This window comes from Gymnogyps californianus, chromosome Z, assembly GCF_018139145.2.
Source record: "Gymnogyps californianus isolate 813 chromosome Z, ASM1813914v2, whole genome shotgun sequence".
Taxonomy (NCBI): Eukaryota; Metazoa; Chordata; class Aves; order Accipitriformes; family Cathartidae; genus Gymnogyps; species Gymnogyps californianus.
Window position 1 is genome coordinate 70,405,446 of NC_059500.1, and position 72,089 is coordinate 70,477,534.

General features: G+C 45.2%; 1 protein-coding gene across 1 annotated transcript; it reads left to right on the top strand.

Annotated features, from left to right (window-relative positions):
* Window positions 1-39,687: 39,687 nt before the first annotated feature.
* GDNF (glial cell derived neurotrophic factor) lies at window positions 39,688-58,054 on the top strand. The gene is made up of 3 exons (XM_050913468.1): window positions 39,688-39,702; window positions 41,078-41,272; window positions 57,460-58,054. Exons 2-3 carry the CDS (start codon window positions 41,101-41,103, stop codon window positions 57,942-57,944), a joined length of 657 nt encoding a protein of 218 aa, XP_050769425.1. The 5' UTR covers window positions 39,688-39,702; window positions 41,078-41,100; the 3' UTR covers window positions 57,945-58,054.
* Window positions 58,055-72,089: the final 14,035 nt, after the last annotated feature.

Sequence of the window (72,089 nt, forward strand, 5' to 3'; positions counted from 1 at the left end):
TCCAGCCCAAGAGCACCAGCTGAACTGCCTGATCCAACCTAGGCAGCAGACTTTGCATTAAGCATGATGTGCTCAAGCAGGACGTAGCCTTATCAACACCACAAGTGAGCAGGGCACAGAGAAGGGGGAAAGAGGCCTGCAAATATCCCAAGATGTCCATCCCCAGCACTACCCTACCAGTTCTGTTGTGCTGTAGCCGAGATTAGCCCATGCCTGATCCAAGAGGGAGTCAGCTGTGCCTCGCACAAAGCCCTGTACATGGCTGCATACCAGTACCACGTCAGAGCCCAGCACATGCTGTCAGTGGGGTGGTTCACATGGGTCAGTGTAGTGAGGATAAGAGGTCCGCACAGCACTGTCCACCCTCTGTGTGCGCCTTCTGTGTTCAACCGAGGACAGGCTGTGCGTACCTCGGTGTGGCTCATGCCTGCTGGCTCTGGGCAGCACAGGCACACCGACGGCAGCAGGACAGGCAAGCAGCCGGTCCAGGAGGGAGCCGCCATTTCGGCGGTTACCAGGCAACACCGGAGTCCCGGGCCCAACATGGCGCTCTCTGCCAAACTCCACCGTGATTGGCTACAGCCACTGGGCAGGCGGGCAGCTGGTTGCTAAGCGACCTTGGGTCACCTAGCAACCCAGGCCCAGGCAGGGTGTCAGGCGGTGTCCCCACGCCTAGCGTCAGGCCCTGGTGAGGGTCACCGGGACATTTTTTAACACCTCGAAGTGTGTTAGAAAGCCACCACATGGCTGCTTGCCTTCCTAATGGGAACGGGACCTCATCACCATCCTTCACGTGCACGTGGGTTTCCTGCAGCAAAACCTGGCTCTTTTCCTCCCAGCAGTGGGGCATGAATTTTGTTTCTGTTGACTCTCAACCTTGGAAAAGGCCTCAGGCAACACTCTCCCTTCACTTCGGTCAGCTCGGGATGGGCCTTACAGAAAACCATGCGTTAAAAGCCCCGGTGGCAGGTAGAAAACAACACTGTGTCAAGTGCAGAAATTAGGAGCAATTTGACTGACTCTCATTTCTACAGTTGTCTCCACGTGTAGGTGGATGAGCAGAAAGCCATGTGGTGATGTGAAGTCTTTGCTGTTCTTTCCCCCCTATTAAAGTCACATTCTGTCAGCCCAATCCTTGAGCTCTCAGGAGAAAGTCTCATTAATTTCATTTTCAGAATATAAAGGAGTAGATAATCACAACACAAAACTCATTAGCAAAGTTTAAAAAAGGAACTAATTTAAGCAGCATTGACTTCTCCGCTCTGCAACACAGTTCTTAGTCGATTTGAAATTAGGGGCAAATGAAGAAAATATTTCCAGCGGGGAAGAGGAGGTTGCAGCATGCCATTAAATTTGCCTGTGGCATTCCAAAGCAGAACCTCTCGCTCGATGCATACAGCTTGCCGGGGACTTATCATTGGAATCCCCACGCGTGCCTGCACAAAGAATTGCCACGGACCTATATATGTAACTATTTAAAAACACATGCAGGGGAGGGTGTGGGGTTTTCCATTTCCTACCACATCTAATTGGAGCTGCAATCCTCGAGGTCACATTCTTGCAGGTAGATCCAATAAGAGAGTTAACCCCCGCAGATTAGGCACCAAATACCTGGCCTCTAAGCATCTGGCTCCTTCTGTGAAATTCAAAACCCAGAGCTGGGTGCTAAGCCTTCCCCTATTGAGCACATGCAAAGTTAGACCTCTCAGAAGGGCCATCCAAGAAAGCACATGTAGAGCAGGAGCCACTTGGAGCTGGAAATGCTAATTGCAGGAGCGTGGCCGAATTCTTGTCCCCTCTCCAGAGCCGTGGCATCCGCCCATGTCAGAGCTCCAAATAGAGCCTGACCCCACTCCCTCCCACCGGCAGGCAGCCCTCATCAGGCTTCTGTTTTCTTTCTAAAACCCAGCCAGGATGCTCGAGCAGTGTCGGCATTCACACATACATCATGCCCTGACGCCAGTAGCACCCGCCCAGGGAGAGGCACATGGGTGCACAGGCTCCTCTGCCAGTTGGTGGACCATCTCCTGCCTCCCAGCAGAGCTGCCTCACTGCAGACGTCTTGGATGATGTGAATTGGATTTCCATAGCTTCCCCTGGAAATCCTAACCTTAGTGATGACTCTAGCAGCAGGTCTCAGCACTTCGAGTGTGTACAGTGAAAACGGATGGAGTTTTAGCGCTTCACAAGAACTGACTTCCTATGGCCACCCATCCCCCGCTATCATCCTAGACCACTATGAGCTTTCATTTACCTCTTGTGAACATCAGATGTACCATCCTCGCAAAGATCTTTCTACCTGTAACTCAGGTTTCACCCGCTAGAAACCAAATGCACTCTCTCTGGATTTTGTCCTGTTGTATAAAAGGATAATATTTATTGATGATTTGAGACAATCCACCCAAACACATAGTGGCCTTTTTCAGTCGTCTCTTGCTAATTTTACAGTTTTCTCTTTTGGCCACAACACACACACCTGTACAGTAACGGCCATTGCTTTTACACAGGAATATATTTTATGACACGAAACAGGATTAAGTTAAAGCTAACCTGTCCTAAGCTCCGATTTAAAAAGAAACATACATTTAGCAGTGATGTTTGACGTTAAACACATGTCCTTAAAACATATCACTTCTTGTGAAAAATATTTCTTTTAGCAATGAAATTAATTTTGGTCAATATTGTCCCTGAACCTGAAATAAATAATAGAAAGGCATGATGATCTTTTTGAAAAATGTGAATTTCATGTCTATGAGAATCGATGTCCATAGATATTAGTGGGAAAATACTGCTCTGAAATGTAACTCTAGCATGTATCTATGGTGACATCATATTTCTGGTTTTTCCCTTTGCTTTGAGCACCTGCACCTGAATTCCCTGTTGTAAAATCAGTTAAAGTTGGTATAATATAACAGATAATTATATTTAGGCTCAGAAGGAAAATACCGAGATTCAGATTACACAGCAGAAAATAAGAACTCCCATTAGACCTGAATCATTCAAAATAAAAATTGTCTTTTAAAGTCTAAAGGCATGGAACTGGATTACTGAGAGACCTTTTTTGCATCTGAAAATACTACTTTAAATTTGTAAGTGTTGCCTCATTGGAAAAAAATTCTGGAAAATGACTTATGATTTACACCCTGCAGCATTGCTATAAACGAGTAATTCAAGAAGCTCCACAGAAACCTCAAACACATAATTCCAAAATAAGTTGCACTGAAATTGAATTTAGCAAAATATGTTCCCTGACATGTAGCAGGAGAGCGCAGGGCACACACCTCCCAACTCCACACCGGTCACAAGTCAGGACTCCTGCTTCCCAGAGAGAGGGACTGTGACCTCTGGCTATTAAAAAAAAAAAGAAATTAAATGAAAACCAGTGGCAGAATGTGAAGAAGGAAGATGTCCTTGTTCAATTTGCAATGCCAAGCCTAAATGGAAAATGCTGGCAAATTCCTGAGAACTTGGATGCACACTAGAAAAACAGTCTGTTATACGGCTGGGGCATGGACACAAGAAGCTTTTAGGCAGACCTGCCATCTAGAGAGTGCTCCCTGCCACTGACATGTGGCACTATGGTTGGGGAAAGAGATGGTCTTTCCAGGAGACAAATTTTTTGTATTCTTCCATAAAATGGCATAAATGTGAAAGTATGTCTTTCCAAAACAAGCTTACAACAGTTGGGCAAATGAAATGGTTACAACTAAAGACCACCATCTATTCTGGGGTAGAAGAGCCACTTTTGTCATTGTTCAATCCTTATGCCATCATGAAAAAAATTCCAAGTCCTCCTTTTTAAAACAGCTTCCTGCTAAAGTCATATCAGTTTAATGCTTTCCACTATTCATATCTGCTAGGCTTTCCTTATCTGGAGGCCCCCTCTGACTTAAATGGAATGAAAGAAGAAAGGCAAGATACGCACAGGATGTCTCTATCTGGAAAAGTAGGAGCAGGTAGATAACTTCTATCACACATCCAGGCACTAAGCCAAATTTTCAGTGCATGTAAACAAGCATAACTTCACTGAAGCTGGTGGAGGCTTGCCAGTAGAAAACTCACTAAGAGTCTCTCGTTCTCTTTACTGCAGTACCAAGCTGATATCCTAGGATAAAACCTGAATTCCTCAACACAAAAAAGAAATTAACAAAAAGCAAAGGTATTGCATGAATAAGTGTCTGAAAGAAAATCAGAGCCCTGAAACTGTAAGCTCTCGCTGTTACCTTGATATAATCTGTTTAATGAGTATTGCCTTTACCCCTAGAAGTTTTAGACAAGGTAACAGGCGATGTTCTCTGTGGACACAACTGTTACAAAAGCTGCAATACTTCTCTCACCCTGGGTGAAACTAAACAATTGATTCTTCAAAAGTAGGGGTGAATTTCTTAGGATGTTATGGCTAATTTATCTCTAGTAAACTAAAATCACTCTTGCGCAGTTGTGACTCACTTAAGATAAATGAGGACTGATCTTGTGTCAAAGTACTTTGACACTGAATCTTATTTCCAGAAAATGTAGGCACTTGTGTGACTCAAATAGCATATGTCAAACATTCATATATGTTGGCAAGATTACTGAAGAGCAAATAGGTAAATATACATATACCCATAATATAAAGGAAAAATCTGTTGCATGACTGTGAGCATTCAAAGCTTAGAAACAAAGGGAAGAATCCATGCTGAAGTTTTATACATAAAACGCATGAGCACCATCATTTCAAACATTTGGGAGCTAAGTCCAGCAGGTCATGGACCTCGGTAAGAAATTTCTATGTAAGCATTAATGGTATGCATTATCTAATAATTCACTGGGAATCAGGGTGGAAAAGTTATATTTCTGGTCATATTATTACTAAATTCATTCAGAAATCACAAGAGCTTCCATTCATAGAAAAGCTGTTTTGACAGAACAATGGAAACAACACAAGAAATTAAATGTGCAATGTCTCAGTCTGAATGGACTTCTAAGAATTGCAGCAGCTAAACTGAAATATATTTTATATTACTGTGAAGTTTTGGGTTGCCCAGGGCCTAGTATGCTGAAGATGCCTCATCACCTAAAGTAATACTTAGTGTAAATTGTTGCCACTATTGCAATTGTAATAACTTTACTTAAAACAGAGCAAAACAGTATGGGAAAATACAAATCAATTTGTAATGCGCTTATACTATTTTTTTTCATCTACCATAATACTATCCGAGCAGCATTCATTAGCATCCCTTTCATCTATCTGATATCTGCCTGTTGAAGATGCAGAAATAGATGCCTGATGGTTTAGCTCACTAAGTCTCCCAATAACCTCCATTCTGGCACAGGGAAGTTTACATGAGCAAAGACCTCATGTGCCTTTAGGTTTTGAATGCTTCCCCCCATACACATGGTTGGTTGAGTCAGATTTCCAATGCCTCGAAGAAGAGCTGGAGTGTGCAAGTTTGAGAAATTTGTCCTGTTTTCTAGTCCTCTTGCAGTAGGTTATTGTTATTATTTTCTGATTAGCATGCAAAGTTAACACCCTGTGATAATTTGTAGAAACCTAGTCATTAAAATTTACGCTTCCCCAGTCTCTCCAGTGCAAAATAATGATCAGGCTCAGGAATAAAGTGCTGGACCTTTCTCACTCTCCCCCCAATTCAGTTTATACAAGATTTTTTTCTATTAACATTTTTCAGAGGACAAATACTTCTCTACTGAATAAAGATTTATATTGCGGTTTCCTAGAATAATCTTCAAGAAGGAAAAGGTATTTCCTCCCTCACAAATCCCCTCACTCCATACACACACAACAGCGTGCTCTGAATAGGACGAAGAAAAATTAGTGAGGATATGATTACTTTACTAGAGAAAGCCTACTCTCCTCCTGCGCCAACAAGATATTATAGGTCAAGTCAAGTAAGGTCAAGTGAGTTCTTGTCATGTCCAGGATCCCTGATTTATTCTGTCAGCTGTTCACTGTCATGCAGCATGATGGGGTGAGTGTCAATACTGAGATAGTGCAAAGTGACTGGACACGTTGATTTAAACTAGGGTGGCTCATGTTCACTTGAAACACACACTGAGTCCTGCTGGGTGATTATGGATGTCATGGGGAGTGTGGGATGAACAGTATATTAGGACACGTAATTTATGTATGGGGCTTTCTTTGCCTTTAATAACGCAGCCCCTGTGATGGGGAAGTCCTGTGGGTTCCCCTGAGCTCTGTTCTCCCCTAACAGACAAGGAGATACAAAGGATGCAAATGCAGAAGAGCTGGTGCAGTAAAACCCACTGCCTCTCCTCTTAACAAACCTACCCAAGGGCAGACAAAAAAACAGAAATACAGCTAGGACCCAAAGCCACGAGTTCCTGTTTGGCAGCTACCTGCCAGCTCGGTGGGGTATATTACTTCCTAGCTCATGTGAAACTACATTTCCAAGGGCTACAGTTCAGCATTTCCATTGAAAAGGCAAATTATATATGCAGATTTGTAGTGGTATTGTTATGCAAGCAAATGATGGCATCAACCCTGCAACTTTTTTTTTCTTTACTTTTATTGGTAGATTTTTATTTTTGGCAGTCCTTTTATTAGGGATTAGACGTATTTGTTTATGCTGATCTTTTCCACACCTTTGTTATAAATACACATTTTCTGTGGGCAGAATGCGAAGCGGAACAGTTGCTGAAAGGGATCTGATGACTGTCAGAACATCCTGCACATTCTTTAAAGCACTACTTTTTGGTAGCCTCAGATTTTACAGGCATGGTTTTCAACAGCTCAGGAGTCAAAGGCCTCACTTCGAGTGGTAGCTGCAGTCATTCATCAGATATGGAGTAGGAGGTACTACAGTTATATGCAATAATTGTATCACTGTCCAAAATTTCAATTTGTTATAGTATGTGTATATGGAAACTAGGCAGTTACGTATGCATGCATTTTTGTGCATTAGCTTATGCAAACCCAGAATTTACTACAGAGTTCTTTAATAAGTCTGCTCACACTATGGTACAAAATACCTGGAAACTAGGTTACCTGGAAGTCAGGTTACCAAGAAGCCTTATATATTGTGGGCAAAACCATGGCTCAGATGAATTCAGTGGCAAAACTTCCATTGACACCAGCGCACACATTTGTCACTGTGAGTATGTTATTAAGCAGGGTTTAAACAAGAGTGGAATGAAACAATCAACTTCTAGCTGTGATATACTACGCTTTTGTCTAAATGATACTGATCTGGGCCTGTCCAAAGCCTATTATGTTTCCACTTCCCACAGAGTGTAGTGGCTTTTGCACCAAACCCTTCAATGCCTAAGTCTGTGCTTCTGCATGGCCTTCCGTGGGACCTGCGGCAGAGCGCAAGGCTGGGCTGACACTTTGATAAACACACCAAACAAGCATCTGCTTTGTGGAGTAAAGGGAAGGAAGAAGACGTCAAAATAACAGGAAACAGTGCTAAAATTTACTGTTCTTTACAGTCTTTGATACCGCTGGAGCCAAAGGAGCTGAATACTGTCAGGTAAAGCAGACGGGACTCCATGGCTGTGCTGTGTCTCTGGAGCTCTGCAAGTATTTCCACTGGTTTATGTTCACAGAACTCAATTTCATTTTGAATTTCAGCTTCAGGAAAAAAATTTCAGTTTCCATTTCTATTCTGTTCCTGAAATATCCCACAATTCATTTCTTTCAGATATCAAAACCATTAAATAACACCATTGCAACTTGGAACTTTGCCCAAGGTAGATCAAAAAGGCTGAGTCTTTGTGCCAAGTACCAATGCTGCCAGGGCACAAAAGGTCATTGCTGTTCCAGTTTTTAGCTTCAAAAGAGAAAATATTTGATGATCAATATTTAGTGGCCTTCTCCATGGAAGTCCCTGTTTCCAGGCCTGCTTTTATTGGTTAGGGCTCCAAACAGCAAAATACTCAGGCACATGCATAACTTCAAGCAACTGAGTAATCCCAGCGCTTTGGGCTGCACTGCTGCAGTGAGTGGGAGTCTTGCCATTGAATTTTATAGGAGCATTATCAGACCGTAAGTGCTTTGCTGGTTCAAGGCCAATATTTTCTCAGGCTTTAGAGGAAGCCAGATTGGGCCCGATCTCTTCACAGCCTCTCCTAGAAAGACCAAAATAAAAACAAATGATACTAAGCAACAGGAATGCACATAGCATAGAGGAAAGGATCGCTGAACACAAGACAAGCTGAGGAAGCATTAGTCATTGAAATACCAGTATAGGAGAGAATGGTGGCAGGTTGTTTTCTTCACAATATCCTTCACGCCGAGTTTTACAGACAGACAATTTGCCCATCTAGCAAACAAGCATCTGTCTGACTGAGATCCAGACAGACAAATAAGCCTGCCACAGAGCCAGGGCTGCAGCCTTTCTCCAGCAGAAGGGGCTTATGCTGCACTGGTTAGAGAATGGGCTGTGTGAAATACTATGTGCACTTATCATCCATTTCACACACCTGTAGCTGCAGTGAGCAGGATCAGCCCCAGCTACAGGCAGACTGGACAACTAACTGTGGCAACCTCCAGCAGCAGCAGTACGAGCATGTCCCTTTTGCTCCTTTGTACCTGCCACCAGGGCGAAGGGAGAGGTGAGAGCAGGCAGGGCAGGCACTGCTGAGTGCTGGGCCTCTCCCCTCGCACCAGGCACCTGCACGTCACTCCCACAACAACCCAAGATGCAGTCCAGAAACATCCACATCTGCCCCTGGTGGGAACAACCTTTCTGGAACAGCAACAGCCAAGTCCTGAGCCAGCCTTGCCCTAACACCTCCACAACAGCATTTCAAGGAAGTCATTGGGTCCATATTACAGCACTATTGGGCTTAATATAGCTCTGTTCAAACTGTGTTTGGTGCTATGGTACTCCTCTCACATTAAGAAATTCTTCCCATGTTGGGAATTATGTAGACATCCATTTTGTCCATTTTGTTCATGTATCATTTATATGCACTTAAAGCTTGATATATTTTGTGTATGACCCACTGTAAGTTTTAATGTCGTGTCTACCACATGGAGACATAACCATGGCCAGTGATCAACATAGCTCCTCTAAACCAGCTGAATCCTGCAAGAACACAGTCTCTCAGGTCCAAGACTGCTAACTGATATATCTTAAATTAGGAATAATTTAAGATATTTTCTTTTTTTTCTAGTAAGCAGGGGGGGGTTCCCCTGTTGTGGCTCCTTTAGCAATGCCTCTTTAGGTAAAAACCAGCAGGTATACACTTTGGGTCTGATTCTGTTACTCCTTTAAGAGTAATCCAGTCACATGTGTTGCTATTCCCATTGAAGTCAGTATGATTATTTTTCTGGGTAAGATTTATTCTTCTAAAGCTGCAAAACCCAGACCTTTGGTTTTCTGCTATATTTCCTTCAGTGGGATAGCCTGTGCTGGGAGAACATTTATTTACTCCTCTCATTCCATTCAACCACACAATTAGCCAACTCTTTTAGGCATATGTATCTTTTTATGAAATACAAACCAACTACCAAATGCTCTGTTGTTTCAAGCCAATTAAAGTCAATGCTCTACAGAGCATATGAACAACTCAGCTCCATGAAAGGCACATACTTTGAACTGCTAACCAGCTCTGGATAGACCAGAGAATGCATTTTAAATGACAATGTCACATGCAGCTTGTGAGTGAGTAAGAAGCTATGCCACTATGATGTCCCTGGAAATAAGCGCTACTGTTTTCCCTAGGCACTTCATGACCTTGTGTGTTGATCTCAGTCCATTTTCCAGGACTGTAAATAAGAGCACTTGGAAAAGCTTTTCTGTTCACACATTTGTAGTTACAAGGGAGAAGTCCTGAATGGAAGCATGGCATCCATCAGGCAAGCACAGCAGGTGGCACAGGACAGACTGCATTAAGCAGATCCTACAAGTGGGACTTCTACAGCATTTTATTATGGCAACAACTGAATATATATTTTTCAAACAACATTAAATAGAAAAAAGTTGTTCCCATGCTCAACAGTAAGCTGGCAAGTTTCCAGTCAGTGGTTTTACTGTTAGCAACACAGAGAAGTCACTTGCTGGGGTCACCAAACTGCTGGGAATCTGCAATTACTTTTATCATATTATCTAGAAGCACTTCACTGACCCAATAAGGAACTTTGTTTGGGCACCTATATACTCCCAGAAGAACTCAGATTTGGTCAAAAGAAACATAGACTAGTTAAGCTGAACTGCTTCATTGATAGTGTTGTAAACCTATTATAAAAGTTGCTTTTTTCCCCTTTTTCAGTTTCACACGTGGTGATATTTTCTGCTTTCTCTATTAGTTTCTATTTGTATTGTTCTGTTCAGGGCTATCCATGCTGAATGACTAAGAAGCAAGTAAGATTACAAAGTGGCTTTTATCAATTACAGATTTTTTTCATATTGTCCATGCTAGTGTGATAGAAAAAAGGCTGCCAGCATAGCATCTGGGTGCTGATCTGAACTAGCTCTAATCCTAAAGGCAAAAAAGAAGCCTCAGGAAACCACAGCCACTCTATCACTTTCACATAAGGAAAAGAAAACCCTGACATGGAAAATGACATCTACAGGATAACATATGTGCTAAACATGCTGCCAAAACGAGGAAGCACTAAGTCCTCGACACCTGTACCTATCAAAAACACTAATGCAATTATAGTAAGTGCATCACTACTTTTAAAGAAAAACCTCCATCATCCCCACTATTTCCTGGAATCACCTTTAGTAATTTCAGACACATAGAAAGAAGAAAAAATAGAAGCAGAAATAAGTAAATGGGAGACAGCCGTGATTGTTGGCAAAGTTTCTGCTGCTTCCTTCCTGTAATCTTTATAGATTACATCACCTGCACGTGGTTCTCTATATGATCAGCTATAACTCCTTATCTGCACTTGCAAGGCCAGACACTGCCTGTCCCAGCTTGCCTTGCAGCTCCCACCCGATTTTGAGAGGCCAAATGAAACACAGGAGATGGGCCCTTTCTAGTGGCCCCATTTCAAACTGCCATAATCTATTGCTAAATTTTCAAACAAGTACCTTCTTTTTTTCACCACATTGGTCCTCGCACTTGGGAGCAGCTCCCTGCAAGCAACCATAAAGCTGCCTCACTGTCCTCCTTCAGATTCCTCCTTAAAATTTACTTTTGTGGTGATGTCCACCAAGAGCCTCATTTTCTCTCCTGTACTTTTACGCTAAGCCCTGTAAGACGTGAGGGCTTACCCCGATGGTCAGTAGAACTGAGAAATGAGGATAGCTCTTCCTTTCACAATATCCATTCCCTGTTACACAATATTGAAGGGTTTAATTAAAACACATTATAGCCTATCAATGGCTTCTACTATCTCAGAAACCTCCCTGAGTACAAGAGCCCTTCCAAACTCCACATTAGAGAGGAGACTTCCCCTACAGGGATGAGGGGAATAAGACCAAAAACCCACAGCTTTCAGATATGCTAAATAGAATACCAAAAACTGGACGTACTAAATCCCCAGAGCTTCATATAAAAAAAGGTTCATTGGATTTAATACTAGACTACTATTCCTTCTCATCAAAAAAATAAGAAAAATTCAGTGTTTTCACCAGGAATTACTCGCCCCTTGAAGTTGAAGAAGAGACCTTTGCCAAGAGGAGAATAGAAATTACAAAGATAAGCCAGAGAAAAGTTTAAAAAGTAACGCAAAGGGAGTGGTAAAGAAAGAGTGTTCAAAAGGATCCTTACACACTGCAGAACTAAGGGCTTCTTTCCTGTAAACATCTTCCTCTTTATTAAAGTTCTTACTGGCTAGAAACAGATTCCAGCCCTGCAGTACAGCCTGGAAAGTTGATGGAGAATTGTAAGACAGAAAAATTGCACTGAGGAAAATGCAGAATTTCAAGGAGGAGTCTAAATAGAAGTGGTTTTCCTCTGAATTTCCAGTCTGATAGGTTTAAATTTTTATCATCCTGTGGCATTACTAACACTTCAGAAATGTGGCATTTTATCTCATAAAATGCCCGTAACAGGGCAGGAAGGAGGAGATTGCCAGTAACAACACTGAAAAAAGGATGTGTCTTTTCTCAAATCATCCAGTGTTTGGAGTTTCTGTAGGACCTCCAGCCAAAGTCACTTGTGATACTGAGGGCTTGTCCATCAATGCCATTAGGTTTCTCCGTTCTCTTTTGGAAAGAGAGACTGATAGTAATTTTTAATCTCCACCAAAGACATGTTTTCCTATACAGTCTTTCAAGCTGCCAAACCTTGAGCCAGACCTTTCTATAGCAACAAAGCACAGTAGGAGTCATCCCTTCTGGAAGCTTGGAAGGGCAGGAAGAGAGATATGCCAGTGTCTCTCTATTTATACCTTTAAAGCCTATGAGGAGACTGGCGGGGCATGAGGACCATGGCCAGCTAGGAATTCCTTGCAGAGCTAGTATTGCTAGCTACTCTGAACGTAGATTTCTGTGTCTAAGCTAACTGCTACTCAGTGGAAATTACAATTACAACTCGTGTGTTTTGCCAGTGTTTTGAGACAAATAAGATATACTGGAAGCTAAGGGATCGTGTGTTTTGTTAATAAATACAGACCACATGGTATTTTCAATGACTTAGTTAACCCACACAAAATAATCCAATAATTGCGATATTTAAAAAAATCCAAATGTTCCATCCTGAAACTACCAGAAACCCGTGGAAGAGGCTACCAAGACTGCCCACAGATATGGGCAACTAAAGAAGGGCCAGCTGCATGCAATAAAGGCACATATTTTATACTAATGAAACCAATTTACTATACAAGGAAAAAATATTTATTTGATCTAGATCTGCATCACATCTGATAAGTATTTCTTGGTACACCAAGTTTTTCCCAAATGAGTCAAACACTTACGTGCAATGTTAATAATGCACATAAATACCAAAAAAATCAGCTTTGTTTCTGGAAGCCGGGGGGGGGGAGGGGGGGCGGCGAGGGAAGCAGTCCTTTCTAAAGAGAACATTAACCTGTTTAAAGTGTGGCTCAACATACAAGAAAATGAAAATATATTTAATGATGAGGCAAATCTGCTTGCATTTTATTGAGATAAAACAAAATTTGCTTCTATTCCTTCCAAAACAGGAACGTCTGTTAGGTAGATCACTACAAACACTGAAAAGTGTTTTTAACGTTATTTTTAGAGCACTTCTTAATTGTTCCCATGGAAAAATATGTCCTTTCACTACAGATTCTGAGAAACCTTCAGCAGATTATTTCATTTCTGTTTCTTTTCTGAGCCAAGTTCTTTTTTTTTTTCTTTCTTTCTTTTCTGTTTTTATTTTTTTTTAACTGAAAGAGCCAAATCCTTCTCTGGTGTAACACCAGTCAGTATACATCAGGAATTAAATTGCTCTGTTCAGCCCTTATCAGATAAAACTTTACAGCTTTGACTGTAGCAATGCCCTCATTGATTGATTTCAATAGTTTAAACAGTTGCACAAGCACAGAGAATTTCCCTCACTGTAACTGTCTCATTTGACACTATTAGCTGATACAGGATTGCCTGGTCTTTTCTTTCCTTCTTTGATTTTAGCTTCTCTCCATTTTTCAGGCTCACGGAAACCGACGTTGTTTTGTACTTGCATCTTAGCGGTACGCTTCCAGATTCAGCTGTATGCTCTTTATTGGTGCAATTTGATAATGCAGCCCAGAGTATTCAAATCTAATTTTGCACTGCCCCAGTTCTGGGACCTTGACTTAAAGGGCTGCCCCAAGAGCTTTGCAGCACCTCAGAACCACTGTATCTCCACACCTCAAAGCAGCCCCAGGTCTGCACCCACACCCTCATTCTAGTCTGCCCTCTGCAAAGAGGGAGGGCAGTGAAAGGCTGAGTCAAAGCTGTTTTTACGTCTTTGTATTGAGAAACTTCAGAGAACTTTGAATCAAACCCTCAACTGAAAAATATTTCTGATTATTCATTACCAACTTACTTACTTCCTTCTTGTGCTCATTTTTTAGATATTCTCTGGCAAAGACTCAGTATCTCTGATCTGTTGATGCACAAAGTTCATTTTAGCCTTCATATTTCAAATCTGGTTTAGGTCTGCAGAGGTTTATCCAGGAACAAAACAGCACTCTTTCTAAAGAGGACCTAGAAAAGCTGCAAATGGATGAATGTCTTGTCTCAGCCCCATGAACAGCCATTATCATCGTGAATAACAACACAGGAGGGAAACTGCTGTTGAATTTTGGTCCTAATCATCCAACTGTTCCATGATCTGCCTTTAACAAGTCCAGAACTAGTTGCTGCAAATGCAAGGAGAATAACCCAGCAGTAGACAGATGGAGGAATGATCTACTCCTTATGAGAGGTCTCATTCCAGTCCATAATTGTTAGCAGAAATAATAAATAAGATGCTATTTATTACACGATGTAGCATTTTGTCAACCTAAAGCTTTTTTCCTTTCTTTTTCTGCTTCTTCTTAATTAGTACCTGGCCTTTACCATCTGCTGAAGAGAGATACGATAGCAAACACCAGATTATCTTCACAAGTATCTGATACAGCTAACTGTTTCATGTCAGAATTGCCTAAAATGTTTTTCTCTGAAAGAAATGATAAATCACAGCCCTCATTTTTCAGTACACTTTCCAAGGCAATGGTTTCCAAACTGTTTTGGACCTTGCCCCACTGTCAACTCTCAGCGTTACTTAGACGCCATCAGTCACCATTACTGTCAAACATTTAGCCGAACTCCTAGGATAGTGTGGCTCTATGTGCCAGCTGTACACCATGCCCTCCCAGGCCACCATTTGGGACACTCTTCTGCTAAGAAACAGGTTTATACGCACAGGCCACAGTACAGTCAGAACCAAGTCTCCCCTCACCGCATAAGAGGGAGATCTGAGACACAAGAAAATTTCTGTCTTTCTGTAAGTACTGGATGAAGGTCAGAGGTAAACGACAGCTCAGTGTTCAGATGAGCTCAATGATCCTCTTTTTCTCTGGGTGCTGAAAGATTAATGAGAAAATGCTTTTGTTTCTGCAGAGCACAGTACAAAGTATTGGAAATCATCTGGTAGAAGGAGTCCACCAAGACAGCAATACAAGTGTTGAGGTGCATGGAAGACATTTCCTCATATCTCCCTGGGTGCACACAGAGGAGCTCATGCAGCATATGTACTTGTGTTACTCAGCAGGAAGCTCCTGAAGGTGCTGGTTTCTCCTGGACACCCTGCCACCTTGATGAAGCATTGTCCCCATCACAGCGCTGGCCCTAGCTAGCTCTGTGAGGCTGCTTCCCACTCCTGCACCCTTTCCCTTGCAGGGCTGCTCTTTCCCTGCATGCGGTGGTGCCAGCAGCTCCAAGGAGCTGAACAGCAAGGCCTTTGATTCACTCAATTCAGTGACCGTGAGGCTCCTGGTCCCCCTCAAACACCTGGGCCAGACCCTGCTGTCACTGAAATCTGGGGTTTTGTTTTTGAATTCTGTGAAAGCAACACTGAAGCCTGCTGCCTGCTTGAGGGACTCAAACCCTCCTGACCAGGCTGGTGGAAAGAGAGAGGGCTTGCATTATGTGCCTGCTTCATTGCTGAAACCTCAAATTTTGATGCTGCCAAGCTTTCGCCAACAGGTCGCTCTCCAAACTTGAAAAGTATGCAAATGCCTGAAGAGAGGAGACGCAGCGAGTTTCTTTCCAGCTGACTGGCTGAGGATTTTAACTTTCTGGCCTACAGTCAGCAGAGCATCTACTAGTTCATGTGAAGCTGTAAGTGTGTCATCAGGATACCACATGCTTTGATACTCTAGTGGGTATTAAAGTTATTCCTGTGCTATATAGATCACTTACAAAACACAATAACTGAACTAGAAATCCTTATGTGAGACAGTCATAAAATCAGCGGCTGAAAGTGCCAGCACGTCTCTGACACGTCCGGCGTAAACTGGAACCCAAAATTCCTGCCTAGTGCAGCCAGTCAGGAATCCCACTGTCCTGTGATTATGAAATCTGAGGCATGGCAGAGCAGCTTATGTCAGATCTACTGTGTATCCATGAGTCTTAAACCAAGACTTGTGAATATAGCCCATGCCCTTCCTGGCTATTGAGAAGGGTCATGAGCAACTGGTGAAATTTCAGACCGAAATAGCCAATGCATCATTCAGAGGACCCAGTTCTTCTTCCTTTAAAGACCAGACACCCATCCCAGATGCCCTGGTCCTACCCAGCTATAGTCCCAGCATGAAATCTCCCATTCTGCAGAAAGCCTAGAGAAAAAACATTCTAGGCTTTCTCAACCTTGGCTCAAGGCAGGACATAGAGCTAAAGTCACCTTTACAAGCATGATGGGGGGGAAAGATATCCATCCTCCTCACCCTACTGCTCTTCTTTGCTACCTCCCTGCAGCAGCTGACATGTTACTGTGTTTGCACAATAATTTTTTGCAATACTTTCACCGTACAAGTGGTGAAAGTCCTGAGAACTATGCTAAGATAGTTTCAGTCTTTCCCAATAGGCGAAATTCAGTGAACTAAATAATAATGGCAAACAGCATGTCCTCATAACACCTCTCTTGGATCAGTATTTTCTCTCTTTTTTCCTACGTCTTTGTATCATACTGCATTGAATAATAAATTCGATACAGAAGCTGGACTCTAACACTGGGTAACAGTCAGCACCAAGTATCAATACGACATATCACCACCGGCTGCCACCACAGCTGTCTAGTGCTTGGACAATACTGGCTTAAAAGTGAAGAACAGTTATAACCCAGTAATAATGCCTGAAGGTAGTTTCATCTATCCTGAATCATCTGCAGGCATAAAATTATTATCTTTGCCTGAAGATTTCCAAGTAGCTGCCTCCACTGTGCTGGATTCACCATGTGCTGCGAAAGCAGTACTCATGAATAACCCTTTCCGTATCCCTGGTGAGGTACAAGAACCTTCCTGTACTTTCAGATGGGAACTTCAGCTTTTAAGAGACATCAAACAGTCCAAACACCAAAGCAGCCCAAGATACCAAGGATAGGAGGATACCGAGCCTATCCATGCTATAAATTGGCTCAAATCAACTCCAAGGTTTTGATCATTATCTTTGAGGCATTCTTTTTGCCTAAGTCCAGGATATATAAAAGGCTATGAGCTAAGGGTAGGTAGGAGAAATTTCCTCAAAGACCAGGAGTAAAATTCTGGGTACCTCAATACTCACTACTCTACACATAAAGCTCTTTCTCTGGTCTTATCCTCCCCTTACTTAAACAGACAGAAATATCCACAGTTTAAAAAAAAAAAAAAATCCTTGCTAAAATAAGATATTTTACAGAAATCGTTTCTTATTAAGCAAAGAATAAAGAAAATAGAACCTAAGAGTTCAGACACATGATAAGATTCATCGGGTACCACAAGATGGAACAGATTTTGCCTTACAAGAAGCTGTCCTAGAGCCACAGGAGGCAAAGGCCAAGCCCAGACTATGGAGAAGGTGAGGAGATGGAGAAGACACAGCTGGACTGGCACTAGATGGGGTAGCTGAAGGATGCAGTGGCCTTTGGGAGCAGACACAGGAGGTGCATCATTCCACTGGTGCAGCCTGCCTTGAAGTGGGTTAAGCTAACCTTCTGACAAGCACCAGTGCTCGTGTAGGAGCTAGTAAAAATTACACTTATAATTTCCATCCTGGATTATATACAATGGCTCCTCATGTACATCCAGCTTTACCTAGCAAGGAAGAGATGCGTCCTTCCAAAAGAGATCCACGCAATATGCTCCCAAGGAGGTAGACCTCTGTTCTTAATATCACAAAAGGGATGCAATTCCCAATTTCCTATATAGCTTTAAAAATTTAGAGGGTTTGGGTTTTTTTTCTTCTATTTCATATGCAAAAAGGGGTTGGAACAGGGTTAGAATTTTCTATCAACCTTTGTTTTTGCCTAGCTGTCTTTAACCATGTTCCCTACCAGTGTTATTTCCACTAGCCTAAATTATTTTAAGCAGGCTCATTACCCTATTCATTAGACTTGAAGTAGAGGTAATTCTCAATGAGCTCTGAGTTACAGTGCCACTAAGACTAAATAGCTATTAATATTATTAATCTAAATGAGCCCTAAAAACCAGTCAAACTGAGGTTAAAACCACAGCAAATAGACAAATTAGCAGGAACATTGAAATTAAATGGCCACTTTGGTTAGATTGTCAAACTGAGATGGCAGGGAATAAATCTTCATAAATCCTTAAAGAGGAAGTTAAAAGAGGTAGTTATGTAGGTAGTTACAAATCATATGAGCAAACTTTTGCTTGCAGCAGTAAAATCAAATTTCAGCTGGGTGTATATTTTAGTGCTGGAACCAAATTACTGTTTATGTCTAGATCACAATCTCAAGGCCAGCAAAGGCTTCCTCCCTACATTTGTGTTGTATGAAGGCTAATCTGTTTCCTTCTACCTCCCCACAGAAATTATAGACTTCAACAGGGCAATCTTTGAGGGAAATGTCTAGCAGCTTGCTCTCCCAGATGTATGTGTGTATGTAGAGAGATACATACATATATATATATATAGCTGACAGCTTAATTTCTCTGGATCCCTTCACAAAATGGGACATGAAGATTTCAGTCTGAGATTTAGGCTATAGAAATTTAAGAGATTAACCTTGGTCCCCAGGTAAGGTTTTTGCAGGAATTCATAGGCACAGGGCAGCATCAAGCCAGTTAGCTTTATCAACCTTCCCAAGACAATTTGCAGTCCTGAAACATCAAGGCCTTCACCCCACCCTTTGGCTCTCAGCTGGCCTCCCCAAAGCATCTCTGCTGGATGAAGCATGCCTTTGATTCGGACAAGAAGTGTACAATCCAGGCAGTTTGGTATATGCTGCTGAGACAGAAGTTTCCTTAAAATAGTACCTGTGATTACAATAAATATAATCATAGCAATAGAAAGGAATGTGTGAGGCCATCTCTGAACCCTCCTCTCTGGAACAGGTGATCAGAGCATACCTTTGGTATTACCAACATCTGGCAGAGTTTCCAAAAAGCCATAAAAAGCTAAAAAGACCTCTGAAGGTGAGCAGAGCACAGAGGTACAGCAGCAAGAATGGATCAGAACAAGTCTGGGTCCTTGCAATCTGGCACTGCCTGCCTGGGCCCTCTACCTGCCTAGCACAGGGCAACTGGGAATGGACAATTGCTCCCGTTGCCTGCTCCCAAGCTTCTCAGGAGGGTTTAAAAGAAAAGTTCTCATCCTCAGCATTTTACCATTTCTCTTCCATGGAAGGGATCTGGAAAACTAGCTGTAAAATCATCAGGTTGCATTATATGTGAAGGTGTACAAAACATCTTCATATCCAACCTCACATTTCTTTTGCTTACTTCCTAACCCGTCTGAAAAATATGTCCCAGAAAAAAGTTAATACCCAGGAAGGAAGATGAGAAAGGAGCCAAGGCAGTTTTCAGTGATACCTTGGTGGAGCTGTATAGAATCATAGAATGGTTTGGGTTGGAAGGGACCTTTGAAGATCATCTAGTTCCAACCCCCCTGCCATGGGCAGGGATACTTTCCACTAGATCAGGTTGCTTAAAGCCCCATCCAGTCTGACCTTGAACACTTCCAGGGATGGGGCATCTACAACCTCTCTGGGCAACCTGTTCCAGTGTTTCACCACCCTCATTGTAAAAAATTTCTTCCTTATGTCCAATCTAAATCTGCCCTCTTTCAGTTTAAAACTGTCAGCCCTTGTCCTGTCACTACAGGCCCTGGTAGAAAGTCTCTATCTTTCTTATAAGCCCCTTGTGCTGGCTGAAGAGCCACTCAGCCACTCCAGTTTTTCCCTTGCCTATACAGCCTTTAGATTATATTGCGGAAATGATTATTCCCCTCCTAGCTACAACTCCTCTCCTGCGTAGATATGACTATGTATGTCCTGTCCCACTCATGCACCACCCCAAAAGCCATCCAAGCTGTGATTCATATCCTTTCGCAGGGGCTCCTTTAAAAATTCCTGGCCATGCTTGCCATGGGAAGCCTGTTTGTCTTCAGGCCATGAAAAAAGTTCTGCTACCCTGTGTGTTTTTAAATGGTATCCCTGCCCGACTTTCAGAAACAATAGCAATTGTGGAAGAGCTTTTAATGACATTCACTTCATTAGGGCTCCTTCATAGGAAAAATAATTTGGCAAGAATAAGCACCAAGTGGAAAACAGATGCTAAAATTCGTTGGTCAGTTCCTCAACCATCTATGGCTCCATTAAGACGTGCGCACAGCCATTATGGTCAGCTGCCTGCCTTGTAACACTGGCTTTCTGTATCAGACCCACATAGCCAGCTGCACCAGTGTTTTCTATCACTTGTCAAATCAGAGAGCAAATTTATCATTCTTAAGGCAAAACAGACAATATCCTGAATTAATCACGCAGCACATCCACTGGTGACTGAGACCTCTTTCTCCAATTTGTTGTAAAATTGCAAGTTGTGAAGATTCAACAAGCTTTACTCATTTTAAATGAGTTGCTCTCCACACACACATTTCAATGGGCCACTATGATTTTTAGGGGGATTTTTGAGTAGGCCTAGAATTTCATTACTGTATGCAGATTATTTCAGAAAAGTGAAATCACCCTTAAAAGGTAGTACAGCCTGCTAGTGTCCCTCTTCTCCAACTCTTGCTCGATTCAGTTGAGTTTTGCATACAGAGGGAAGTGATTCAGAAAAGAATCATTTTCTGTGGTAACTGGTGCTGGAAAAGCATCAATGAAATTACTACCACATCAACTAGAGCTCACTTACAACCTCCCCAAAGCAGATGCCGGCAGAGGCAAAGTACTCTGCTCTGGAGGAGTTCATGGTATAGGACTTCACAGGAGGGCTATCCCACAGTGTGAAGCCATCTACTCTGGCCAGCTTTAGTTTTACCCTCTTTATCTTTTGAGGGAGAGGGGAAGATACTCAGCTGACCTGTCAGGAAGCCAGAGAGAGGCGCCTGCTTACCCATGCAGGAAGGACTCTTTCATGAAGCCATGTAGCACGTACTTTCTTAGAAACACTGTTTTATTTACGTCCTTCTGCATAAATTAAATCAAATGCTATGCAAATACTTCCTACACTACCACATGTATAACCAAAATATAACTTACTATTTGAAGATATAATTTTAGACTTTGTACTCAGCATATATTAGAACATACAGTTCTGTATATTTATATCATTTTCTTGATTCACAGGTGAGTGACAAACTTCAGAAATGTTATTTTTAGTGAAAGGAGAAGCAGACAGACAATTTCGTATTGATCTGTAGAAGACAACAAGACTTTCAGGACTTTTTCAAGAATTATCAAAAAATTACATTTGCTGTATGCCCGTAGTTAAGAGTTTAGGGGCAGAACTGCAGTTGCCACTGGCTGTCCAGTAACTGGGGCAACCACGCTGTTTATGCCAGCAGAAGATCTTACATTTCTTTATGGCCAGATATAAGGAAGGAGTGGATGCAGGCCCTGGTGGATCTTTGCAGTCATCCAGTCCTAGGAAATGACACAACAGTTAGCAGCTAGAGCAGAGGAGGTAATAAAATCTTCAGTAGTGCCGTACTTGCAAACACAGGGTGCCCAGACTGGGGACACTATGAGAGAAGAACTTACTCAGCTCACACAGGTCTTATCTATATCTTTGCTTCCCAAGCTGTACTTGGCTGCAGTCTTAAGGAATTCATTTATGTCATTCTAGATTTCATGGAGTTGTCTTTCGTCTCCCAGCTCAGTTCTTTCATTAGCCTTTTTCGTTATCTACCATCTGTCTCTTCTTTTTCTTCCTTATCTGACTGATGTGGTTATTACTAGAAAACTTCTTCATTCCATGATGGGAATTTGCACAATTGTCCACATTATTTACTTAGGGAATTCCAGTAGCGCAAAATAAAAGGATTAGGCTCTGATATTGGCTAAGCTTATGTAAGCCTGGAGTAACTCCACGGATTTGAGGACAATTTGCCTGGATTTACATTGGTATAAGATAAAAATCTGGCTCAGAGTTTCCATTTTTTCACTCACTTTAGACTTCACCAATCACACAGCCCTGGATGCTAACAGTTTGACTAAAACTGGAGACAGGCTTTTTCACAGAGGCTGGCACTCCATGGTCTTTTCCAGCTATGGAACATCAGCAGTCCATCCCAGGAAACTTCTGTTGACTGAAGCAATTTAAACCTCCAGCCTAAATTCCAATTAGTAATTTAAAGCTTCTACTAAAGTATTTTCAAAAATTTTTAACAAGTTCTAAATGCATGAGAAACTTCAAAATCAGCAAACTACCACTTGTTTGGGGCTCCAATTCTCATTTGTAAACTAACACAGCTATACACTGGCTGTAAATTACTGCAGTATCCTCCCCTTTTAGGACCACTTACACACTCCAGAGGGATATAAAGTGGCTTTGCTGTAAATAAGAATTGGGCACTTTATGTTTAGCATTTCTTTTGCTGTTTATTGTCAGTCATTCTCTGCAGTGCAGTGATTTCATCTTGTGGATAAGATGCATATAGTTGTTGATTGGCTTCTGCTATTGAGACTTTTGTCCCCTGTTGACTCTGCCTCTCTCAGGACATGCTACTCTGGCAGTGGCACGGGGGGTATGCACCACGAGTCTTGCCTTGCGGTTTGTTGTCACACACAATTTCCCCCAGGGCAGCACCAATTTTCCTGCAGCAAAGACCGCAGACATCAAGCGCTTTCGTGTTACAGATCACCGTCTGTAGCAGACTCAGTAACACTGCACAATCGAATGCCACTGAAGCCAGCAGGAGCACTAGGTCAGCAGAGTTTGGGTAGCAGCTCGTTCATCGCGCTGCATTATGTAAGGCATGGTGGCTGCGCATTACTGGTGCACAGGGTGATAGTCCCCGTAAGAAAATTATTTTTCTCCCTGGTGATTTATTCAAAGCACTTTGAAATCAGTGGAAAACCAGCGACACCCTGCAATTTTTACTTTAGCTGACTGGCACAGCCATCTTCAGGGTTTAAATCAAGAAACTTACTGTAGCTGAAACTATCTAAACCCAGATCCATCAACAGGGTAATATAATTTTTAGCTTGCTGCCTGAGGGCACATAACTGACATTTTGTATATATAAAGTATTGGCGTTCCTCATATGCCAAAGTTTAAACCACAGAAAGAATCTTCTGGCAGATTATAACAGAAGCTCCCCAGACACAGCTGAAACGGTCTATTATCTGTGCGTGCCTGTGTTAACTAGAAGTTACACATAGGCTGCACTCCACCATCCAGCAAGCAAAGGCACAATGCCGGCCTTATCCCTGCAGTGCTTCAGAACAGGAGCTCCCACCAGCATCGGGGCCACTTTCCCACGTGCATCAAGGGAAGAGCTGCCCTCTGCAAAACCCAGCAGGAGCTGTACAGGGAGCGCCCCATATCCCTCAGCACAGCTCTGGAGGGTCACCATGCTGCTCTGGCCACTCGATAAAGGAACTAGGAGTGTACAGAGATGGGAGGATACCATGCTGGGTTACCTGGGAAATTATTTTAAAGGGTTAGGGACTAGCAAAAGGTAGAAAGTCTGTGAGGCAGCTTGCACAGAAAATACCAAGAAGTCTGTTCCTAACCTCTTACACTGGATTTTTTTTTCACCCCAAGACAGCCCAAGGCTTAGGAGGAGGGGAATTTTTCATTTATAGTGGTTTCTTAGGGCTGCTTGAATGAGCTCTCTTCAGTCTTTAATGTTTGTTTCTCAAATCCTCACTTACTTGTAAAGCTAGGATGCAAATAATAAAAGCTACCAGAGAGAGCAGTGTTTATCTTTGTGTTTATAGAAAGAGCTTGAACGTCTGTTTGCAGTAGTAAGTTTTGTGATTTTAATTATGAGAAAGCTAGTCAATGTAGTGGGTCATTTTGGCTCTTCCATTTAAAATCTCAGGAGATGAAAAGGAGCAGAAACTGTCTGTTTAACTAAGCCTTTCTCCCCAAGTTAAAATGGCAACATTTTAGAACAAATGGATTTGTGTTATTGAGACAAGAGTTTATATTAAGGGGTTTTTTTACAACTTAATAAGTCATACCAAAGCCCTCACTACTGTTCTTGTGGCATTAAAAAAAGTCGTAAATTCACGGTAATCTGTTGTAAGTTTTATTTGTATTTTCAGTCAGGCTTATTGTCAAGGAAGGTTTGCCACCATGTAACTCACTCTTCTGTCCCTGGCTTACAATCAGCCACTGCAGGTAAAGCAGTTAAGCATGTGCAAAGCTAAACCATATTCAATGGGCCAAAAATAACACTTATTTATGGCTGTGTTTTGCTCCCTTTCTGTAGTATTTACCAGATTCATGCTTCTTTGTAGAGATCTTGTTTCCAATTTTATGAGAAATTGGCACTGAGAGATTCCTACCTCACCTACCAGATTTCCATATTCTGGTCAAACACTGCAGGAGAGTGAGATAACAGTTTCTATAGGCGTATATACTCTCATGCAATGATACACCTAGTTAAGATGGCCAGCATTTTTCCTATTGTTCAAAGCTATCATTCTGTTTTCTGCCTGTTCCAGTATTACATAGCTGCTGCCCTTCCTCTGCAAACATTAAGTTCATCTTGAGGGTAGGCTCAAGTGGTTGACCTATAACAAAGTAAACACATGTAGCTCCATCACATGAGCTCAACGCATGCTTGTGTGAGGTTGCTTGACAGTCTGGGGTCTGTGAAAGCAAATGTGTAGCTGCAGCAGTGCAGGCTGCTCCAGAGGGGAATAGTTTACACGAAGGCAAAGCAGAGTTTAGATTAATATCGTCTGGTATGGAGATGTTGCAACCTTGGCCAAGCTCACTCACCTCACAGAGCTTCATTTCACAGCCTCCAGGGTGGTGAAAACCACATTGTCTGCTCACCGGACCACTCCCCCCTGCCAGTCACCAGTCTGCCCCGATACTTCCCTCTTTAGGAACTGTCCTGGGCTGTTTTCTGCTCTGGCCAGGCTCTCAGCAGCACCAAGGTTGGGCACATCAGAGAAGGAAGAAAGAAAAGTTGGAGTGGCTGATCAGAGTATCACCCCCCTTCTCCCACAGTGATGGAGAGGATATCTCCCAGGGTCCAGTAGGAAGCATTCAATTGTAGTTTTACCTTTCCCTCCAAATACATTGACTCAGGAGCAAAACCACTCACAAATATCAGAAACTTCAGTAGAAAGGATCCATGAGCCCCTGTAACATTTCTGTAACTAGGCTGGACTTCCTCTGCCCGGTGCAGCTTGGTCCTGTGCTCCAGTCCCACCCAACACCCGTTCCAGCTGCACTGCCCATGTGTCCCTTCACCCCTCCACACCGCACCCCCCCTCTCAGCCATCTCCCTTCTCCCCTTCCAGCCAAGCCGCCCCCAGCCTGCCATTCCCCACCCCAAGGGAACTGAAACAGAAGGAACATGGTATTTGCAGCCATGGTGCAGTTCTCTCTGCCTGCTCATCCTCTTATCCGTTTTCTCTCTACCTGTGTCCATCTGCAGCATTTGGGCCGTGTTTCAAAACTCAGCAGTTAGCTTTCATATTTTTTGGTGCTTTTAACATATGAAAGTGAAAAAATATCTTTCCCCCCCACCATGGGAATAGTTTGAAAAGACAAAATTCAAATTGCACCTGCATTTAATTAAGAGACAAATTTTCAGGCACCAACTCCCCCTGTCATGGGGAGCAAACTAAGCACACAAGTCACTGTGTGCACAGGCAGCACGGTGTCTAAGCACCCCAGCCTTTGGCTGCAGATAAGGATTTACTCCAAGATAGTTGCAAATGAAGGTGCAAATTACTCACCACAAAACTAACTCCAAATTTCTGTATGGCAGAAATGTCATACCTGATCAAGTCAGGCTAAAAGTTTGGTCCTAGTAATTCAACATCTGAGTATGCCAAGTGATGACTGGACCTTTGGTAAACTTGGAAGAGGAAAAGGTTAGTCATTTATATGAAATAATAATTCTCTGCATGCAGAAAACAGCTCTTTTCAGCATCTAGAGTCATTAATACATGTCATTGGTTGTCTACAGAAGCGTTCTTTCTAGTGTATGGAGTTGATCAAAATGCAGATGTGAACACTGCTCATATCTAAACAGAGCTTCTTTTTACATTTCATTTCTCCTTCCCTTCTGCTCATTTTCACCACAATGTAAAATGATTGATTGCAATATTATGATTGCTGGTGGTGTAATATTTCAAACCCACCAGAAGTTAAGATTTCTGCTCATGAAAGAATCTTAGCTAACGCATTTTTAAAACAGAGTTTTAAAACTGTAGAAAAACTGGCAGAAAAACTTTATGTGAACCACTGGTTAACCACCACAGCCAATATCAAGAACTCCAGCTTCTCCAGCACGCTTTCCAGGGCCAGCATTCAAGGTCTGACTGGTAACTCCTAAAAGCCAATGGGTTCTCTCTTAAAACAGACAAAAAAATATTTTTATGCTAAATACATATAAGTAGACAACATCCTAACAGCAGCTAGATTGTCTAGTTCATCTTTTTCCTCTCTCTTCATATAGTGCCTAGCCTAAGAGAAGCCTGGCCCATGAGGAGATCTCCTGTGCGCATCCTGCATAGAGAACGGAGGTGATCCTGTCTCCCACGGCAGTGGGGCATGGCAGCCTCTCTCATGCCCTTCAGGTGGTGGTTATTCCTGCTGTCAACAGCAGCAGTGGCCTGCTGACAATGTTACTAAAACTGTTTTGATCTTGTTGCAGAATGAATAAACAAACTCACTGGGTTGGGACCAGCCTGATACCTCTCCCCTTAACAAAAATCCATCCTACATCCATGGCGTTAGCCAGGCTCCCATCGGCACTCCTGTGTATTTTTGGGGGTGGGGGGCACGCACATGCGTGTGTGTTATTCTGGCACTTAAATACGGAACATTTGGCAATTCATATTGTCACTGGAAATGTAACTGTTGAATTTCTAATAGTTTGGACTCAACTGAGCACTAAAGGTCAGTTTGCATCAGGTTTTGTATTTAACGAGTAAGACTTAAGTGCTCAAAAATATGTCTCGGCCAAATAAATGTACTTAGTCCAGTAGGTTTATTTCAGAGTAGTGATGCTTTGAAAGCCTACAAGCACGATAGTTACTGTCCTATAAGCAAGAAAACCAAAATCCAAGTGCTATCCTGAGAGGTTTTCAGGATTTTATCACCCACACAAAAGCAGCCAAACATTCTTTTAAAGGAATTGCCCTTAAAAATAGAAAAGCTATTTTAATCAAGCTGCTGAACTGCTTTATCTTGTCACCTGTGTCCAGCAATGGAACACTACTTTCCTTTAATAGATATGTTTCTTAAAACGTCCTGATCACAAGTGGCCTTTGGTTTTTAAGCAGAACACAGTGGAACAGTTTAGTCCTGCTCCTCTTCAGGTCAGTGGGAAACCTGCCACCCCTTTCAGCACAGGGCGCCTCAGCCTGCAATGTGCACAGGGCTCTCCCCTGCAAAGCCATTTCACTCCCCACCAAAGTTCATGGACAAGGGAGGCTCTCAGCCCCCCTGAGGATCATGGCTAAGAGATGCTTTGCAAATGATCCACAATAGAATAGCTTGGCATGCAGTGACCAGCTGACAGATGAGAGCACTGTGGGAAAGAAGCTTTCAGTTTTGATTTAAAGAGTGAAAGGGCAGCAGTATCTCTGGCATCTTTGGGCAGGGACTTTCATGGATGAAGTAGCAGCTGCCCAGTCTGCATAAATTTATGAACTCGTGAGACAAGCAGGCTGCTATCTGCTGGCCCTTTGGAGGGTGAAAGGTGTGACCAGATTGCACAGAGAGAGAAAGAGCTCAGGTTCAAACCCTGAAAGGCTTCATAGAGCCAGTGGAAAGCAAGTTAACTCAAAGGAAATACTCAAACTGAATGTAAGCAAAGAAATAGGATAGTATTCACTAGCGGCTGGTGGAGCCCTGGAAGCATGTGCAAAACAAATTATGGCAATTTTTTGTGTGCGGGAAACCAGCATGAAAGGCATCACAGTTAAAAGTGGCTAGAAACAAACAGTTTGTTGTCACAGAAAGGTGCACTGGCAAAATAAACAGTTTTTCATTAACTCCTGTCAGTCTCAGGAAAATCCCCATTAAAAAGTCTAAACACACTTTTTGTCATCAGCTGAGAGAATCCTTTAATTTTGCTTTGAATTTTGTTTTACTTGCTTTGATATTTATGTTTTATCGTGATGCTTTTGTGCACAAACTACTACTTAAATCTCCTAATGCAATAGCTAGGAGATGCAATGCTTACTTAACTTTTAAAAATTATCAGATACTGAATATAATTTAAAGACACCTAATCAAAGAAGTTACTATTATATTGTAAGGAAGGAGCTTCAGCCAGCTCTGTTCATTACAGCATATCCAGATGAGACAAATACACAGTTAAGTATTTCAAATGGGAGAGCTGCAGGTCCAGAAGACAGAGTGCTGATATTTCTAAAAAGGTTAAAGTCAGAGTTCACCCCAGGAAAAACCAATGACTCAAACATTAAATCTTCCTCCTGCAACTATGCTTTTCTGATAAAGGTCCTTAAGAAATGGCACCAAACAGACAGGTCAGGGGTAAAAGGAGTGCAGATCCCCAGGCAATTGCTGGAGATGTAACCAAGGGTAAGTTTCTAGATTATCTAGTCCCTGATACAGCATAGAGAAAGAATAAGAATTTTAAAACAAAGCAATGACACATCTAATATCACATCGAAACACAAAATTTTCCTGGGTGAAGCGTGTGCAGATCTAAGAGCAGAAGCCAAGAGGATAACTCAATAGCCTGAGGAGTGACCCCAAAGGAGATCAAGAGCCATTGGGGGGTGAAGGGGCTCAAGTGAGCAAGGACCATCAGCCAAGAGGCTGCAAGCCTCTGCAGATCCCAACAGGCAGGGCAGCAAACAAACGATCTTCCCAACACAGAGGAAGCCCTAGACCACAGGGAAATAAATGTAACACTCACAGCAAATAGCAACCAGCTCCTCTGAATACTGTCCTAGGCTCCTCAGGCTGTCAGTCTAAAATCAGCCCTTAGAGACCCTTCGATTTTCCACATCTCAGAGGCTTCATTACAGAGTTATTCCCCATGCAGAAGTTTGGGGTTAGGTCTCTTCCCGAGTCAAACACCAGGAATACAGCTGTTCACCATGTTTTACAGTAGGATTTAATATTATCATTAATGACCACAGATGACAGTAAAAACTTTCAGATAATTTCCAAAAACTAATCAGCCATTTCAGACAGATCACTACTTTTGCAGGCACTCTCTCTCTTCACAGACTGGCAGTGACACAAAAACTCTTGCATGGGTTGTACTGAAGTTTGCTAAAATTGCTTGTGCCAAGTTAACTCTAAGTCTTGCAGGAAAACTGATATAGCTGTGATGAAGCCAAGGGGGCGGGCTACTCCCATGTGTTTCCCATTTCCTAGTCAGCATAAGCTGCAGCAGATACACAGAGAGCAGATAGAGAAATTATGCAGAGCTTGTTTCAGCTTTGATGGCTGTACAGCCAGTTATCGGGACTGCAGCTGTTGAAAGCTGAAGGCGCTTTGCTTCCCATTGCCTGTCAGACAGACGCTGACATCCCAGGGAATCTTACCTGAGAGACTGCACACTTATAACACCACTGTTAGCATTTATCTTCTCAGGTATCATCAGCTTAGCAAGAATTCATTAAACTTGGTGATTCTTAAATATTTCCTGCTGTGCTCAGTGCCCATGCCCTTGTATTTTCCCATGCACCTGTGCTGTATTTCCCGTGGTGCCAGGGAACAAGCCAAGATCTGTGTTTCTACTTAGGCTGCATCTTCTTCTGTGAGAAGCTGCCTGCAAACTTTCTGCCAAGAAGACCTGGCGGAATTGAGGCCAGAAGAAGCACAACTAAGTCCCCTCTGGCCATTGCGCTCTGGGGAATTATGGAGGAAGGAGTATCTGTATGTTGCATATGTGTGTGCAGTGTATGCACACAGCAAGGGCAGGACAAGAGGAGCACTCATCCCAGGGCACTGCTCAGGGAGAGTGGAGGGGAAAAATTAGGCCAGATATATCTCAGAGATTAGGTGGGCAAGCCATCCCAGCAGCAGCGGCTGCAAGGAGGGAGCCAGGGGAGGGAAGGGCTTTCAGGACCACGGGGCACTGCGAGTCAAGCGTGTGTGTTTCCATAAGGATGCAAGTGTTTGTATCAGCCAGCCCAGGACACAAAACAAATGCTCTGTGTGAAAAATACACCTCTGAGTGCTCCTGACAACGTGTATCCAAGCATCGGAAAACAGGTCCTCTCTCCCCTGCTCCCATCCTATAGACCTGTTCTCATCCGAGCTCGTTTTGCAGAGATGCCTCTTTTATGAGACTGTTCACCTCTTGTTTCCTCTAACACCAATGAAGAGACACAGAGCTGCTGCTCGTCTCTTAGGTGGGCTGAATTGCCCTCTGGAGAAGCTGTACCCTCCATGAACTACTGAAAAAGCCTGTGGCAAACTGGCTTCTCACTTGGGCACCCAAGCTGCCTGCCAAAAGTTAGGTGGAGGGAGGCTAACCCACAGTACCTCTCTGTTTCTCAACCTCTTTCAGTGGGCTTTTCCCAAAATAAGGCAACGTCAAAGGGGCAGAAGATGGTCCAAGAGCATCAGTGTCAAGGGTCTGTGTGCGTCCACTCTACTTCCGTTCCCCTGGTCCCTCCCTCTCCCAAAAAACACAGAAAGAACTCATTAAAAGCTGTAGCCACCTTGGTACAAACTGGTGAATGTGATAAGGACTGTTGGATTTCCCATAAAGAGAACAGAGATGAAATCATGTGTTCAGAGGATTCAGTACCAAACAGTTCTGTTGGTCTGGGCCTTCTTTTTCTATGTTTTGTTTTTCGGGGAGAGGGTCAGGGGTTTTGTGAGGTTTTTTTGGGTTGGGGGTTTTTTGTTGTTTTGGGTTTGTTTTTTTTTAATTATTGCTTCCTCTCATATTGCCAGCAGAGAGGTAAGTGCTGGAGCCGTGAGGAGAGAGGACCAGTGTCTGGTACCTGCACCCTGTGCTCCCATGATCGGAGGAGTGGGTGCCCCCAGCTGCACGCCTGCCAGCTGCCAGCACCCAGGCACAACCCCTTCATGGCCCTGATGAGAGCATCATCGAAGACTAAAGACTGGGTGGCAGAGGAGGAGATAGCAGGTTTTAGGCACAGAAGAGAACCTACAAAGGGAGGGGTGAGAAGTGATGCAAGGGTCACTAATAGCAGGCGGGAGGTGCTGCTTGCAGCACCTGGAGAGAGTGGAGTGGGGAATGTTGCAGTATGGAAAGGCGAGAGCTGCTGTGGCCATCCTGACACAAACAGACAAGTGTGAAGGAGCATCGAAGGAGCCAAACGTCACTGAAAGTTTGACTAAGACCAGGGCCAGAATTGGGCTTGTGTCCTGGGCTGTCAGAAAGTGAAGACTCCTTGACTTCAGGAACAGATAGTTTGATATCTTGGGAATAACTCTGCATTAAGGAATCTGTTGATGTTTTGGGGTAACCTGACTTCACATTAAAAGCTACCTTGATTAAAGCCTCCCTGGATTTTTCCTCACATGTCATACTGTTCTGACATCTGACCCCCGTTCCTGTAGCAACGGACTGGAGTTTTTTTCCTGAACAAAGGAAGCATCTTGCAGTATAGGTTTATCCCCCCTCTAAAAATGCAAGTTTGACTTTAAACACACCAAGCAAAAAATAATTGATTCCTTGAACCAACAACCTTTAACAGCTCCCACCATGATATCACATGCTCTTCCTGAGGAGACCTGCCAGTTTTTCCCTGCCTCCTTTCTAAATGTCCCAGAAGAAAAACGCAAAGGGAAACATAATGAAGGAAACTCTGGAAGCAACCAGTCCCTTGGGAAATCGTCACAATGAAGCCAATGGAAATATTGCTGGAGTAAGAACAGCAGACACAGTTCCCAATATTGATTTTGTATTGATTTTGATGGACCTAAGACAGCAGATACTTGGAAACCTTTGTAGTAAATTTACCAACAGTTACCAACACGAAGCCTTGTAGCATCCTACCATCCCAAGATATACAATATGGTTTTTGATTTTTTTTAAGCTGTGTTGCAAATTATAACATTTCTGACATTTCTTTCCAGCCTACAAATGACTGATCGTATCTTTCCTGTGAATTTCAGATGCTTTCACACCTTCCCTCACTTACTCACCTCTACATTCCTAAATGGCTGCACTCTATTTCAGTTTGCTGATTAATACTATTTTTTTCCACTTCGCCTGCACAAAAGCAGCGTAAATATAACTCCATGCTGAGACATTTAAAGATCCAGGAACCAATTCAGCAAGAAGCTTGCATGTGTCTAAGTATGCTAATCATCCCTGGCTCAAAGTCAATGTTTCACTGCTTTGCTGAATTGAGATGCTAAACGTAGTCTTCAGGAACTTCCTTGAAGATCACATACATCATTGCACTTCAGAGTGTTACTAACTATGGACAGCTCAGAGATGTAGGCAAGAGCATGGTGCACTACCCCACGCTTTTCCTTGCTAAAGGAGACAGAGGTCTATGCACAATGCATGCAAAGACTTCACAAAAATCAAAGCAAACGTGACTGGCTCCTACTGAGGAGCCTGGTATAAATAAAATGTGTCAGTTTGCATTTTTGTCCCAGATTACAGCCTCAAGTTTTCAGAACTTTTTTCCTAACTGCTGAAGAAGACTTTGAGATGGGTAAGCTCACAACTCTATTAATCATTGTTATACCTATTTTGCATGTGAGCTATTTCCTCTGAATTTGTAACAAGTCATAAGTTGTCCGCTCTGTGAAAGTATATTCATGAATGCCTCTTTCTGAACACAGAAACCAAATAAATGTTTCTAGTTTCAGTAATAGTGAAGTTTTCCCAATGTAAGCCAGCATGTTGAAGCATTACAAGCTGATAGTCAGCACACATTTTAACTGTTCTATGTAAAAAAAAATTTAAACAAACACTGCCATAATTCCATATTCTCAAGGAGAGAAAAAGTATCATTTAATTGTCTCTACATGACGACGCACACATAAGCAAGGAGCAGAAGATTTATAGGTCAGTTGTTCTCATAAGCAATCCCAATTACGATGTGTCTCTGCTCACCCTCACAGAAACATCTGCCTAACCGCCCGGGCTAGGGATAACCACTGCTATCTGACATTCCAGTGGTTTACAAGGACAATGCAGTTACAGCTGCAAGTCTGCCATAAGCAAACAGCTCAATACTCTGCTGAATATATCACAGTCATTCAGACTGCTGAGATGCTTCTTCCTATCCTTAGTAACAGGCTAAGAGGGATGTTCATCTGAAAGAACTAAGCTTCTGCTACAGATCTTGTAAAATTTGATGGTGTTTTGGTTGTTTTTTTTTTTACCAACTTGGCCTGGCAGAAGTAAAGTTTAACAAGCTAATGAATATTTCTGAATGACCTTCCTTATGTCTTACACTGACATCTGACAGCAGAATACAAATTCAGAAAGATGGAAAAAACCCTTGGAAGAGAGAATCCAAATGGAAAATTGCACCACTTTTGCGAAATGTTGTTGCTTGTTCCAGTTGCCCCTCTGCATGGCTCGCTCCTCTTGGCTGCTTTCAGTACAGATTAGTGACCTTCAACCCTGACAAATATGTTGCCCTCATGCTTTTATGACCTCCTAATCTCTCAGAAGGTGACACATTCTGAGATTAGAGTAAATACACCAGGATCCCAGTGGCAGCATAATAATACAGATGCAGCTGTGATGAATGCCAATTAAAACAGTAGCAGCATGTGACACCTGTTTACAATTACTTTTAATTAGCAAGTTTTAAACACTGTGTCATCAGGCTCTTCTTTGAAGTATGCAACTAGAATAGGTCCTGAGTTCATGATTCCTTATTCCTTTGAGTAGCTTTCTGCTAAAGAACTACTGCATGAAAGGCTTTAGCAGAAAAGCTTTGCATGGTCTGCTAGTATTTCCCTGAAAAATGCCTCCTAAAGGATAAAGGAACTTCAGCTATGGGGTGAATTTGGGCACACGACACTGCCCAGATGAACTGTTAAATACAATTTGCCTACAGTGTTCCCCATCGCGTGTTAAACTTTACCTATAAATATAGAAGTTAAACAATACAAGCCGGTATCTACAATAAAGTTCTGCAAATATCTACCCAAAGAGAAGAAAAGTTAAGGTTGCTTTTAAGCCCCATTTGCCACATCTCAGAGCGATTTTAGAAACAGGGTGTCTTCTCTCCTTCTCGCACCCCAGCAAGAGAAGAGTCCCTGCTTAGGACTTGTTTCCTTTGCACAGGGAGGTCTGCCTGAAGCACATGGAGGCATGCTGGCTGCACCTATCCCATGAAAATAAACACTGCCAGGGATGCTGCCAGGCCCAACCATCGATACTGTCGCGCTGGGAGAACGGTCGCTGGCATGCTGGGGCCCGTGCCATCCCAGGCAATCGCATCCCCACACAGGTGCAGGAGTCCACAGGGACTAGGAGGCACCCCCAAGGCTACGTGTGTGCAGCCACCCTCTTTGGGAGGGAACGGGAAGGATGTGGTCAAACGGCAGCAGTTGGCCCCCAGGCTAAAGAACAGACCTTGGCACTGGCTCACAATAATTCTAATAAACGCAGCAATTACGGCTAGCTTTAACTAGATTGCTTGAGCAATGCAGGTAGTCTGGGCTCCAGCACAGGCTGGGCACCTGAGCAAACAAATCCTCATGGGCCCCAAGGGACCTGCACTGCTCAGGGGGATATCTATGCTGCCGCATTTTCACTCTGGTCGTTATCTAAATTAAGGTCTCACGCCTTGCCCACCAGTTAAGTCACCATAATACACGTACCATGGGATGCAGGAATGGCAGGTCCAGCGTTGGATGCCAGTGCAGAGCAGAATCGCCACCCGTGTCCCCAAAACACATGAATTCATACAAACCTTAATCATCTTAAATCAAAGAAAGGGAATGAATGCTCAAAACTGAGTTTCATGCAATGGCCCAGTCCTGCAGGGACCTGCAGGTCCAGGGATGACCAAGAACGTTCAACATCATGCAGGATCAGGCAGCTATAGCCCAAAACACAACTGCTTCTCCAAGCGTGCAGCCACTTGGCGCATTTTCCTGATACTCAGACGACTTCCAAGGGCACTTGCTTCAACAACAGCACAATCTCCTCTCTTGCTAATACCACAGAAACAACTGCTTATTGCCTGAGCAGTCATACTGTGACTAAGAAATCATGTTTCATATTTCAAAGGTAACTTAGAAATTACAATATGGAGCGCTTGACATCTTAAGAGATCTATACATCATGTTGACACATATAAACAAAAAATGAGACCATACTGCATAATGTCAAGCAGCTTTTTAGCTTGTTTTAAAAGAGGCAACCTTTACAATGTAAAGACACACTTTATTTAGGTCTGAATGGGTCATTTTTCTCTTTCTGTTTTTTTTCCTGACAGCAGTTCTTTGTTTTCTTCACCAAAAAAAGTTCTATCTCAAGCAGCTTCTAAACACTTGTGCTTAAAACTTTATGATCTCTATAGAAAAATATAATCAATTCTTAAGTTTTTGTAGCTTTTGTTAGCTTTTAATAGAACTATGGAAATTTTCCAGCAGCTACTTTAGTTTCCACAGAGCAAGAGTGCACAGGGCTTTCAGTAAGCCTCCTTACCAAGAGACTCGCAATGGCAGTGCAGGGAGAGGCAGGTACATTATTTTTGTGATTAAGAACTAGCAGGTTTACTCTCCATTTATTTTGACCATCCTATTAGTGCAGCTCAGACATCTGCATTACATTACTTTTCGCTATGATTCACGTGAGCTAAATAACGCATATGTTAAAAACCGGGCTTTCAGCGGCTTTTAATAGCAAGGAAAAATAAACTGCAGTATTACAGATACACAATCTCTGTCTTGGCTTCATTACCTGATGTTGTTTAAAGAATATTAGTGGCTTTGCACTGACAAAACCTGTGCAAAGGAATAATGCATTGAGCTCATTTTATCCAATATGTGCAGTAAAGGTTTAGTTAATGGTCTTTTAGTTAAAATACTAGGACTCCATCTCACTGCATGTTAACGAGGTAACCAAAACGTTCGTTTCAACGTGTCTCAGTCCCTGACCTCTAATAGAGGCACCACATTGTATCCATTTCTCTAACCTTTCTGACTGCTCTGTTCGGGCTGGGAGCCGGGAATGGCTTTCTCTGCATGCGGCGCTTGCGTCCATCACCCATCTCACAACTACACGTAAATAACTTTGTGGCAGAGGTAGCACAGCCTGAATGGTATCACTGAGCCAAACGAACCACTGCTTCTTGCAATGCCTTCTCCCGTCCCCTTCTGGCGCGCACATGTATGTAAACAGATGCATTTATCAGATGCCTGTGTCTTTATTGTACTGATACCATATACCCTGTTTCTTTTTAACAGATTGTTCTGTCATTGTGCTACCTATTTGTTGTTGTCTGTAAAGAGGCTGCACTTCAGAAACTTTTATTCCAGGTGCCTATGACTAGATTGTCTGTACTGAAAAAAAGTTAAGATGACTTTTAAGTGACTACTGATGTATAATACTGTTTCAAGTTTATAACAGGAGATAACTTTTGGGGAGTATTTTACTGTGCTGTTCTTATGAGAAATCTCTTTGGTGCAAATTAGTCTTTCCCCAAATGGCACAGTTACAAAAATAAATAGCCTGAAATTTTAAAAAATCTAATAAAGTAATTCATTCAGACATTACTTGCGAGTCGTAAATCTGTTGCTCCTGTAGAGAGCAAGACACGTTCCCAAGGAAGGCTGCCCTGTTCATCACAAATGCCCCATTTAGTGGAAGATAGTTGTGAAATTTCCCCTTAGCAGGCAAATGACTGTGGTGATGGAAAAGCCATGCTGCCCAATGGGCTTCGCGAGGCGGTTCATGTTCGTCTCTCTGTCTTGTCATCCGACGGAGACTTAGAAGATGCCTCCTGCAGAAATATTTGTCCTGGCAGCCTGACCAGATGACATTAGCAGACCCCTCCAAATTTCCAATAAACACATCTTAAAAACCTTCACTACTCTGACTGCGGAGGGCACAGGGGTTGCACCTCACTCCCATTACACCCAGCGAGGCAACTGTGACCACCTTTACAAACCTCTGCCCTGGCCCGAGATCTCCTCCAGAACTGGGTGCATGGAGGATTCTGCATGTTTCACACTGATGAAGAAGAGCAAACAAGCATTGTTGGCATGCACACACCTGGCTCTGGAGTCCGTGCCTCAGGTCCTCATCCTAATTCCTAGCCAAGGGGTGCAGAGAGTGTGCAAGGGGTGCAGCAAGGGCTGTGCAGAAAGCCCAGGACAGGCAGCAGGAGCTGGTCCGCCTCCCTTCTGCATCTTCTCACTGTGGGGCCTGGGCTGGCTGGGACATACACAGGGGAATGGGGCAGAGGGGAGGAGAAGGGAAAGGGAAAGGGAGAGGAAGAGGGAGAGGGGAAGAGAGAGGGAAAGCGAGAGGAAGAGGGAAAGGGAGAGGGAGAGGGAAAGGGAGAGGGGAAGGGAGAGGGACAGGGAAAGGGAAAGCGGTATACAGCAAACGAGGTGGCCCAGGAGAGGCAGAGTAGGGGAAAGGCAGCCCACGGTGCCGCTGGCCGTGGCGATGCCCAGACGGGACGAGGCTCGGCGCGGCTCCCCCACCTTCCCCGCCCTGCCGGACCCCCCGGCAGCAGCCGTGGCCGCCCCCGCCGCAGCAGGCAGCCGCGCCCGCAGAGGGATCGGGACCGGGCAGTGGTCACCGGCGGTGCTGCCCGGGGATTGCTCGCCTTTCCCGGGAGAGAGGGACGACCCGGTGCGCACACGTGTGAATGCACAACCATAACCACACGCATACATACACCCGGGGAGGAGTATGGAAACAAACCCGCAGCCAGGTTACAACTTTCGGGGCAGCTCTGCGGCCGGCCCGGCCCGGCCGTGCCCAGCGCGGGTGCCTCCGTCCCCGCAGCTCCGGTGCTCGGAGCTGTACCGGCGCTGCGCGGTTCGGCAGCGAGCTGGTCTCCTGGGGGTTTCGCTGCTCCATCCCATGCCCCAGCGCCTCCGCCCCCCCCAAAAATATCCAAAAGCAAAAAATAAATTAAAAAAAAAAAACCAACCAAACCAGCAGCGCAGGCGGACGGAACGGTCTATTGGCCGGCGCACAAGCCCTGCGCGCTTCCCCGCCGCCCGCCCGGGCTGCGCCGCGTTAATTTCATAGCACCGGCGACATGAGGACCTCATACCTCCGGACAACTGGGTGAGTCATAAATACACGGCGCAGGGCTGAAAGCCGAGACTGTTTACAGCGACTTTGCAGCGGCCTCCGAAGAGTCAAACCGCCGTCCCCCGCGCAGGGGCCGGGCTGCGCGGAGGGGCCCCGCAGCGCAGCGCGGCTGCCAGCGGGGGACCGGCGCCGGCGGCACCTGCGGCCGGCGAGGGGCGAGGAGGGGGCGGCCTCCCCGCCGCCGTCCGTCGGTCCGTCCGTCCGTCCGTCCGTCCGCGGCGGCGGGAGCGCGGAGGAGCGGCGCAGGGGAGGGACGCGGTGTTGGGTTACCCCGGCTCGGCTCGGCTCGGCCCGGCCCCGCCGCCGCCGCCGCCGCCGCGGGGCCAGCGGGTGCCGCGGGGCTGCGCCGGCGGCCGCGCAGCCCACGGTATGTCGGGCCGGTGACTTCAGCCGGGAGATATTTGGAGGCTCCGCGGGGTCCGGTGCGGGGGGCCAGCGTGTGTTTGGGTCTGAAAGCGAATCAGCGGAGGGCGCGTCACTGCCAAAGGGCCCTATAAATCCATCTGCGGCGCCGAGTCGCCCTGGCAAAGCCCCCGCGTCCGCGCGTCCGGCTCCGCGCTCCCCTCCGCCCGCGGGTGCGGCGCCCCCCGCGCCTCGCCCAGCCCCGCGTCCGCGTCCCCCCCCTCGCCCCCCCCGCCCAGCCCCGCCGGCGCCCGGGGAGCCGGGCGCGCCCAGGCCCAGCCGGAGCGGGCCCTCCCCGGCACCGGCCCGGTCTCCCGCCGCGCTCCCCGTTTGGATCTAAGCTTTCGCCGCGACGGGACCCCCGATCTGGAGGAGGAAGCCTCGCTGCTGCTGCTGCTGCTACCGGCTCTACAAATCCCAGCGCCGGCCTCTGATTCTGCCAGCAGGCTGAGCGGGGTGGTTTGATTTTTTTTTTTTTGAATATTTTTATTTTTCCCTCCCCTCCTCAGCTGGGGTCGGTTTTTTTCGAGGGGTTTTCTTTTTTTTTTTTTTTTTTCCTTCCCGCCGTTGCGTGCGTGTCCGAGCGGTGCGCGGCTCCCCGCGGTGCTGGACCAGCTGGCGTTACAGGAGCCCTGATGTCTTCATCTGACTCCCCGCAGTTGTTGATGGAGTGTCTTTCTCAGATTTCCAGGCAGGGTCCCAAGAGCAGCACCCCGAGCCAGCTCCCGCTGCCAGGCGGCGCTCCCCGCGGCTCGGGCCGCTCCCGCCGCTGCTGAGCGCGGCTCCGGGGCCGGAGCGGGCAGAGACCCCCGCGGCGCCGCTCCTGCCGCGGCCACAGCACCTGCGGCGGCTGCGGCGGCGGGGGAGGCCGCCGGGGCTTGTGCTGGCGGCTCCCCTCTGCTTCCATCCAGACTTGCGACCTTGCCCTCCCTCCTCCATACGTCTCCCCCGCCCCTCTCCCCACCCCACCCCCCCCCCCGCGCGCAAAGAGGGTCCCGTCGGTCGGACCCCGACCTGGCCCACATGCATCGCCCGTCCGGCCGCTCGGCTCCCCGGCGTTAATGTCCATCTCGGGTCTGACGAGACCAGCTCAGAGGTGAGGGCGAGGCGGGGGCCGCGGCGGGGCGGGCGGGCCGGGGCGGGGCGGGCACCCTCCGCAGGGGCACAGGGCCGCCCCGCAGCCCCCCGGACCCGGCGAGGTGCGAAGGCAGCGACCGGCGGGGAAAGCGCGCAGCGGGCGGCGGGCGCCGGCGGGCCCCGGGCGGCAGCCGCGCCCCGAGCCCGCCGCGGGAGCCGGGGCCGCCGCGGGTCCCCCGGCGGGGCTGCGAACCCCGGGCCGGACGCTGCCCTGTGCCGCCGGCCGGGCCGGGCCGAACCGGGCTGGGGGCCGCTGTCATCGCCGGGCGGCGGCCATCGGGTGCGCGCCGTGGCTGACTGCGGGCGGGGCGCCCGGGGAGCGAGGAGGAGAGAAGAAAAAGGGAAAGGGAGAAGAGAAGGAAGGGGAAAGGAGAAGGGAAAAGGAAGAGGAACGGGAAAAGAAAGAAAAGTAGAGGAGGAGAAGGAAACCAGGAGAGGGGAACGAAGAGATGGAAACAAGAAAGGGAAATGGGAAGGAAAGGGAAGGGAGAAGGAGAGGAAAAGGGAAGGAAAGGGAGATGGGAAAAAAGAGGAAAGGGGAAAGAGAAAAGGGAAGGAAAAAGGAAATACTGAAATAAGGGGAAGGGGAAACAGAAAGAGAAGGGGAAAAGGAAAGAAGAAAGGGAAAGGGGAAAGGAAGGGAAAAAGGAAGAGGATAGGGAAAGGAAAGGTGACAAGTGAAGAGGATAGGAAAGAGAAAAGGAGATAAAAATGAAAGGAAAAAGAGGAAAAGGAAAGAGAAAGAGGACTGGGAGGGGCATGGGAAAGGGGAAAGAGAAACAAAAAGAGGAAAGGGAAAGGGAAAAGGAGAGGAGAGGGGAGGAGAAGAGAGGGAAAGGGAAAGGAAAGTTTGCCTGTAGCACAACAAATCTGTGCAGCCCCGCACCCCGGTCCGCCCTGGCCCAGCTCGGAACAGGTGCCCCGGTGCCGCCCGGGTGCTGGAGGAGGACAAGCACAAGGTGACCTGCCTGCCAGCACAGGGACAGGGTCACACACCCACATCCCTGGGCGCAGGCTCCTGGGACCTGCCTGCCCGCATCCCCCAAAGCAGCTCGCTTGGGTGTAGAGGGGCTGGAGGCCGTCCTGCGCCTCCCTCTCCCACACCTCTCGCTGGGGAGAGCCCACCTCCCTCGCTCTGGGAGGAGATAGGGGTGGGAGGCTGAGCTGGGCACAGGTTTTTTTCCCCCTGCTCTGTCCCTGGGCCCGGCCAGGGTGGACCAGGCTGATCTGGGGTGCGAGGCTGCCCAGTTTTCTCTCATGGCTGGCGGGGGCGAGGGGGCAGGACTGGGGGAGCACAGCAGCTGGGGGCTAACCGTGTCTCTCCTTTCTGCCAGGGGCCCGTGTTGGAAGATCTAAGATGAAGTTATGGGATGTTGTGGCTGTCTGCGTGGTGCTGCTCAACACGGTCTCCACCTCGCCCCTGCCCACCGGTAAGACGCCTCCCAAGGGGCCCCCTTCAGTGGTAGAGGGGCCTGAAGACGATCTCTCCCCCATCAGCCTGCTGCCTCCCTATGCTGTGCACAGTGACTGTAAGAAACATTCCCCTTTGTAGCCACTGCTGTCTGTCTTGCTAAACCCGCTCCCCCTTTGCTCAGGCATCAGGGTGAGGAAAGGACCCCCCACTTTCTGCCCCACTTCTCCCCCAGGCAGGGTCACTGGCTCTGGTCTGGCTTCAGCAGCTCCAAACCAAGTCAACCTCGAAAGCCTGGGGTTGGCAATTGCAGTGGCAGTGCTCCCCCTTCCCCCTCACCTCCAGCCCTACCTTCCTGGCAGTCGTAAAGATCCCTTTGGTTGAAAAACCTGAAGAGATGGGAAAGGTAGTTGTATGCAGAGGAGCCGAGAGGAGGATCAGGTACGTACACCTCGCAGTGCAGGCACTGAAACTCCTTCCCCACCGCTTCAACCTCCTCTCCCTGCTCACACCTGCCCATGCAATTATTCACTGCCTGTAGTGGGTGCAAGTCCTGATGGAGATTGGGCTCCGTGGTGGGAGGCAGTGTACACATCCTGGTGTGCTGCTGAGTTTCGTGAAATCCTCCTTGGATCCTGATCCTGAAATTAGTGTGTCCGCATGGAAATTTACAGAAGAGTGGCGGTGGCAGGGTTAGGAGCTTGATGCAGAGCAATCCACATGAACTGGCTCACAGTAAGACAGCTTACAATCCAAATGACAGACAATAATAATGCCTTGCTAATAATAGGTCTCCTACAATAGCAGATACAGGATTTTCACAGTGGTTATGCTAACTCTGGTGGCTTTTTAAAGTGAGAGTTAATATGACTCAGTAAGAAGTGGCAAAACACTCACATGAATTGTGGAGATGTTCACTTAGGAAAGGCACAGATGCAGCTTGGAGGTTGCTCCCTTTGCCCTTGCTCAGCCCTCTCTGTTTAGCTTGTTGCAGTCTGTAGTGACTGCAGACAGTATCCAGTAATTGGGATTCATTTTTATCTCCTTATCTGGAGGCATGTCCTTTCTCTGCGCCTGCTGCAGCTCCAGCCATGGGCAGCCCTGCTCTGGTTTCTCCAGGAGCAGCCGGGCTAACGCAGCGTGGAGGCACCGAGTGGAGAATCACGTGCTGTGACTCCGCTTTCATCCCCTGTCCAACACCCATCTCCTCTTCCACACACACATCTATGTCCTTCCCCATTTAGTCTTCTCTCTTTCATTTTCTTACTTGTGTTTCCCCCATGCTGGAATCTTGCCTAGGCTGCCACCTCCGCTTGTCCCAGCCCGGCTCCTGCTGCTTGCAGACCGGCAGCCCCTGATGGCCTTTCAGCCGTTCCACCCAGGGAGGTCGGCCAGAAGTGCTTCCTCACAGGGCTCCAGCCTGCCAGGGCTGCGGGGCTGTCACACGCAGTGATCTTCTCCACGGCGAGCTGCATGGCGGGATAGGTACTGTCCTACAAAAGGCAGTGATCAGCTTTTCAGGCCACTGTGCTGGTCCCCTCTGCACAGGCTTGCTGCAGTACTGGTGGCAAGAGGAGCATTACGGGGAAAGCGGTGCCAGTCAGTTTGTAGCTCTGTCAGAAGCTGCAGGGTGGGAGAGCATTAATGTTCCATCTTTCCAGGGTGATAGTATTTGTACGATGCCTGCTTTTATCTTGAAACTTGCTTCTGGGAATATGGTTCCTGGTGAGCTGGTTTCTCCGCAGCAGCTCGAGGGCACAGGTAGCAGTCTTGTCTGTTCCTAGTGTCCAAAACTTCTCATTGTTGCCTCTTTTTTTCCTGTGGATTAGGTAATCAAGAAGTGGGAAGAAAGACAACCCGTGTTTTACCTCAGCTATGGTAGTATCAATAGACAGTGTCTTCCAGATATCTCTGTTTCCAGGGTACAGACATAGGCTTTGCCAAGCAGAGCTGGGTCACAGATTATTGCCCAGGATAGTCATTTGAGAAAGGGCTGATAGTTCGGTCTCAATCCCTTAACCCTGCGGATCACAAATAGACGGGCCTGGCTGCAAGGGGAAAGTAAGCAGTTCTGTTCTTCACAACAGAAATTGGGGAAAACCTGGGGAGTTCCTGTGGTCTTTGCATGGCAGCAGTTTACGAAGCACCCATGCCCAAAAGTCAGAAACTCTTCTCTCCGCCACGTTACCAAGTTGGATAAGTCAGGGGAGACCTGCAGAAAGGCAGCTGTAAGAGAGCAGTGAAATACTTTGGTAGACTTTTTCACTGTTTTTAGTTGATGTGAAAGTGTGGTGTCTGGAGAGCAGTCTGCAAACACAGAGCCCACAAGACTGATCCTATCCGGGCACATCACTGCCTTCGCGCCACAGCAGCACTTTGTTTGAGTCACCACTGTCAGTGTCTTTGACGTACTTATTTCTCTCTGCTTACCATTTGGTGGCATGCACCCTTCAACACATGAAAGACATATAACGATCTCCAGAAGAGGAGTCACATCTACACCATGTAGACTTCCCTCTCCTCTTCGAGGTTTCTCTGACAAGCAGAGGGCAGTATGCCACGAGCATGCAGGCGTGCTTGCAGCTCCCTGGCTCATCGGCTGGTGGATTAATATCTCTGTGGATACCGTTGGTCCGCTGCTTCACCGAGGGCCTTTGCAGGAAGCAGCTCACAAAGCAGTGGGAGCGCTGTCATAGCCCACGCTGTCATCTGCGTAGGGCAGCATGTGGGCACTGAACAGGACTGGGGGCTGTGTGCGTTCGAAGAGGGGTGCACTGCTCTCCCCTAAAGTGATCCCCGTGCAGGCTGAGTGGGGACTAGTAGTTGCGCTCCAAGGCGTATATTGCTCTTGCTCCAGAGAGGTTGAGTCTCCCATACACCACTTGCAGCAGGGGTTAGTAGGATTGTGAGATCAAGTCCCGCTCCTAAGGGCAGGCCAAACACCTTGCTGGAGCACAGATCTGTTTTCCCAGGCCTTTGACACCTTCTTGTGTTCTCATTTGATGGAATTGCTTTCTCTGCAAAGTGCTCTGAGGTCACCTGATGTTACCTCATCCCTTTCAGATTGGCTCGAAATCTTCCTTCGTTCCAGCCTACAGGCAAGGTCCTAACCTCCTGGGCTGATCAGGTGTAATGTGCTGACCTTTGCTGTTCAGGGCAGTAATTAGAGATGGCAGAGGGTGCTGGCAATTGCAGTCTTCTGCATTTTTTAGTGGACTGGAGGCTGGAGTGAGAGTAGCCTCCATAAATGTAGTGCATTTGAGATGAATCCAGTGTTCGTAGGTGTTTTAGGCATCAGTGTTCATGGGATAGCTTATTTCACACAAAGAAGAGCAGCTGTAGAGTTTGTAAGGTTAGAATACCCTTTCTTTGTTTCCCTCATGCCACACTCTGCTGGGGGAAGGACACGATTAGCTTAAATAGCAACTGTGAACATAACAAATATAAACCAAATAATTATAAACTAAATACTAAGTCAGCAGCTTCAGAAGCATGACAGCACAGAGGGAGCCAACACTTGATTTCACATATACACAGTTCCCAGCAAACACATTTTGTAACTGCTTGCTGCGGTATGGCCATAATCAACATGTGTGTGAGGACTGGAGTGTCCTAAGATCCAGGATATGATATATAGTGTCTTGATCAAGTGAGCATCTTTAGTAAGAACTAGTGGTAAGCAAGTAGAATTAAATGAAAAATCTCACCATGGGCTTTCCCCTTCTAATAGGAGGAAAAGGTGGTTTTTTGCATTGTAGTGTCTGAGTTACTCTATGGCCACTGGATGGTCATTTGTTGTTGGAGCTCCTTTGGTATGTTTGTTATGCTATAACACACCGTGCTATGTGTGCATTATACCTCTGTTAAAAATTCTTCATACCCTTGCTAAGGGGTATTTAATGTTGTCACTGCATTTAGCTGCAACATTATCAACTAATATGGAAAGTATCTAGAATAAACAGTGATGTTGTAGGGCTCTTTAAGGCAAAAACAGTATTAAATTGTACTTCCAACTGAATGCATTTCGTTGTCTACAATATTTATTAGGCACATTCAGTGTTACGAACCAGAACTCTCATGTTTCTGTCCAGGCTTTCCTGTTCAACATACCTACGGTGTGGCATATGCACTTTCGTTTAAGACGCCCAGAAGCTACAGAGATAACCTGCCCATGCACAGTAAATCCAATGCATCGGGGAGGTATCTCCCACACCGAGCAGGTGCCACACTGTGTCATTTGATCTGTGTGTATCCAGTAGAGCCGGTGCATCCAGCTGGTGTCAGACCAAGTGTGCCTGTGTCCCTGGGCCAGCATATATTTAGTAAAGTTTGTTTGCATGGGCACACTCAGGTTATCTAGGCATTTAGAAGTCTCAAGCATTCAAGTTTGTCCATTCATGGGCAAAATTCTAGAAAAAGAAAGAACAGGACACATCTGGTTAAATCCAGATGCACGTAGCCCTAGAAGCCGATTTCTCTGCAGTCTCAGGTATAAATACTGAATATACTCCTGTGAAGACTATTCTGGGACTTAAGGAGGAAAAGACTGAAATGCAAGAGAATATGGTTTTATTCTCATTTTAAGTTATCCTTTGTTTAAAGTTTTATGTCTTTGCTGCTTTCCGATTTAGGAACCTCAAAAATTTCCCGGTGGAAATGTGGATCCTTTTAGATGTTTTGCAGGTGTGGGTTGCTAGATGACATATCTGAACATGCTTTTCTTGGTCACCTTTCATAGGCTTCTTCAGTATATTTTAGAAATCCCTATGTTCAGAGTCTACAGATGACAAGCTGCAAAACCCTTCTTGAAAGGCCAAAGAATTCAGCTGTGTAGTGACTATTGATGAATTGATGGGGGAGGCATTATTTGTCCAGTAGAAGAGGATCCTCAGATTGATAAGTTGTAATGTCTTTGTAAATTATACTGTTCCTGAATAGGACTGCATAAAGTGGGTTTAAAATATTTAAAGTTAGAGAAGCTGAGAGAGCCATTGGGGTCATTGAGTTCCATCCCCCACAACTGCAGATGATCAGGGATGGACATCTAGTGCAAATAACCACTCTTCATCCCCCACGCACACTATCAGGCAACTGCAGCTCAAAACTTGTAGTACATAGGCCAAACCCCCCATAACTTCTTGTGGATTCTCATACTTCTGAGGTAATAAGTTAATGACAAGTAATACATGAGGAATACTAAATATTGCAGCATAACCATGTTCAGGATCATCAGACATCTAAATAGGCCACTGCCATATTAGTGCTGGTAGAGCAGTTGACACTGCAGAGTGGTCATTTTTGACAAAACCAGCTGTAGTTTCTGATCGAGTAGTATTTGGTAAGGGGAACCAAAGGAAAGATTTCAGTGTTTCTTGGAAATCCAATCCTGATTACAAAGAGAAGAAAGAAAATAGAGTCAAAAAGATTTATTTGAGACAGATACAAACAAAGCATTAAGACACAAAATATACATTAGAGTATGTCTGTTTTTAAGATCAAGGGCAGCAAATTAATTATGTGAGGCATTTCAAATATCAGCATTCTTTTTAAGGAATAAAGCCACATTGTATGGCTTAGCAGATATTTAGGCTGTATGTATTGGTACAGCACTTAAACTGAAACCTGCAGGTACATTTCTTTGAAGTCTGTGGGACTTGTACAAATGCTTTAATGATTATTGAACAGGAATAGTCTTCAAAAGAAACAAACACTGAAATCAAAATATTTGTTTTCCTGTGTTGGGGCCAGGCAGTGTTACAGCAGTATGCCAAAACTACTCAGGTGGCCACGTTTTTAGAGGCAAGCTGGTCGTATCCCCTTTAACTAACAAGCTACATACAAACATCTGGACTACCTCTGCTCCCATCCCAAGCATGTAAGATTTCTTGGGCAAAACCAGCTATTACTCAGGAAATTTCTGACAGGGAGGTGCGGATCCATCATAGCAGCTGGGAAGGAGCTTGCTCTTCTGAGCACACACCAGCACCGTCTGGCAGGCCATGGTCCACACATCCCAACATGAGACCTTCTGCAGTGGAGCACGTAGCACCTGCCCTAGAGCCAGGAACTAAATATTATAATAATAACATTTTCCAAACTGCAATATTAAAACTTTTCATATCGTTCTGATTGTAAACACATTGAAATGCAGGTAGTGAAAAGCAACAGTGGAGGAACACGTATTATTTATACGTCAGATCAAAATCTGATAGCAGCAGAGATTGCCACAGGAGGGGCATCAGCCATGGTTTTGCCTGGACAGCTCTCCTTTACTTCCCCCAGGGAAGAGACTGGGATAGGGTCCCATCCTGCTGCTTTGCTGCCTGTGCTTGTTCGTTGGGAACACCCCTAAAACCCAGCGGGAGATGCAGTGTAAGAGCACAGGCAGCCCGGGAACAGTTGCTGTTATTTATTTAGGAATGTTGTTCCTGTCCAGTGAGCTGGCACTAAAGTGGGGCTGGGTGACCGATGTGGGGTTTTACTGATGTCATGCGAGGGCTGGGCTGGATCACGTCTGCACCAGGGATGCTAAAGAGAATTTCTTTTTATTACCGACAGTATTTCCTCCATTAAAGTCTCTGTGCCGTGCCTGTTAGCTGGCTGCATGCATTCTTGCTAATAGAGGTCACAGGTTTCGGGTCCCACTCATACATACTCATTTGAGGCTCTCGCAGGGTTGGTACAGAACCAAATATTAAGTGTAAACCCAGGTTTTACTGGGAAGCTGGATATTTTCTCAGCATGGTATGGAGTTGGAGGGGTACAAGGCCTTAGTGAGGAGACAACAGGCAGGTGTGTGCCTTGCCCAGGTTTGGCTCCTGCTCCATCACTGTCTTCAGGCAGGGCACATCCGCTTTTTCTTTTTTCCCCTTTTACGCTCTTTCTGCCATAACGTCTTCAGATGCAGAGACTGCTTTGTGGGTGCTTAAGTACCTACACAGCCTCATACAATAAGGCCCTAGTGCAGACGGGCTCCCGGCAGCCTCAAGACCTCAAGAGCGACTGCTGAAAAGCTGTCTGCTCCTCAGTGCCTCTGAGCTGGTTTTTCAAAGCTCTGAATCAGAGGCAAGACCACATCCTCCGGCTGCTCCTTTGCTGCTTGACTGCCAGATGAGACACTCATTTGCCCACGCCAGAGAGGCCAGAGTAGGGGCCCGGCCCTGGGTGCCAGCCCAAAGTCGGGCAGGATCTTGTGAACAACCCCGCCTGGACTGGGTGAAGAACAAGAAACTCTTGTGGACCGGTCAGCTTGCAAGGCAGCTTCCTTTACTTCACCCAGTTCATCTGACATTGCTGTTTCCCCCTGCTCTGAGGGAATTCCCCCAGCTGGCAGCAATTATGACAGTCCTGTTGTTTCTCCCTTTTCTTCTCCTGGTGGGAACCAGTGTTTCATACCTGCGAGAAAGCTGGCAAAGGATGCAAGGGGAGGCACTGCCAAGCACGGCAGTGTGAAAATACAAAGTACTCTGCAGATTTGCCGTTATGACGAACACGTGGGAAGCAGCAGGTTTAGTTAGTGAGCTACAAACACAGAACTTGGCTGCTCCGTCAGGAGCAAGCACACCAGGAAGGTTAACCCTGTGCCTTTTTCCAGTGCTGCCTTATCATACCTGGCTGGTGTGAGTGGCCCAAGGAGTCATCCTCCAGGTTACTTAGCACTTTACCTTAATGAGAGATAAGTGACACCGGTGAGAGTCTCCATTTCTAAGGGCTCTCTGAGTTGGAGGGGAGGACACAGCGTGTCCTGGGAGCTGGCAAGGCTGGGAGTGAAGTAGTGAACCAGAACTGTATTAAACATTTAAAGATGAGCTGACCCTGGTGTGTTTGATGCTCTATTTCCTAATGGACACAGCTGACTGGTTTCCATTTCACTCTTAGCTCCACAGATTTTCATGGAAGGCATGAAAGCAAAGTCATGCCTCAGAGAGGTGATATTTTAATTGTTTAAATCCTGAAAACCTTTCAGCATAACTGTTTTTAACACCTGCCTTGGCTTTGATGCCTGCATGATAGGCTTTGTTTTTCATGAAAGAAAAATCCATTTTCAATAAAATAAATGGTTTATCCCCACCACAGTTGATGCTTTTTTATTTTGCAAAGCAGAATGATCATCACATTAGTAATTTTAACCTCACTAAGGTTGCAATTCCACAAACAGGTTGCTCTGAGGGTCTCCTAAAGTACGTCTTTGTGGTGTGAGGTGGAGGGATTCTGTGTTCAGACAGGGCATGTCCACTATAACAAGCACCTGAAAACACTACTGCAAAGCAAGCTAAATACAAAAATAATTAACAAATAAATGGTATACCAGAGTAATCTTCATAAGCAACAAAAAAATGAGGATGCTTTGTTGCAGTCACTGTTAGAGGCACATTAATTGTCTATTTCCCACTAGCAAATGATCTAAGAAGAAACGTCTTTGTGAGTATAACTTTGGAGGAAACTTAAAAAATAACCAGGAGAGAAAGGAAATTAAAATATTTTAGTTATGAAGGGCCCAGATTAAAGTACCAGAACTGTTTTTGAAAAAGGGCCATTTGATCCTAACACAGATCTGGATCTCAATTTTCTAAATAATGCTTACCATTATAATGAGCTGGATTAACCCCCTTGAACTTTGAAATCGTACTTTAAACTAGAGTCTGAATGCTGATGTTTGAACTTCTCTAATTGAAAGACAGCTGTGCTTAAGTGAAATATCCTAGTAATTTTATTAAATGTTTGGCCTGACATTTTGATGTAGTAGCTATACACTACCACAAATGCATTCATAAAAGCTACAATGTAAAACAAAAATCTGATTTTATCATTTGTAGTATACCTTATGTGACTTCTATTACATCACTTTAACTCGGGATATCCAAAGTGCCAAATGACGCTGCAGTGATGTGATTACATTTTCCCAAGATCAGTATGGAAAACTATTCTATAAAGTACAAACAGTTTCAAGTAACTTAAAATGTCAAGTTTTACGAGATATTAAAAAAAAAAAAAAAAGAAAAACCCACTTATATAAATTGTTACTTTGCAATCAATAGAATTTAAGCTTTTCTTGTAAGCCATAATAGACAGCATGGCCAGAAGAGACTGTAGTTAGCCTTTTAAATCCATAACCAGGCACCAAAATGAGTAACTGGATTTTTTTCTCAAAAGCTGAATATCCATCTGTTCCCACTGAAATCAATTTGTGGTCAGGTACAAACTGAGGGTTTCTTGCTCTACCATGCTGGGTTACTGCCACTGCGGGGGAGTATTTGACTTTAAAATAAATCTGTTGCTAGTGAAATCAAAGGAATAGTTTTCCAAAATGTAATTGTGATCACATTTGAACAGACAGAAATAAATTGTCCATTTTTCCTTAATGGAGACTGTTTTCTTGAGAATGTGGTGAGTTTGGTTTGGATATTCATTTAGACCTATTTTATGTAGAAGTCTATCTGAACACTGTATAATTTATTCTCCTAAAAAGCGCAGGCATCAGATCCCGGTCCTGCTGGCACGCAGTGTCTCTAATTAATTGGAAATGCAAAGACAAGCTCTGGGGGGTTTGCAGTGGGGGAGATGCCTGGAGGAAGGCACGTTTTCCTGTGTGCCCAAAGCAGAGCTCCAGGGTGGCTTTCTGCAGAAGCTGGTGGGGAGCACCACGGGTGTTTGGCTGCAGGATCCTGCTCCCGTACACACTGCCAGCGCTTGCAGTGCCCAGGGGACAGGGACTGTGCTCGGGGAGGGGGACGGGCAGGTCAAAGCTTCAGGTTCCAGAGAGCAGCAGTGAGGTGAGAATTTCAGTTTGCAGAGGGATGTTCCTAACCCAAGAGGTTGGGTCAAAACTATTACCTGAGTGTGCCCTAAAGGTTCAGAAAGCAAGCAAACAGCTTGCAAACAGCAAGCAGAAGATGCAAATATTCTCTGTTTTTTAATTGGTATTTTAAATGAGTCTCATTTATTCTTTTTTTGTTTGACTCCTGGAGTTCTGGACATTTGGTGTTCACCAACTCTGCCCCCAGCCTGGTCACTCTTCTAGATTCCCAGGTGCACCAGTCCTGTGATGTTTCATTCTTTCCTTCTTTGCTTTTTTATTCATTTTCTGGTCATGTGAGAAACTCCTGGCAGATCAAGAGCCCTGGTTTAGCTGGAGATGGGAGACAGAGAAGGTTCCCAGAGGCAGACTGGCACATGGGCTGCCATCCATACACCCCACTCTTGATACTCCAGCACTAGAAAGCAGACTCACGCTCTGGTTGCCACCAGAGCAAAAGGCTCTGCCTGTTCCTGCCTGGGTGGTCAGATGCTTGGCATGGCACTGAAAGAGGGAGCATGAAAGGGAGCTGCGGGAGAGCGAGATGAGCGAGAGCAGGACACACATGCTGGCCACAGCTCCTGCAGGCACCGCTGCCTGCCCCGCGCTCCTGCCGGCAGGGTGCTAGGCAGAGGCGATGCAGGAATGCGTATACGTGCTTATGTGCAGACTGCCTTGGGATTTCCCCAGGGAGCTGGATGGTCAGGAAACAGCTTTCAGAAGCGTGACATAAAACCCAAACGAAACCTCATGACTTTGCGCCAGTCTTGTGAGTGTTCGTGGCACTATACTCCAAGTGGTGGGGCTCAGCCCGTCACGCTGCCCCAGTGGGGTCTGTGAGCCTTTTTCCCACACTGTGAACAAGATACACACAGGCCCTGTGTTCCCTGAGGGAGGATTTTACATTTCCAGGGCATATGGTCCTTTCCGTCGGGAAACACCTGCTTTGAGGTCCATCACATGTGTGAGCCAACCTTCGCTAACCTATATTGAGCACATGCTGTTGTGGGCTATCCCATCCTGTCCTATCCTGTCCTGTCCCATCCCGTGCCATCCCATCCCATCCTGTCCTGTCCTAGGTGGTTCTGGATTTTTAAATTCTAATTCCTTCACACCCTGGAGCCTGGGACCAGGGACGACTGCTCAGACATCTATACTGCTTTTATTGCTATAGTATCTGAGCATTTTCTGCTGGCACTTTGTACAGTGTTGCAGGCATCTGTCGTGTTTGTTCTCTCAGCTTTTGCACCAGAAGGCAAGTGTTGTCAGTAAACTAGTTTGTTTTGAAAAAATATGTGTGTGTATAATTAGATATATTTCTGTGTGTGTATATATGTGTAAATATAACGCACATATACCCACATGCAAACTGTGTATCTTACAGGAAGGGATAGTAATCTGTGTTTCTCCCAGGGGTGTGAAATCCCCATGGTAAGCTCTGTCTGCTGCACAGTCAAGTCAGCGCAGTCCAAGCAATATTACAGAAGCAAAACTGCCGGGCTGTTGACCTTTGTTCTGAGACTATAAACATTTTCTAAACAGTGTTGGAGACAAGAGGGGTAATTAAGTACCCCTCAATCGAGTGGCTTTATTCAGGTTACAAACCAGCACTTGATGCCAAGGCAGCCCCTATGAGTCCGGTGCTGTTCCCTGGCTGTGCAGCTTGGCTCCGCAACCCCTTCACTCCCAGCAACACTTCCCACAGTGCAGAGACCAAACAAGTGCTCGGCACGTGGTGGTTCTGGTGCAGAGAGGTCTCGGCATCCCTGGAGCACATCTACCAAGTGCCCATCAGGGTGGGGTGGTCTTGCTGTCAGTCTTCTCCACCTTCCCTTCTGTCCATTAGCCTTTTACGGTCTTTAGTCTTTGGTCAGTGGTTATTGCTTACTCACGTATGATGTCTGGTGGTAGCTTCCTTAGCACTTACATCTAGTGCCTTGTTTCAACCCGTCACGCCTGGTGTTAATGCTGGCATTTCCACTTGGTTGCCCAGGGTCCTACTTCAGCAGTTTTTTACAGCATTTTTTGGGGGGCTTTCAGACTTCACACCCGTACTTATTGGACAGATGAATATCCCTACTGAGTCATGGCTGGCACCTTGGCATAGGCTGCTAAGTCAACTGTCACTTCACTCCTGGCTGTCAAGGTTTCCTTCAAACCCTTGCAAGCCACTCCTAGTGACTGTTTGTAGTCATGCTGATGACTATGCTTCGTTAAGCAGCAGAAAATTAGCACCAAGCCACATCTGATCAGTATGAGCCCCATTGCTTGGGTCTGTGGTTCAGTGGTTGCTGGGTCCAGCTGCACTTGACGCAGTACTGAGACCACAGGCCCACGCCGCCAAGTGTGTGTTGAAACTTGGCTTTGTGGGATTGTATAACAATTCAGAGTTGTACCAGCCAGAGGCTGGCTGATTGCCGGGATTGGAGGTGTTCCTCGAACAGTGCTAAATTATGGAAGCAAACTTGGGGTACATTGGCAGTCCAGTTGGAAGCTGCCAAAAAGAACATCGTTGCCTTGATCATGACTACTTTGGGGCTCCACAGGCAGAGGGTGTTGCTGCTTACAGCAACTTGGAAGGACTCACTGAGTAGCCCAGTAATGCAGCTGCCATTGTGTTAATGTGGTGTACCCACATAGCCGCCTAACAGCATGTGTCGTTGTGGGTGGGCAGACACTGACCAGGGTCAATAGGTCCAGTACATTTTCTCGAGGGGGCTCTGTGCCCACTGTTCCCAACGGTTCCCTAATATCACCCACATGCCTTGTGTCTCCTCCAGTGATGTAATCTCCAAATACTGGGTGTCACTACAAGAGTCCTCTCGACGGATTTGGATATCTGCTTGGGATATTTTCCAATCCCCTGAGCTGAAGGGGAAGTCCACCCTGGAGACAGAAAATTGGCATTCATCTTACAGTGCTGACATCCCTCCCAGTGAGTCTCCCAAGCGGTCTGATGTTGCAATAGGGGATGAGCTGAGCAGGGATCCCCAGCTCCATTAGACATATCAGCCATGCACACCTCATCCCAGGTTACAACTTGGAGTGCTTCTTGCATGGTTGGAGTTAGAGCCCCAGTGAGATGAGCGTGATCAGTCATGCTCCCAATTACCCCATTTTCTGGTTGCAGCAAGTCCATGTGTGTAGGTAGGGCTTCTCTATTTGGATACGCTGTTGGCTTGATTACTTCATCTACTTTTTGCCCGACTGCTTCCACCTTCTGCAATGTTGACACCCCATGCCGGCATTAGCAGCGTTGCATAGGGCTCTTCTATGCTGTGTTACCTCCACCTTAAATATCATAGGCCACTCGCAGTGCAGAAGGCTCTCGGCAACGTTAGCTCCCTTGGTGCACTTGGGGTAGTGATCACGCATGAACCGGGATAGATGTCAGTGTGGGCTCTAGGCAAGGACACAGTCCACAACATGGGCCTTTCCTCCTCTTCATCTGCCTTCCAGGGCATACTTGGATTGGCTTGGGCAGGACAGTGCTTGAACCCTATAACTGTCTGATTAATATTTAACCAACTAGACTCCTGCACATAGCACTGTCGCAGGGGTAGATGATATTTTTGCACCTGAATTGCAAGCAATTTAAAAATGATGTGCCTAGTTGGGTTGTTGTCTTTTCAGGTAATCCACAGTTTTGTTTCTACCTTCTTAGATGGGGGACACTTACTCCCCTCGCTGCACTGGCAGTGTAACAGTCTTAGAATAAGTATGATGCCGAAGGTTGCAGACAAGAATCTCCATTTATAGGTTGGATTTCCCTGTAACAATCTCCTGTCCCCTTCCTGATGGTTGACCATTGCATGAATTTCGTTAAACCCTAGTATGCTTCCCTGACGGTTGTATTTCACTCTCCATAGCCAATGTCTCATTGCATCATACTGTTGCTGCAAGGGTTGGGCCAGGAGTATGTGACAGAGGTGTGGGCTGGGGTAGTCACAGTAGTATGAGAGGGGTAATTTGAAGGTGAGAGTGGAGAATGGCACAGCTAGAGCCATCTCCTCAGGGCCACGTCCTTCCCTGAGTGGATTATAAGCTAAGAAACCTAGTTTCTGTGCAAGAAACCTAGAAACCACCCAGTCCCACAGCAACAAGTGCCTCCTGCCAAACCCGTCTCCATCTGTATCTGGGCCAGGGCCAAGCTTGCACTTCAGCAATGGGGGCTATGCCAGCTCCATGTGGGTCATCCTACTTGACTGATTCTAGCAAGGTGTCTACTCCTTCTTGCTTTTAAGGAATGTAGCCCACCCATCACCTTGACTTGGACCTTGCTCAGTAGGGCAGCGTTTGTATGGTGTAGGCAGACCAGCCTGTCCTGCAACAGAGCTGGGTGGTGCATCCAATGGACGCACGTATGCAAGCTACCCGCCTCCAGTAGGTATGGCTCATAGCGGGTATTTTGGTACTTGCTACAGAGGTAATGACAGAGGAGTGGAAGAAGGGTGCACTTACCATTGGTGTCACAGGAATATGGGGCTTGGTGCAGAGTCCTGCCTTGTTCAGGTGCCATACAGCTGTATACATAGCAGCCATCCCTCCTTCATGTCTTTTGACAGTCACTGGTCTGCAAGATTGTTGCCTTTAGCATGGATAGCTGTAAAACAAAGTGTAATTCACTTTTCCCAGTCCCAAACTCTACAGTTTATAGGATCATGGTTCCCATGTGCCACCTTCATTATGTGAAGGTACAAGATTGCCTGCCTTCATTACTCTTTTACCAGTCTATACTATTTTGCTGGAGCCATCCATGAAAAGCCGTAGACTTCTGATCCATCACAGTTTTGTCATGGAAGGGGGCCTCTAGGATGTGGCTACTTCGGGGAGGGGTCCATGTTCCTCCTTAAGTGCAGATGCACTGTGTTTCAGCAGGTTTTTGCACTAACAGAGTTAAGACCCTGCTGCCCCCATCTCCTCTGTATTTGGTGCTTCTATTGAGGATATGAAGGTGCACCTTTGCTAGGCAATGGGAGGCAGCCTCATGTCTTCCTCTCTCCTGTTAACAGAGTCCATGCCACTGCGTGTGGGCCGGGTACATGCACTGCCTGGTCTCCCATCAGGGCTCCTGTCTTTTACAGGGCTCATTAGGGAAATGTGGTGCTGAGCCTTTGCCTAAGGAGCTGTTCCTATCTCAGCACCTGACCGGGTGAGAGCCTTCGTGGCTCAGTGGAGGTATGAACCCCTGGCGAGGTGCACTGCATTGGGTATCGCCTTTCCCAATGTTTGCAGTTCCTGGGATATTTGTAGGGATCCTTCTGGAGATGGAGCTCCCATACATGCAGGGCCGGGTGCATGACACTGGTCTGTTATGTGGGTGGGCACTTAGGAGTTAAGTACAGAAAGAAGCATCCTCTTAGGTCTTACTGCAAAGGAAGTGAGTCCTCAAGTCGATTTTTGGCACAATGAATGAGAAAAAAAAATCTCAATAGTGCAATGTAGTTTATGTGTTTAAGAGACAATCATTAATAATACAGCATAAGGGCACCTACACATGGGCTCCTGACAGCCTTACCCTCCATTAAATCACTGTGCTCACCAAAGCAGATCACATTGAGGGATTTAGTGCATGGGAAGTTTAAAGATTTCAAAATGCAATTTTTTTCCAAATCATGCTGAAAAGCTGAAATCTGAGAACATTTCAGAACTTGTTCAATTTCACCCTCCTTGAAGAGGTTCATTCTGCTAGTATCAAAACATTTCATTGACTTCAACATTTAATTTACTTGAATAATTTATCACTGGTGGAGTATATGTCAAGTGAAAAATGAAATAAGTATTTTAACTTCATAAAAAGAAAATGCATTAATAACATTTCCCTTGAAAATTAACATAATACTTCTATTCTGTCCTATTTCTACTCAGTCTAATCAGCATCTTGTGATAAAAAGTACTTCCGTGAGAAATTTTCAAAAGCTCTGATAATAATTATCCCCTAGAAGCAGTAAAAAAGCAAGCATTCAGCCAGGAATAATAGCTCATCCTGGTACCCCAGGAAATTCCTCTTTCTGTCCTGCCCCAAAACCTTATCGATAGGTGGCTTTGGCAATACTAACCACTGCTGGTGTGAAAAGACAACAATTAACAATTATAATCACAAAATTGCTTTAAAGAAACCTCATCCTATTGCTGCTTTGCCAGGAAGAGCCTGTATAACCTCTCTACAGTAGCTTCATCCACCCATTAACTAATATTCGTATCATGACATGCTTTTCCTTCCCTTGATTTTGACAGGGCTCATTCAATATTGAAAGATGTGCTGGAGTGCTACCAACGATCAGCAGACACCTACAGAGATACATACAGATCTCATTTATTTTCCCCAAAATGAGTTTCCATGATGACCTAAACCATTCCAAATTCTCCCTGATTTCTGAGGGTCCTGGGTGCGCTCTCTGAAGTGATGGGCAGAGCAGCTTGCATGTGTCTAACGTTTTTGAGCCAAGAATGGACAAACTTAATGACAACTGATGTGTGACAAAGCCTTTTCTCTCTTTCCCAAACAGCTAATATGCCAGAGGATTATCCAGATCAGTTTGATGAGGTAGTGGACTTTATTCAAGCCACTATTAAAAGACTGAGGAGGTCACCAGATAAACAGACTCCGATTTTTTCTAGGCGGGAGAGAAACCGGCAAAACGCAGCCACGAACATAGAGAATTCCGGCAAAAAGGGAAGGAGGAATCAAAAGGGCAAAAATCGAGGATGTGTCCTAACAGAAATACATTTAAACGTAACTGACTTGGATTTGGGATACGAAACCAAAGAAGAGCTAATTTTCCGGTATTGCAGTGGATCTTGTGATGCAGCCGAGACCACCTATGACAAAATTTTAAAAAACTTAACCAGAAAGAAAAAACTAGTCACTGACAAAGTGAGGCAAGCTTGTTGCAGACCCACAGCCTTTGATGATGACCTGTCCTTTTTGGACGATAACCTGGTTTACCACATACTGAAAAAACATTCCGCAAAAAGGTGTGGATGCGTCTGACGGCTGCACACCAGAGGCGGTGCCAGTTTTGCATTCCTGCTACGATGCAAAGAGAGGGACCAAGGTTCCTGGGGAAGCGTCTGCTCAGAGCGGAGAAAAGAGGACCAAGAACACAGAACAAGGGGTCATGAGAGCCCAGGAGGGGCGCGAGGCGGCATAGGAGGGTGGAAGCTTTTGATGTCCTACGGGAAAGTAAATAAAAGCTCAGGTGGAGATGCCGATGGCTGGATGGCGTGTGCGCTCCCTTTCCCGTTTGACACAGTCTACTGTCTGTGAGACTCGGATCCATGAGGAATGTGCTTAAAAACACAACCCTGCCATACCACGCTGTGTTGTAGTTATACCATCTGTGCCAGGAAGCTTAGCTGAGAAGTAGCTTAGGAGTATGTTACTCATCCCCTGTGCCCTCAGCTTTGCTGAAAGACACATTGTGCTGCTGCTTATTGAAGGGCGGTTCCTAAGCACTCTAGGACAACTTCTAAGCTATAATAAGATTAACCTCATAAGTAAGACGATATCGGGCAAATACCAAAATTTCCAGGCTCAAGTTCTCTAGGGCCAGTATTGATCTGAAGCAAAACAGTTCCACTTACTGGTTAGGTTTGGTTATTTCCATCTCGTGTTTCTTCAAAACCTGTGTAGGATTTCATTCTTCTGCTACCTATGAAAACAAGTTGAGTTTTTAAGCACTTCTTCCTACTATAGTAAGAGAAATAGCAAGCCCGGCCTACACAAAATGTGTTTCTTTTGGTTTACAAAGGACTAACGTCACTTGCGTAACTGCATTTCTATTTGGTCATTGTGAGTGAGCAGAGACTACTTGATGCAATGCATCCATTCAGAGACATGAATATACAGAAGATATTTATTGAGATTAAGTTATTGTTATTTATTACAGTTCAGTAATGAGTCTCCTTTCCTTATTTATTAAAGTTTCTTTTCAAAGGTGCCAAAGTAGAAGGTGCTTGGAAGATACAGAGAGACAATGAAGTTGGGAACAACGGTCCATGCTTTTGATTGAAAGGGTTAACTTGAATGCAAAAAATCACTTACTTTACCTTTTTTTCTTTTAAACAAAGTCCTGATTATGTTCACAAAATGTAGTGCCGAAGCCTGCAGCCCTTCCTCCTGTTCACTAATACTTTTGAAAATTGCTGCAGTCATACATGCGCAGGAGCAGCAATGGCACTGGATGAGTGAGGGTCACAGGACTTGGCTCAACATTAGCAATTTGTTAGAAAAAATAATTCTAGTCATATTTTAAATATAGCCACATTTTTTTCACACTTTTTGCCAACTGACCTCATATAACTATTGACAAATGGAAAATAATCACATTTAGCCTTATAATTTCTTGTTATATTTATTTAAGCTTTTCCTTCCGTATTTCCATATAGAAGAGGTTAAATTCCTCTTACTAGTTAGCCCTGGATTTAATATAGCCTGCAGGTAAAAAATTGTGTTAAATAACCAAAGTGTTTTGTATAATTTGCTGAAATGTCACAGGATCGTACCCACACAGCAGAATAGTCTGAGTTTCCTTAGGATGAGGCAGGTTGTACAGCAAAGGCGTTCATACCTGACCACTAACGCAAGCTCTCGTTCCGGTGACTTTTTCCCTGAAGGAGCAGCAGTGCAGATCACTAGACATACCTGACAAGCCGTGAAGCATCAACTCCCACAAAAACAACAGGAAGAAAAAAAATCCCTACTGAAAACCAAAAAATGATGGTCCGACCTTTTATCTCATGCATGCAATGGCTCTCCATACTCATTTTGCCCTGGGCCCCTTGGGCGCTGCAGAAGAAGGGTCTAGATGTCAAAAAAAAGGCATAGAAAGATGTGCCAGGTGTATGAAATGTAATTCAGTCCTGACCTCCACTGCTTTCCTGGGCGGATGGAGGGCAGCCCCAGAGCCCACCCGAGGCGTCCGTTCTCGCACTGCCACAGGGACACCTTACCCTCCACACTGGGCAGGGGTGGTACAGCTGATACCACCACCAGCATCGGCATGATTTGGGCAGTAAAAGCATGCTAAGCTGAGGGTCAGCTGCACTGCTGGGCAGTTGACCAGCGGCATCACTCAGAGATGTGCTTTCACTTGCCCTGGCTGCTGGAAACTTGCCCCAAAGCATTTTCTGCGCAGCTCGAAGAGGCTGCAACCAAAGCAAATCACTATGTTCAAAATACAAAAGGGTAAAGTTTGTGATTTTTTTTTTTATTTTTTAGACCTTACTGAAGACAGGAGTGTGCTTCTCTGGAGTTTTTTACTTCACCTGCGATTTATGTCTCAGTCATTTGTGTTAATCAACCAAAGTTCTCTACAGACTTTATTTTTGTACAATATTCATTTTATAACTTTTTACAAAATAAAACTCATTTCTATTGTTACCTGGTTGTTGCTTGTGCTTCTTCCCTGTTGTACCACTTTCAAGTTACAGTATTGCCCGGTTCCCAACCCGCATGAGGCAATGCTGAAGAGCCAGCAACTTCTCTGTGCAATGGAGCTTTCCTCTCCTATCTCACCAGCGTCTTTAATGTGGATCAGAGATGTCTGTAGCTTCTTAGCAGAACATAACATTAATGAGCCACTGCAATAAATGACTCAGAAATGCATGGTAAGCAGTGACACAGTAATCAACGCAGCGGCAGGCTTGAAGTCTAGTGTTACCCAAGCTGTCCCTTGCCCATGCAGGGCTGCAGTGGATTTGTGGTGGCCTTGGCTATGCACGACCACAATTCCTACATTCGGAGGAGATTTGCATTTTGCTTTGCTAACCGAGGTGTTACATCAGTTGGACTGAATTCCATCCACTTTGGCAGTCCTTTTCCTTTCATCTTTAAATAGGAAAATACAACTTGAGGAATTTTCTTTTCCACCACAATCATGGAAATGATGAGGGCAGCTTTTGTGGCTGTGGCCAGCAACATTTTCTCAACTGTTTTGTGTTAAGTGCTGCAGTTCCCATCACCGAGCTGATAAACGCATGCAGACTTACAGGTTTTGACACCAGGCTCTGTACTCCTCGAAACTGCTACAGAGAGGAAGAGGGAGCATCTGAGCAGTGAGCCAGTGAGCGGGAGATCAAACACTCTTTCTCTTAATGTACAGCATATGGATGCCTTGGTTTCATTTGTGCCGAGCAAGGCCATGCACGCAGCTCTAGCCCAGCCACGGGAACACAAAGCAAAGCTCGCAAGCACCGCTTTTGAAGCACACAGTATTGAAGGCATTCCTCTTCACATGCCACTGCCTCCGCTCCTTGCAGCAGAAGCCCATCCACCATGCACAAAGGCTGCTGATTGCAGTCTGGTTGAATATGGCACACATTAAGTGTTTAGCATGAAAATGACCTGCAGCTTCACATTCAGCGGAGATCGTGCACTTTCCCAAGAGCTGGAGGGAGTGTCTACGTAAAACACAAGTGTGAGGTGCTCTGAAGATTAATCTCTGATCTTATAGCCCAAACCTTCTGGCTCCTCGTACATGGATGGGGAAGCACAAGGCCAACACTGAAGTTTTGCTTGGACTTATCAAAGGCTTTGAGTGGGCCACGTAATAGCTGGCAGAGGCAGGTTTGCTTGCATGGAGCTGTTTCGCTCTCCTTCCCCAACCTTCCTGGTGAGGATAATATTGGAGAGAGCAGATGGGGTTTTGCCATTGCAACCCCAGTCTCACCTCTGCTGGGCTGGCACCTTCAGCCTCATTTTCTGGTTAAAGTGAGGCTTGCAGTATTTCCCTGGCATCCTGCACACGTTAAAGCAGCTTGAATCCTTCAGCTGGCAGGTTGTGTGAAAGATTTCAAAAAGGACTTAAACTTTCATTTGTCACTAGGTAGTGCCAGCTCTGGGACAGACATTATGTCGCTGCTTGAGTAGCAGGGACAGCACTACCCTGGGTCCCTTCTGGAAGGAGAAGATGTGTCCCAAGTTATATAGATAAATTATTTACAAGGGAGAGGATGGACCAAACCCCATAATTATTTATGCTCATTCAATACTAAAATCAGGAGGACATTAAGTTTTATTACTCAACATCTTGATGAGGGGTTTTTTTTCAATTTTACATTGGGTTTTGTTGCATCAGTTAGCATTGTGCTGTCAGACAAGAAGGGCTGATTAGAGACCTGGGACAAATTATGAACATCTAAGGAAAAAGCACCTATTTTGCAGGAGAGCATACTTAGTGATGCAACTTGGAAATCTGGCCCTCAGAAAGTCCCCTCCAGCAGAAGGTATTGCAGCCGTGTACATCCCACAGGCAGTGTCACCCACAGGCAGGGCATCAAGAGAGAAATTTTAATAATACCAGGTCCTTCTGCAAGTTCTCCATGCGCCCCATCCCACAGCTGTCTGGTCTCAGTGCAGAGAGGATGAAGTAGGCAAAACTGTGCTTGATTTTGGGTTGTTTCACCTCTGCCCACAAAAGGGGAGAAAGGCCAAAGGCAGCCAGTTCCTCGGTCTGCAACAGCGCAGGAGGAAACCAGCAGCAGCCTCGCTCTTCGCAATCTGGATGGCTAACCAAAAATACAGAGGAAAATATCAGGGTAAAGAAAACAAATGGAGCTGACACATTGTATAAATAGGTTTTCAAATGTCATGCATGGCTGGAACAAAGATGTTTTGTTCCAAAGCAAGAGACAGCTTGAAATGGCTCAGTAATACACATTGAGAAGTTTGCTTATTTGGAACAGAGCTCTTCTAATGAAAAGGTTAATTGTGTTGCAATGGAAAAGAAAAAAAGGCGAAGCAGAGGCCAGGCCTGCACTCCTCACCCTAGCAAAATTGCCCACTGGCTTGTAGTGAAGATTTTCTATAGCAAACATCACAATACTTTACTACTAATGTTACAATAAATTATACAGTAGGTATATTCACGGGTCAATAAAAATAGCTAAACAAACCATATATTCTAGCAATATTAATCCCAGTGGCTTTCAGATGAGCTGCAGCAGCAGCCAGCAAGAGAAACACGGTGCTCAGCTCAGCCTGATGGCGGGAAGTTTTCTTGGGCAGGCACCGAGCACCAGTACTCGAGGTCAGCACCAAGATGTCTTCACTTGCCATTGGCTTTTTCACTTCGAAACTGCGGCATTTTGTTCACTTTTCCCCCAAAGGGTCACTCACGAGTGTGGAAACCTTTCCACTTTGCGGCTAGAGAAATGGTAAAGAACATGATGGGCTTTTGAAGGCTGCGAAAGGCTGCTGTAATTACCCACAGGGCTGAACTTCTGTGGGCAACTTCTCTAGCTTTTTGACAGCAATCCCAGCCCTGGGCCGCAGGTGCAGGTTTCCTCCCACTGCCCCAAACCTTTGGTTTCCTGTCTGCCAGCACACTGGATGAGGAACGCTTCCTTCTCTGTCACCCCAGGGAAGATACAAACATCAGTCCCTGGCCCAGAGCTGTACACCTTATTCCCAAGTGGTCCTAGCAGGTCTAAAGCCACCGACATCCTCACTAGAGATGCTCCATTGACTGTTGTGGAGTTACTCCAGTTTCACAGGAATGTAAATAAGTATATCAAAGCTGTTGATTTTCTTGGCAATATTCACATACAAATACAAAGACTGGATCCTTGTACAATCCCCCTAGTCTTTCTGTTTCTGTTTCAAGTTTCTCTTACTTCTTTCACGTGTCCTGGGATTTCCAGAGCTTCAAGACATTTCACTGTCCTCTTACGATGTTGCTAATTCCCCCTTCTTTTCTCCCTCTCCATTGGTGTTCTCCCACAGCTTTCAGTTCCTTGACTGTCTCATCACTCCCACATTAATCTCTGGCATCACAGATGCTGTAAACATGTCCAAATATTCCCTTATTTCAGGTTAAAATCACTCCCCTCTGAGATACAAACAGGGGTCAACATGCACTCCTTGTTAGCATTTGGTATTATTTTTAATAGCAGTTTTAATCTGGAGATGAAAAATTTCCTTAAAAAAAACCCACAGCTGAGAGATCAACTTTGGATAACTCTGAATTTTGAAAGATACAGAGACTCCATTCCCACAGGACTAGGCACGTTCTCTGGGGATGAGAGTGGCTGCACAGCCAGGGCAAGGATGAAGATCTCCCAGTACGCTGTCTCTGGTAGTGGCCCTTAGCTGGAAAAGGAAAGAGTAGAATAAAAAGGCAAATTGGGAGTGGTATTTTCCCTGGAAACCCCACCCCAGCTCAACAATTTGCAGTTCAGGAACTTTCTGAGCCAGATATTTTATCAATGTCCAACAGCCCTTGGCAGGTCTGTCTCCCTGGGAAGGCACCCAACATCTTCCTCTGTGAATTTATTCTTTTGGGCTCCCCTGTGCTCTGGGGCGATTTAATTCTGTGCAACACGAGCAAGTGCTTCTCTGCTGGCACTAAACCTCCATTTCATTGATTGCCCACTCATTCCTGTGTCCTGCTGAGTGGCCAGTCCTCCTCCATCTTTGTAGTCCATGTGGGTCTGTCCAATCTGAGGAGCCCTTGTTATCTCTCACCACCCGTGTCTTCTCTCTCTCTTCCAGTTGGACCACGTTCCTCCTGAGGGGAAGATGCTCCCATCAGGATGCTGGATGGGAACAAACCCTGGATTTCCACAGAGGCACATGGATATTTTCTGTTCTGTTTTCCATTCTGTTTCCAATAATTCCTTTCAGGTGCTGGATGGGGAACTCATCAGAGATATGACTTCAGAGGCAACATGTTGCATCCTTTTGGGAATCCCCTTCATTTAACACTGAACTTTTTGCCAAATATCAGGTCTGAACCCGACTAACTCCAATTGTGTCAGTCTATACAAGATATCATGTGGCAGCCAAAATAAGATTTCATTTTACTGATGTGAAACCATAGTGTGCAGTCGCTGTGGAGCCAGAAGGCATTGCCGCAGGGCTGGGCCACTGTGCAGTACCGACAGATACCCACCTGCCAGAGCTGTCAATGGATGGAGACCCCAAGTCTCCAGGTTTGAGGCACCCATCTGACTTAGGAACAAATCTTGTGTGTCGTTGCTCACTGAAAGTTAATCTAAAAGGGATCTTGTTTTCTGGGAGCTACCCAGAGAGCTGCTTTAAATCAAAAAGGATCATAGACAATAAGTTGGCCCTTCCTGAAAACTGTAATTACTGGAGGAAAGGATATGGCAGTAGCCCAAGGACAAGAAACGGTGACCAAGTGCTGCTGCAAACAAGGGGTTCAGGGAGAACCTGAAATGTGGCACAGGCCACCCCCCCAAGCTGTGAAGATCAGTGGAAAAGGGTTTCTGTCAGGCCAGGAAACAAGTGGGTAAATGCAAAAATGTGTCCAAAAGAGAAGGTTTCTATGGCTCTCACATGGACCGGGTGCCTACCACAATGAAGAAATGAAGATGACCTAAGGAGCAGATGTTTGGGAGGAGCTGAAGAAAGTTCTGCAGCAGTTTTTCCTGGTGTTTATCTAGGAGGTCAAATTCAGCTAACAGCAAATCTTTTCCTATCAAGGCTATCTGGTTTCATTTCAGCTACAAGTGGGAATCTCATTTAAAAACCCAGAGCAAGCCAGTAATAACGAGGCATTTTTACAAGGAGTACGGAAATCTCCCTTTCTGATTCTGGCAACTGGTGGAACAAAATTTGGAATAGTTAAAAAAAGTTCTCCAAAACCTTGGAATTTGTTCCATTAATCTATTAAGAAAGGCTTGGTAACACCTTAGGCTTATTTCTTAGTGTCAGTAATATGTGACTATTGTAGGACAATGCAAGTAAGTCTCAGTAGTAGACTGCAGTTTATAATTGACTGAGAGTGAGCCTGTATATTATGTCCTAGTATGAACCAATGAAGCACCTCTGTGTCATGATATCTCTTTGGCTAGCTGCTCTGGGGAGATCATTTTAAATCCCTTTAAATCCTTGTCTATTCTTTTAGAATAGATGCGATATTGGCCATAATTAATGTAAACAAATCTCTCATAGATTTTTCATGCATGACATCGGTGACATGACATGACATTTCCCTACCTGACATGCTTTTTTGCACAAGGTGAAATAATGCACAGCCTAAAATTGTTTCCCCATCCGCACTGTCTGAAGGATAAATGGAAAACAGGAGTGCCCAAAATCAGAGGCCACAGTGATGCTATTGTATTTAGGACCAGAAAGTTCATTAAAAGTTTCATGTATTGGTTTAATTTACCCATCTCATCATAAACCATAAATCTCCTCTATCTTCTTTGACACTAACTACAGACTCAGAAGTGTACTTTAAAATTACACTGTGTGAAGATTTTTGAGCAAATATGGTAAAGCCTCTCTTAAAAACAAAGGTAATCCCTCTGAGCCCGCATGGTCTCAGTCATGTTTATTCATCTCTTCCAGTGTTATAACTCAATAAATACTGCTATGGCTTAGCTAGGACAGCCACTAAATGTATAGTTTTATGGCTGAGTTTGCTCTCTGGTGCTCATTTAATCATGTGTTTTATTGTCAACTCTTCTCAAACTGTCAAGCATTGTTCCTTATGAGAGAGAGACCTGCTTTCTGTAACACACATCCCCCCTGGTCCCACTCATCATTTGGTACTATTGCCTTTCTTTTCTCTAGCCTGTTGATGACATTTATGGCTGTTTTTTCCCAAGAAATAGCATATTTTTAAAACAGGGCCTCTTTTTCACTTTTTAGTGTTTTGGCTCAATAATTTCTCACACGCTAGAAACGGCCCAGCTGATGTCTTGATCTTTATATCCATCCCCATCCAAGAGCCGCAAGAAGCAGTGAAAACTCACTGTGTGTACTGATTTTGCCTTTCCTTCAGGAGGCCCCATGAAATATCCCTTTCCTGCTCTGCGCAGAAACACAAATGCAGAAGCCACATGCACCATGGTCCACGGCACTGGGCTGCTGCTCTTCGTGCCCAGCCTCTGCCACCCTCCCTGAGCACAGACACTGTGACTGTGGGCAACAATGCCAATGCAATGGAGAAATACAAACATTTGCCCACATTCACATCCAACAGAAGTCTACTGCCAGTGGCACGACACTGCAAACTGGTGGTATGTAAATGTGTTGTGGCCTCCATTGTGCACAGGATTTACCGACGCTATGGGGCTGCCTGTATCCATACAAAGTCTCAGAATAGAATAGAACAGACTATTTCATTTGGAAGGGACCTACAATGATCATGAGTCCAACTGCCTGACCAATTCAGGGCTGACCAAGTTAAAGCAAGTCCTCTGAGCCTCATCCAAGGAATAGCACACAAGGATCAGGGGGGAGAGATGCTGCTTCAGCAGTTACCAACCTCATTTAGACCTACAGGGATTCACACAGACAACTGTTTAGCAAGAGGAACCAAGCAAATAATCTGCTTCTTGGACTTTTATGCATTTCCACGTACAAATATTTTAGGAAGAACAGTAAAGATTGACTGTTTTTCCTATGCTTTTTCAAACTCAGCAGTTTGTTTCTCCATCAGAAGTCATCAGTTCAGCAAAACGGAAACCTTTTGTGTTAACTCATCCATTCAGCCAATGCTTCCTATGGCAAGCAATAAAGGGAGCTCAGCTCACCTCTCCTGTGGATCTCACACAGCACGTCAGGCTATACAACAAAGCTGAAACAAAGTGCTCTGGCATTGCGGAGATGAAATATCCCACCAGGTTTTGAAAGAAATCCTTAGCTACCTGCTCCTGGCACTTCACTCTAATACTGGTCTGCAAGTAGGTTCTGTCCATCCTGACAAGTCCTGTGATCAGCCAACTGATGGGATGCTAACCAGGGCATACATATTCACACTTTCTGGAACACGATGAAACAAAAAACAAAGCAGAAGAAAGCCACTCTTTTCTGATAGCTAACTACTACAGAACCATCCTGCTGAAGACAACAGAGGATAGCAACAACTTTCACATCATCAGTTTAAGAGGAGCAAAATCACTTGAAAAGAGAGTTCTAATACTGTGTTAAGTCACGCAGTTTTAATCTCATCAACCGTGTGCTTCCTAAGTGTTCCCCAAAAGCCTAACTCTTGCTCTAGGCTGCCTGTGCTGCCAAGAATTGCTGAAACTGCTCAGCAAATGGGATGGATGAGAGTGCAGTGAAAAAGCAGAAAGGTGCTTGGAGTTGGGAGGCTGGGCTGCAGTGTCACTATTTCAATCCAGCTGAAGAAAATCCTCTTTTTGAAATCTTATGGGGAACAATAAATGTGTGTTTCCTGACCTCAGCAGGGGTCTGGCTGAGAGGAGCCCATTTCAGTTGCCGCAGCCATGCGCATCAGCTTTGCAGATTTGCCAGCTCCCTCTGCAAGATGGCCTGCAACATGTGTACATGTGGTATCTGGCAGCAATAACTCAGAGAAAATGAAAAATGCTTCTCACTCATTGCAAACAAACGGGTACAGTGCAATCCCAGGCAAACTTTCCCAAAGCAGGCAGCTTTCCAGATTAAAAAAGAAGGGAGTGAAAAGAGAGTGGGGGGCCCAAGGGACCCCCGACAGGAAACATGTAGGAACAATTACTTCAAAGAAGGGAGTAGCTATCTAGGAAAAGAGCAGGTTTCCAAATGCAGCCTTTGCTTTCTGCTCTGGAAGAGCACAGCTCTGCCCGCGGCCAGCATAAACACTCACATGTGCACTGCCAGGGCTGCAAACCGCAGCCACCATCAACGCCCTGCTCCCAGGGTGGACCCTCATCCCTCATCACCAAGTTGTCCCCAAAACAATTACTTCTGGCACTTTAAAGCCCTGTGACTCTGCAGGTCTGGGCACCTTCTGAGAAATAAACAGGCTTTCATTTACTTCCAGGTTTCTTCCTTGTAGAGGCTTTGTCTGCCAGGGCCTGTGATACCAGCACTCGAGGACACTGGAAGAGAAAACCCATGGAGAAACTTTAGAGGGCAGCCCCAAAGCTGATCTAAACAGGGATGTTCCAGATGAAGGCACCAGAGCCATGACAGCGAGTAACTGCTGACGTGGCTCAGAGCTGCTTAGCCACACAAAATTTGAGGAAACCAACCTGGCTGTCTCTGCATCCACGCCTTTACTTGAAGGTCCTCCTCAGTCTTCTCTGGTATAAAATTGGCAAGTATTCAGAAAAAGGCTCAGCAACTAGGTGGAGAAATGTATGGCATATATACCACTGCCAAGTGTGAAAAAGCTACAGCATGTAACATAGGTGAAAAAATAAACCACTTTTACGAAAAATATGATAGGACAGTTGATTTGGATTTGGATTGTACCTGGTGTGAAAGTTGAGGCATATTACTATGTGTGGATAAAATTTAATTCTCATTTTACTTCGGCACATATGTATTTATTCATACACGCCAACAGTGTATACAGTACAGAGTTCATAAATTGTCTTAGTGATAGGACCTCAATGCAAACATAACCAATTTCATAGTCAACAATCAAAATGCTAAAATCAATAGCTCATCTGATCTCTCCAAACCAATTGCAAACCGATAGATTCATTGTAGCATTTCTATTATCATTGGTTTAAAAGCTATAAATGTGCTTTCCTGAAGGTTTACAGGGAATAGCAGCTGGCGGCAACATCACCTCAGAGTCACGACGGGAGACCTTTGGTTGGGGGTTGTTTTGCTTTCCTTTGTAAAAGCTCTGTTGTGTTTACTTCACTAAAGTTTAACTTGGCTATGATTTCATGACTCCTGAATTCACGCTGCCCCCCGGCCAAGCCATAGAATAGCTGAAGACTCAATAAAGATGAGTGACATCATTAACCCAATACAGTAGCTATTCAGATGTACGCTGTGGTCTCCTTACATAATCACCTAATTTTAGCTACTGAGTGAGCCACATACAGTACCACAGTGTATTATGAGCTCTGAATAACTGTCTGATATCCAGATGCTTTTTCCAAGGTTATTTTATTTCCCTGGTTTAAAATTATTTCCTTATGCAATTCTCAAGGTGTTATTTTCCCTTAAGCAAACCCTTTCTTCAAAACATGTTCAAGGCTTCTGCTGCTCCTGATCACCTTGACACATCATTAGCTGGTCATCACAGCTGTAATGGTGCTTATGGCACTAATATACAGCACAGGACCTCGGGATTTTATAATGACTGTCAATGAGAACAGCCCTAAGAAAACAGTAAGGTGATACAAGCCTTAATTCAAGCACCTGGTTTGCTAAAAGTAGCTGTTCCTTGTAGTTTTACAAAATATCTATGAAAATACTTTTTAAACCAGAAATATTTTTGGGCAAGGACTTCTTTTTGCTATGTGCTACAACAGCAGCATCTGCAAGCCCTATTCCCTGCAATCAAATAAGAGCAGACACATGCATATTTGATGCCATTTGTAGGTACAAACTCCAGATACAAATTCAATGTGGTAGCTTAGATGTGCTAGCGGTAGTGTTGGAAATCCCTCAGATGGATGTTCCAGTTTTGAAAAAGAAGTAAGAAAGCAGGGCTCTCAGTGCAGGAATCCCACGTGCGATTTGCACCCGGGAGCTATGCACGCCTTCCAGGTAAGTTGCATATTATGCACACTGCACGTACAGGCTCCACAGATTGCATCACATACAAAACCAATCCAATGATCCTATTTGATCCAATTTACCTTTCTGCAGCTTTTCGTCTGATATTTTTACATAACTGTGCTCCAGCAATGAGAATTGTAGCTTTAAAAAATTCCCTATTTCTCTCATGTTTTTCATCTAAATGACTTAACACGCTAAATCTCAGAAGTTCTGATTGCTAATTGCTCAGGAGTTCCCGTGCCTGTAGAAACTCATTGAAAAGAAGTTGATGGATTTCTTCACAATTACAGAAGAGAAAAGATACAAGACTATCTACAGTGCTTATACCAAGGCACTTTATTATGGAGCATGGAGAAGGAGATTACATGTAAAAGCGAACTCGTATGTTATGATCCCCCAAACCACAGTTCTGATAATCCCCCCCATCCCCGTACCGGACATTTGACTTTCTCTCTTGGCATGCTCTTCCTCGCTGCTGCCCAGAGCTATTCTCCAGCCGGGAGAGCTGGCAGCCGGTCCCCGTCCCTTGTGTAATCAACTAGCTCACCTCGGAGATATGCTCACATTGTGCTGGTGCAGACTCACTTCTTCCACTTTGCAGTGCTACGATCTGCAGACAGAACTCTGGCCTGGGTTTCTGTCTAGTTAAAACAAAACTAGTGTCTTTGTGACAATTTCTGGAAAAACAAACATGCTAAAACCCAAGGCAACATCCTCTGCTGGCTTAAGTAACGGCAGCTTCTTAGCACTCATTTCCATTAGCAGAGGTGCTGGCTCTTGAAATCCAGTTCGCTCTGTGCTACTGGCACAACATTTTTGATTGTGGTGTTAGTTGGAGTCAAACAAGTCATGTTAATGTTGGGAGCTGAGTGTTTGTACTGCAGAGGGCAACTAGCTGTGCACAGCTTTTGTCCCCAAGCATCTACACTATGTCTGAAGATACTGTGGTAATTAACAATAAAAATTCTCCATGTGGTGAAGACTGACTGTAAAATTCCCTGTAAAAAAAATCACATTTAATCAACAGATTAAAAATTAAATTAAAGCCCAACTGTGCAGGAATGCTGAGTGAAGCAAACGGGAATGCTGATCATGCCTTGGGATAAGGAATACAGTCTAGCTGTGCCACTGGGGTCCTGTCTGTTTGTCTAGGCATTTATAAACAGTGTAAGTGAAATAGCAAGGTTTGATTCTGCCCAGGACTGTCAGATTGCAGCCCCTGCATTCATTCCTGCAGGCAGAGGGCCCTATGTTTGAGATTCCGATCGTTTTTAATTAAAAAAAACCTGGCTCCCAAGCAGTGCAGCGTGATTCAGTAATAAACATAATCAACACTGAGCCTGGGTTGTGGAGAGCCAGCACAGTGCCCTTGCTTCCCGAAGGAAGTGAAACATTCCTCGGCCATGCACAGAGAATGGCGCACCAGGAGGAGCGAGTTAAGGAGCAGAGTGAAGGCAGACAAGCACAAAGCAGAATTAAGCGACCTCTCAGTTGGGGTATATTTCCAAAGGAGCCATTGCAACCTGAATTGCTAGTGTGATATGCCCACAACCTGAAGGATTCCGTTTCTCATGACAACCAAATAGCTGCTGATGCAGCTACACAGCACTGTTTGTAACTCAGTTACAGGCACAAACCCACAAAAGTTAGATTTAAACCACAAGATAAGAGTGTTTCCCTGGTTTGAAAAGA

Bases quoted from the DNA above. Each gene is read 5' to 3' on its own strand.
- GDNF (XM_050913468.1), top strand. From the start codon at position 41,101: ATGAAGTTATGGGATGTTGTGGCTGTCTGCGTGGTGCTGCTCAACACG. The intron at 41,273-57,459 runs GTAAGAAACATT...TTTCCCAAACAG, and splicing joins CTATGCTGTGCACAGTGACT to CTAATATGCCAGAGGATTAT.